This window comes from Gossypium hirsutum, chromosome D02, assembly GCF_007990345.1.
Source record: "Gossypium hirsutum isolate 1008001.06 chromosome D02, Gossypium_hirsutum_v2.1, whole genome shotgun sequence".
Classification (NCBI taxonomy): Eukaryota; Viridiplantae; Streptophyta; class Magnoliopsida; order Malvales; family Malvaceae; genus Gossypium; species Gossypium hirsutum.
Genome location: NC_053438.1, coordinates 53,774,282 through 53,846,370, shown reverse-complemented (window position 1 = coordinate 53,846,370; position 72,089 = coordinate 53,774,282). Strand labels below are relative to the sequence as shown.

Sequence of the window (72,089 nt, the reverse complement as noted above, 5' to 3'; positions counted from 1 at the left end):
TCGACCCCGTTTCAAACAAAAAATGGTGTCAACAGCTTGGCGACTCCACTGGGGACAAACACGAGAGTCAAGCCATGAGTTGATTACTTTTTGTCTTTTTGTCAAAAATCAAAAACCTAGTTTAAATATACGATCCTTTCATTGTATTTTTATTTATCTTTATTATGATTTTCGTCATTGTGATTCATAATTGCTGTGTTTAAGTTCAGATTTATTTTTGCACATTGCATTGCATGACCGTTGGTCATACCCTTTTAAGTGGGAGTGAGAAGCTACGCCTTCGTGAGGTTTTCACCTCCGCATGGGATAGTGAATCGCTTTCGGGATACATCCGTACCTATGTCTTCGTGAGATTTTCATCTCCGCATGGCCATAGGGAAATGTATTCCCCTGAACTGAACTCAGTCCGTATGAGCCTATAATGGGTGAGGATCGAGGAATCTGCTGGTTCGGGTACCCTTACTTTAGAACCAACCCTCATATAGTAGACTTAGGAACTTAACCTAGGAAGAGCCACTCCAAACCCCTAGTATCTACCCGATTAGGTACTTTTTGTTTTCTGTGCTTGCTTATGTTTTGTACTAACCCTTCTTGTTGTGTTTTGATTATGATTGCATTACATTGCATTTGCATCTTAGGAAAGAGATATGGATTCAAATCCAATTACTAAATTAGAAAGCTTGTCATGGAATACGAATTCCTTGATAAAGTGGAAAACAATACGACTTCCCAAACATATTCTGAGAAACACAAGAATGGCGATGGAAGAGTTCGTGACCTTGCTTGGTGGCCTGGGGATTCGAGACGATTGTCCAAAAGCCTTCAACAAGCTGACAAGCCTTATGAAGATGGGCAGATGATGGATCGCAACCAAGATCAAGAAAATGAGCTAGCAATGGCATCTATTGGTGAGATTACCTCAAACATGCGGATGAAGAAAAATCGATGTTGTTCCTTGGAATATGAGGGTAAGGTCGTACATGTATCCGTTTTATGTAAGGGAATTTGCTTTCTAGAAAAGTTTCCTAAATGTAATTGAATCAGAATCAACGTCTCTTTAGGCATTCATTTCATGCATCTGCATTACATTGCATCATATGCATTAGATTTTCACGAAGTGACCCTAATTATGTAAAATTATTTCAGCTAATCTGGAAAACCAATCAACCAAACATCCTTACGGTACTCGTCGCAAAGCCAAAGAAATGGATCAAAGATTAGAGAAACTGGAGCAAACGCAAAAAGAGATGCAAGACCAGTTACAGGTGCAAATGAAAGAACATATGGAAAAGATCCAGAAAGACATGGCACAAAAGATGAAGGAGTCTCAGGATGAACTAATGACTAAATTGACGCAATTAATAACCAAGGGAGTGGATAAAGGGAAAAATCCTGTGGTTTGCGATGAAGAAGGAAACAATGATGAGCCACTTTTTTCTCCAGGATACACGCCTCCGCAAGCGCAAATTCAGATTGAACCACATCCACGAAGATCTTCTGTTTCGATTAGGCCTCAGCACTTTCAAGGTGACGCTTCAATACCGAAGAACCTTCAGGGCAGATCTGGTTCTAGTCCTGACGATAATCTGGTTGTCCCGGACTTCGATGAAGTAGCGGAGAAAGACAAGATGAAGGAGGAGTTACCAAAGCAGTTTGAGGAGAAATGGAAATGGATTGAAGAGAAGTTTAGGGCGATAGAAAGTATCGACGGCTATCAGGGAATAGATGCGAAAGATCTGAGTTTAGTTCCGGATTTGGTGCTTCCTTACAAATTTAAGATGCCGGAATTCGAGAAATATAATGGGACCAGCTGCCCAGAAGCTCATATTACTATGTTCTGTAGGCGTATGGCCGGATACGTCAACAACGACCAACTGCTCATACACTGCTTTCAAGATAGCCTCACAGGGGCAGCGTCTAAGTGGTACAATCAACTGACGCGTATCCAGATTAGCTCTTGGAGGGATTTAGCACAAGCCTTTATGAAACAATACAGTCATGTAGCTGATATGGTCCTTGATAGAATTACCCTTCAAAATATGGAGAAAAAGCCTAATGAAAGTTTTAGGCAATACGCACAAAGGTGGAGGGAGGTCGCTATCCAAGTTCAGCCGCCACTCCTAGAGAAAGAAATGACGATGCTCTTCATCAACACATTGAAGGCCCCGTTCATCACCCACATGTTAGGAAGTGCTTCGAAGAGTTTTTCAGACATAGTCATGAGCGGTGAAATGATTGAAAGTGCCGTGAGAAGTGGAAAGATTGATGCTGGAGAAAATAATAGGAGGTCAGACTTAAAGAAGAAGGAAAATGAGGTGAGCAATGTGAACACCTACAACAAATCGATTACACAGCCAAGAAAGGTGATTACTAGTCAGCAAGGTTCATCTAGACAAGAATCGTATGTGAAGCAAGGCACTGAGAACCTTCAATTCACGCCAATTCCGATGTCATATAAGGAGTTGTATCAAAGCTTATTCAACGCACGTATTGTCGCCCCTCTCTACACGAAACCTCCACAGCCTCCGTACCCCAAATGGCACGATGCGAATGCACAATGCGAGTATCATGCAAGAAATACGGGGCATTCCATAGAAAACTGTATTGCCTTTAAGAAACTGGTTGAAAGGCTTATCAGTATGGGCATTGTTAAATTTGATGATTCCTCCACTGCGGAAAATCCATTACCCAATCATAATTGACGAGTGGAGTGAATGCAATGCACAAGCAACTGAAGAAGGGATCTTATTAGATGTTCGCCCTTATAAACCTGGGAGTGTTCTAAAGAAACCTTTGTAGTATTTAGAGCTTACTCAGAGTAATATTCAAAACACACTTGTTGCTTTCAGCCTAGAGCAACAAGAAGTCTTTTGTGAAAAAGGCTTATGTCTGAACGTCATTATTTTAATGGAATGCATCTTTGCGATCTTTTGAACTAATATTTTTTCATTGATTATTCTTTTATTCTTCCATCCAAATCATTCTTTCATTCATTCATAATCATACTGTGCAGATAATTATTCTTAAATTCATACATTCTTTATATATTATTTTGTACCTACAATAGGTCCCTGGATATCAACGACATGAATGACACTGCCACAAACTTAGAATCTCCTTTTGAGCGAGACATGTGTTTAGAGGGATCTCACGACTTTGAAGTTGACACAGAGCGTAGCTTATCTCCAAACTTGTTAAGGATGGTAGAACAAAAGGATAAACAGATCCTACCTCTCAGTGAATCATTAGAAATTGTGAGCTTGATGAAGACTAGAATTGACCTGCCTACAGAGACGAAAAATTCAAAGATGTCTTTGTATGATCATACCAGGGTATGCCTCGATTCTTATAATAAAACCTGCACAACAGCACGATGTCAGAAATTTACAGTGCGAACGATGCAATTCTTTGCCGGGGCAATACCGTTCTCGTCAATTCAGCATAGCTTTGCCCGTTTGAAGTCGAGTTTCTATTCCTTCAAGATGTTGCTGGATTTTATCCCGATGGAAGAAGAAGATCAAAAGTTTCCAGTTGTAGTTTTGCCCTAAAAGGCTCTATAAAGGAAATTCGATATCAGAGAAGATCCTTTGAAGGGGATAACAAGGACTTGTCTAATCCCAAGAGTTTAGATCCGATTCAAAAAAATAAGGGAAAAGGAAAAGAAAAAAAACAAAATCAAAATCAAAAATAAAAAATAAAAAGAAAAAGAGAAATCAATCAAAGTCAAAATAAAAATATGAAAAGCAAAGAAAAGAAAAGAAGAGGCCAAGGCGAAAAGCCAAAAAGGGCGCTTTGTGACCAAAAGTGGTTTTGAGTTGAAAACTGAAAAAGGACGACTCAAATTTTGAGCACAATGGGGCATGGACATCACCATTATCGAAGACTTCTAATGGGCATTGCTTCACTATTGAGATCATTAATTACTTCATCAAATGGATAAAGGCTACAGCATGCGTCAATGTCATCATATGCCAATATAGAATTCCAGAGACGATGGTATGGGAAAATGTATTGAACTGGAATGACAACATGATAGTTGAGGGCTGTAATCGGTTCAAAATCAGACATCATAGTTTGTCACAGTATTGTAAGACAATGAAGTTCAAAAAAAAAAAGAAAAAGATGAAGAATGAAAATGGAAAATGAAAAGAGTAAAAATGGAGAGGCTAAGGGGAAAACCCGCAAAGGGCACCTTAGGCCAAAGGGGATTTGAGTTGAAAACCCGAAAGGGGCGGCTCAAATATTGATCAGAATGGGGTATGAAGTGATCAGATTGGGGCATGTGGTGATCCTGCTATACCTGAAAGAGTAGGGCGACATCTTGGGGCATCGACAAAGTCCTGTAGATCTCCTAAACACATGTCAAACTCAGGAAAGTCTTCAGAAAGTTTGTACAGAGAAGTTCAAGCTGCGATATCTGGGGCACCTAACCTTCATACTATTTATATATTGAATTTGTTGTTGTTCTTGGAATACTTCATTCTTTTTCAAGATACGTGTTCCAATCAATTCCTCTTTTATTACCCTTGATAATTCATTCATTTCGAGCTTGCTCTCAAATCAATTCTATTTCATCCATTGTTATATTCTTTTTTGCAAGTATGTTGCATTGGAATGATGATACTTTCACAATGAAAGTTTTGCATATTACTCTAGAAGTTTCTAAATAATATAGGAACCTGAAACAGGACTATCGTTTAGAACGCACCAAGTTTAAAGGGTGAAATATCTAAGAGGGAATAGTTTAAGTTAAAGGCTATCTTTTCAGATTTTGTTGTCCAAATATTGATTGAGCAAAATGACAAGATGTCGTGTTGGTGGCAAAGCTTCAATGAGCCAACAAGCGATGTTTACCAGGCAAAAGGAAAAGGTCTTCTGGGAGAAGAAAATTTTGCAATTGTGCATGAGCATTTGGTATTACACCTTGGGAATGAGGTAAATGACCAAAGAGTTTCACATTCAATATCATTGAATTGCGATAGGAGAAGATTGAGAAAAGCCATACCTTTCTACCCTTGGATTGTAGAGGGAGAATGATGGTACAAATTTTGTGCCCTAATAGATTAAACTTTAAGGTTTACAGTGGGGGGCAACCAGATTAAGTGTTTCTTTGGATATACCAGACGAGCAAAAAGGCGTTGTAGTACGTCAGTGATAAAACCTTAATAAGTTTTTACGTGATGTTAACCTAAGCATTAAGGAATCATCTTCATGACATTTTACATTCACTCAAATGTCATTCATACATATCTAGTTAGGAGCATTTGATTCATTCTGATTATGTCATCCTAATCACTAGGCACAATTAGGTTCATAAAATAGAACATACAGGTCATGTTCCCCAAGGGACAGATCAATGAAGTTAAAGATCTTGCCTTCCTGCATTGATAGTGAAGCAGGTCGAAGACATAAACCTTGCCTCTTTCGGTTGTGATAGAGCTGGTTGAAGACAAAAGATCTTACCTTCCTACATTGACAGCGAAGCAGATCGAAGACACAAACCTTGCCTCTTTCGGTTGTGATGGAGCTGGTTGAAGACAAAAGATCTTGCCTTTCTGCATTGACAGCGAAGCAGATCGAAGACACAAACCTTGCCTCTTTCGGTTGTGATAGAGCTGGTTGAAGACAAAAGATCTTGCCTTCCTACATTAACAGCGAAGCAGATCGAAAACAAAGCCTTGCATCTATCGATTGCAGTAGAGCTAGTTAAAGAAGCAGATCTTGCCTTCCTGCATTAACAGCAAAGCAGATCAAAAACAAAGCCTTGCCTCCATCGGTTGCATTGGAGCTGGTTAAAGGTTACAGATTTTGTCTCCCTAAGCCGTAGCGGAGCAGATCAAAGACAGCAAATCTTATCTTCAAGTGTAAGGAAGCGGATTCAAACCACAAGTCCTATATCCCTGACCTGTAGTGGAATAGATTGGAAATTACAGATCTTGTCCCCCTGAAGTTACAGTGGAGCAGATTGAAGCCAGAGATCTTATCTCCCCGAGATTACAGCGGAGCAGATCGAAGACACTATCCTATCTCCCTGAAGTTACAGTGGAGTGGGTTAAAATAAAGGATCTTATCTCTCTGAGGTTACAGCAGAGTAGGTCGCATCAAGTCTTATTTCCCTAAAGATGCAGTGGAATAGATTGAAAACCACAAACCTCGTCCCCCTGAAGTTGCTACGAAGAAGATAAAGGCTACAGGACGCATCTCTCTAAAATGCAGTGGAATGGATCGAAGCAACAAGACCTAGTGGACTGGAATGAAACTACTTGAAATGGAGAAGTACCAGAACAAGTCAAGACTCGGCGAGACCGGGCAAAATGGGCCTTTCTTAGTCTTTGCTCTGTTATCGTTACACGACAACGAGCAAAGAGGGGCAGCTGTTGCAGGCCCATTTGCCCGGGCCCAAGAAAGAAATAAAAGGCCCAGCACCCTGGCCCAACAGCCAAGCCCACATCAGACTAGGGTTTTAGAAACTGAAACCCTAGTATCCCACTTGCCGCTGCTCTCTGTCAGCCGCACGTCCCATCGCCATCTACCGCCACCAACTCCACCATCAGCCCCTGCAACAAAGAAGCAAACACGCAAGCAGCAATAACAGAGAAAAGTAGAAGCAAAATCGGTTATAAAGAGGCCGAATATCATCTTTATAGGCTCTCTCCGATTTTTGTAAAAAAAACACTTATTGGCAGAAAGAAATGAAATAAAAAAAGGTTGATTACAGTGCATCTCTTTCTTATTTTTGTTTACGTTCCTTTTTTATTTTATTTTATTTTGTTTCTTTTTCTACAAAGATTTCAAAAGCAAAACAAAACGAAGGGAAGGGAGTTTTACCTGATTTCGGCGGAGGTGAGAAGGAAGAACCGAAAGGTCTCTTCCGATTTCGACCCTTTTCGCCAGGATTTCGGCTTTTCTAACTCCGGATATGAACCCAACTCGAAAAGAGGGGTAAAATAGGCCTTTTTGGACTTTTCCGGCCACCGCAGACGGTGGCACCATCGCCGGCGGCCGGTTACTGGCGCGGTGGCCGACGGTCGGACCTTAGGCATGAGGCCGGACTGCCCAAAAGGGCTTGAGAGAGTTTTTGAGTTTCTTTTTTAAGAAAAGTGAAGAAAATGAGAAATCTGAAAAAATTTGATTTTTATAGCGCCTGGAAACGACGCCGTTTTGGCCAGCTTCATCTGGCCCCAAAACGACGTCGCTTTACTCCCTAGCCGCGCGTCGACCCGACCCAACTCAGGGGATCCGCGTGTTTTCTATCAAGGGGTTATTTGTGATTTAGGCCCTTCCGCATTTTCGATTTGATTCAATTTAGTCCTTTTACGACTTTTCTTCATTTTTTAATTTGGATCGAAGATTTTTCCCGTTTTTTAATTTGGTCCTCAATTTGTTGGACCCCTGGGGAGGGGACGCTTGGCCTGAAATTGGGTTTATTTCCCATTAGGTCCTTCGCCCTTTCGCGCCTTTCCATTTTGGTCCTTATTTGCGCATTTATTTACTGTACAAATGCCCTTAAATTTTTTTTTATCCCAATTGGGTCCATTTCGTTATTATTATTATTATTTGTACTTATATATTTTTTTTATATATTACTATTATTATACCATTAGTTTAATATTATTGTTGTATTTTATTTTATATTCGCTTATTTAAATTTTGAATATATTTGTCCTATTGTTATTAATATTATATTTAGTTATATATCTATATATCTTATTATATATATCCATATATCTTAATATATATATGTGCATATATGTACATTTCTCTTTATAAACATTTTTTAGCTTATATATATACATATACGTGCACACATTCTTATAACTTTATCTATATATATATATATATGCATTTATACATACTTATATTTTATATTTATAATTTATCTATACATCTATATATATACCTATATACATACTTTTCTTTTTCTTTTTCTCACGAATATACATATATATATACTTAAATTTTTTATAACTTCTATATACATATACATGTAGATATTTATATTTTTATATCTCCTAATACATATATATCTTTCATATTTTCGTAATTCTATGTATATACATACATATGCATATTTCCCTTAAATATACATGTACATATACATGTTCATATTTTATAATTTTCATCTATTTTCCCTTATTGTTTTGTATGATCATTTACTATGTATTTATATGTCTATTTTTTATGCTTCAGTTTATTTATTTATTTATTTATTTGCTATGGAATGTATGATTTATTTATTATTCGTTTTGTTCATTTTTTTATTTACATAATCATGTTTATTATTCCGCCATGCACATGAATATCATATTTTAAAAAAGGGAAATATTTCCAAATAAGGCAATATTTTGCGTTTGGAAATTCGAGGAACGTGCCCTAAGGTACTGGGTTTCGATTTCTCGTTCGACCAAATAGCTAAATATCCTTTTAAAAACTTTTCAAAAATAAGGCAATGTTTTGCGTTTGGAAATTCGAGGAACGTGCCCTAAGGTACTGGGTTTCGATTTCTCGTTTAACCAAATTGTCAAATATCCTATTGAATTTAAACTCATGCCATTCGAATTTTTTAAAAAAAAGGGTCATATTTTAAATTTCTTTAAAGTTTTCAATCTTCGACATTAAGACATTAACTAATCAACTAGGTACCAATTCTGGGCGTTACGAGGGTGCTAATCCTTCCTCGTACGTAACCGACTCCCGAACCCGTTTTCTAAATTTCGTAGACCAAACTTGTTGTTTTAATAAAATTAAATTGTTTATTAAAAACAACCGCTTTTAAAGGTGACCCGATCACACCTTATCAAAAAAGATTGGTGGCGACTCCCATTTCCCGTTTCATTTTTCAAAACCCAAGTCGACCCCGTTTCAAACAAAAAATGGTGTCAACATTGTCAACGCTTATTTTATCCTTTCAATTAAAACTTCATTTAATTCTTATATATTTTTGTTAACAAATATATTTTTATGTAAAAAGTTTCACATGTGGCATAATTTAAAATATTTTATTATTTTACTTTTTTTTCGAAAAAATCATTTTATTACTAAAAAGATATTTGAAATTGTAGTTTGAAAATTTAAATATTTAAAGAATCTATATTATTATTTAAACTTTGATTGAGTTAGTGTCACAAGTTAATTGGAAACCAACTCAGTTAAAAAATAATTAAAAATATTATTTTTACAAAATAGGAAGATGTTTTTATCTTTTTAAGATATTTTTATATAAACTCAATAAAATTCTATACATTGTGAGATTTGAAAAAAGAATACCATAATTTTAAACATTTTCAACTTTAGTGTTTGAATCAAAGTTTTATATGAAATAATAATACTTTATTCTTTTATTTATTTTTCACTAATATCATGAAATTGCTATAAGATATGACTTATTAAGCAATGATGCAAATAGAACATTATATATGAAATAATGAGAGATACGTGAATGGGAAGACTAGATGAGAAATGAGTTGGAGAGGAAGTGAGGATGAAAGGATACTGCAATAGGACTCACCTGATTCAGCTGAAACAACAAGCAAAAAAAAGAGAAAGAAAAGCCAAAGAAAGAAAGATGATAAAGATATTGGATTTATAAAATTTAAATTTAGCTTGGTTCTTTGTCTTAAATAAAAAGATAAATATGTTTTAGAATATTTAAATTTACCTCTTACACTAATAATGATGGTCATAATGATTATTTAATACATTAGTTATTTTATATAAATTAATGTTATAAATAAAACCTCTAGGTTTAAATATTGCCAGAAATTCTTATAGAAATTCAAAAATTAATTATTCAATACATTAGTAGTTAGAGTTTTTTAACTCTACAAATAAAGTTGAAAAAAAAATCATATATCCTTAAATAAATGGGCACCTGAGGATTTTTAATCATATTTATAGAGTTAAAATATTGCACTAGCATTCGATGCTCTTCATGTGGAGTCTTTTCTTGCAGGTAGTGCGGCAAATAGTAATCTAGCAGAGTTACGATTAATCCATGGTTACCTTCATAGAAGTTGGAAGCTAAAGTTTCGACATATTCTTAGGACTCAGAACTTGGCTGCTGATCAAATGGCGAAATGTGTTTTTGACAATTTTTTGAGATTGACGCTTTTCGACGATCCTCCAAATTTGATTAAAGATATTTTACAGTCAGATAGATATATCTTCAATAGTGTTGTTTAATTTTATTTTTTTCGCTTAAGGCTGTTATAATTTCTACTGAAAAAATACTTCATTAATAATGTATCAAATAATAATCTATTAAAAAAAGTACACAACAATATTTTAAATTTACACAGTGCATAAAATAATTGTTCATAATGATGTGAGAAAAAAGTTATACTAAACTAATATAAAAATATTGTTTGGCAAAAATAGATACAAAAATAATACTCACAAATGGATACAATATAAACACTAGGAAGAAGCCCAAACATGAGGGTAAAAACAAGTCAAAATTCGGTCCTACTGATTTTATTTGCATGAATAGGCTTATGAGATGACGTGACTAATCACCCACCTGATTTTATCTTTTATTTTAGAACGGTAGTTTTAGTTGTCCTCATATGGCATCAAATATCAATATATTGCTTAATGGATTAAACTATTCAACCCACTCCGACGATGAATTGTCGGGTGAGCTTGTTGGTTGATGCATAAGTCTAATAAAATAAATAAATAAATAATTAGTCACTAGATGCAATAAAATAAAATAAAATATTAAATAATCCCTTAAAATTTAATTAAAATCAACTAAATTTTTCATTTAAAATTGTACATAATTGAGTTGTTTGGATCGTGATTTGTACTCAATTAAGCTCATTGAATTCATTTTTTCTCTATTAAAACCCTTGACAAATTGTTAAGTGCTGACATGACAGTTGACATAAAAAAAATGATCACATGGAATTGAAGTAGAAAAATAATGACGTGGAGAGCTCAATTGATTTTTTTTATTTTACAAGGACTTAATTGATTATTTAAGTGAAAACTTTTATTAAAATTCTAGAAATTCTAATTTTTTTATTAATTATAAAAATTATAATAAAATTATTAGAAATTTATAATTATTATAGAAAATTATTAAAATTTTAGAAAAATTAAATGTGATAAATTTTTTTAGAAAAAATATAGAAAATTTATTAACATATTCAAAAATTATAAAAATTATAAAATTATAAAAGTTAAAATTTGGCTAATTTATCTAAAAAGACCATTTTTTAAAAAAAAATTAACAGAATAGTCTGATTTTGGAGAGAGAATAAGAAAGTGCATCTAGCTGGATGCGTTTTCAGCTGACTTTGTAGGAAAATACATCCATCCTGTTGCTGACTTTACAATAATGCCAAGCGAAAAGGCAGATGATTGAGATTGTTTCCTTTCTAACTTGAGAAGGCATGTTGTCTTACAACCCAGTATACGTGTCATCTCCGATAAGGGACCCGGAATACTACCCGCAATTGAACGACAGAGAAACTTTTAGGACACATACACCATAGGTATTGTATAAGACATGTAGGTGCTAAATATCACGCACAATACCATTCTGACAGGGAGCAAACACAAGTCATTAACATGGGTATGTATTCACCACCACTTAAACACCATTCTGACTTTGCAATAGGATGGGCTTCTATGACAATGATTCCATCCTGGCACGACAATGGAAATGTGTAGGTGTGACACCCCAAACCCAACCAGGATGGATCGGCCCGAATTCGAAGCGTTACATTAGCCACCTAAGTGACTCTCCAACTAATGACCTCCCAAGACACACCTCGACCTTATAACACCTCAATCTTATCCATTTATTAGTTATTTATTAATGCAGAATCAATTTGTGAACCAATTTTAAACTTTTTATAAGTAATTTAACCTAAGGGCATTTTTGTCATTTTACCACCTACGGTTAAACTAACCCAAATTTAGATCTATACATTATCAACCCTATTTTAGTCAATTTATGTAAGCCCTAAAAATTTCAGCTTAACCTGAGTTTATTTTCTATGTCTAATTCAAGTTTCATCATTAAGGACTAAATCATAACAATTTCAAACTATCAGTACTATACTCAAATATTAAATTGAGTGTGTTTCTAAAAAATTTTATCAATTACAAGTCTAATACTAAAATTTTATCAAGTTTCCTTATCATTTAAGGCTCTAATTAGACTTATCAAGTTACAGGACTAATTTGTAATTTAAATAGACTAGAGAACTAATTTAAAAAGACCAGAATTCAAACCCCCAACAGTCCATTGCAGTTTTTTTGTGCGAAAAATTTGATTTTAAACCTGATTTTGAGTATTTTAATGGCCATTTTAACTCGATTTAGGTAAAACTAAATATCATGCATATTCATACACCTTCAATTGAATTTATTATCCCCAATTAAGCCTCAATTAAATAGAATTAAACATTAAATTTCATGCATATCGACCACCAGTTAATTTAAACAAGTGGCGTATCTTAGTCACTAGTAAACCACTCCATGGAAGCTTCATTTAAACAATGGTTAGTGTAAACATCATGCCTCACACACTGTGTTATCAATCATCATGTTATCAAGCAACAATACACCGTAAATTATTCAATAATCAAACTCAAGCATGTATATATGATATTATAAAACCATCCAAAATTAAAAATGTCCAGTGTCCAAGTCCAATTACAACCAAAATTAGACTAAGTCCCAAAAGTTCCACAATACCCGATTAACATCTCTAAAACGTGTAACTAAATCTCTACTGAGCCTTAATCTCTTGCAACTCTCTTGCTCGACTCCTCAACTCCTCAATCCCGATAGTTAACTGCACGAATGTGAGGGTGTGAGCTTAAAAAGCTCAATGAATTTTAATAAAATGACGAGTAAATTAGCACCCAAATCATGCTTAAATTGAAACCAATCAAATATAAATTTCCAATCATAATATCAATCCATAATAGTTCAATGCCATATGCTCAACCATGTATCAAAAATCATAATTAATCATGGCATATAATCATTAATTTAGCATATAATATTTCATACATTTATATTGGCATATGCAATCATGGCTTAATCGGGTGATCATACATTAGATAAACGGATCTCCTTACTCCCAATTAGAATTAGAATTAGTTCCAGATTGAGTGGGTCGAGGCCACACGCTCCCTTATATTGCCTCAAATCAGGTCCGTTGAATGGAGACACAAGCTCAACACTCCCTTATCTACTCCAAATCAGTCCACTTAGAGCCTCATTGCTCACAAATAACATATCAATATGGTGAGTACTAACAAATCCTATGGCATGCCAACTATATCCAATGGATCCACCATGCTATAATGCTAAAATAACCAATCTATCATAACATAATTTCAGTCAATAATGTGTTCAATTAAAAGTGCAAAAATGCATATGTGAATCATGTAACATAGTCATTTTAACATCAAATTAAATCTAGCATACCAATTACCTATTATCAATGTCCATTTATTAATTGAAATATCAACATACCATGAACCAAAAACTCCAGCATGCTTTCTTAGTTCACCATTATAATCAATCAAATCAAGCACATAAAATCACTAAATGCTCGCTTACCAACACTTAACAAAAATTTCATCACTTAAACATATATCAATAATCTTGCAAAATTAACCAACCAAAACTCAAAATTAACCAAACCCAATTAAGCATAAGTGAAGGTCAATTTACCAAATCGTCTTTTAATAACATTCACCACACAACTAACTCAACCACAACCAAGTGATCAACCAAGCAAATCCAAGCTTCAATTTCAATTATCTTGATCCTCTTCAAGATTTGAAGCTTCAACAGAGATAAAATATATATTACCACATTTTAAAAGATATAATAAACACAAATTTTTATCCACTAGGCTACACGAAATTTTCACTCAAAGTTACCTTACCGAATTTGTATCATCAAGTCAAAAACTCAATTCCTCACAAAATCGATCACTCTAGCCCTCCTAATCACTTCCAAACATCAATACTAGACCAAATAAACATATACTAAGCATCAATTTCACATTTAAATCAATTTCACAAAATTCTGGAAAGTTAGTTTATGAATATGATGAAATTCAAATTTCTTTAAATTACCTTATAAAACATGTTTAATCTTGATAAATAGATCAAAACTTTCTAATAAATCCATTTTAAGTTGGAACATCTATTGATTTGTGGATTTCCTCTCAAAATTCAAGATCTACCATTAAAGCACATTAAAATTTTAAAGAAGATGACATTGATAAAAAAATCGTATAATTATCACTCAAATCATGTAAATATGCTTCTAATCATCATAAAAATAAGTTTAGAAATGATAATTACCTTTGATTCGTTCTAAATCCTTTGATTGAAAATCTTGATTCAAGAATTTTAAGAAATTTCAGAATATTTTTGGCTACTTTTGTGAATAATTTTGGATGAAAAGAGAGAGTATTTTGAGAAGAAAATTTGTTGAATATATTCTCTAATGATAGATCTTTAAAACCATGCAAATAAAACGAATTTTATAGCTCTCTAATCTGATGTAAATGGTGTGAAAAGTAGGCTAGATGCATTGTATTTAAAACTGAAACAACCACCAGAAATTTAAAAATTAGGAAATTTGCCTAGTGGACACTCCCACATTTCTCTTACTTTACTAATTGATCATTTCCCTCCAAAATTCTGAATTTTAAAAGTTTATTTGCCAAATAAATACTCTCAAATTTATCTTATTTTACCATTAAATCTAACTTAATTAATATTTAAATTTAACTCAAATTAACCCCTAATAAAAATTATTTTAAAATTCTTTTTTGACCCAAATTCATTATTTTTACTAATAATTATTTAATTAATTTAAATTTAATTTTCCAAAAATATTTTATTTTTCTAGATTATTTTTTAATCTATTTTAAATGAAATTAACCTCCTAAATTAAATTAAAAAATTTACTATTAATCCGATAAATTCCTAAATTCACACTTAGAACTCGAAAAATATGCCTGAAACTACTAGACCCGATTTAGGGATATTATAGTAGGTCTCCCAGCGCTATCACATCACTGTCAATTGAATATAACTTTAAGCATTTATAATTTCTACCTCAAACCTGAATATCATTAAATCAGTCTCTCTATATTTCCAACCCTACACTATAAATACCTTAAAAACCCTTGAAAAGACTAAAAATCCTTAAACCTGGTTTAGGAGAAAGAAGATGAAAGTGTGTCCAACTGGACGCAATTTCATTTGATTGTGCAAGAAAGCGCTTCTAGCTGGACGCTTTCTTGCAAAGTTAGTGTAACACCCCATCCCGTCTCCGTTGCCAGATTAAGGTTACGAAGTGTTATCGAACTAAACAGAACATTTCACTTAATTCACTATAGTTAACCAAATAAATTGCAAACACATAACAAATAAATTAATTCGGGATGCAAATACACTTATGGGCCTTAATTTGAGCTTACAGAGCCCTAAAAATAGTTTAAGAAAATCCCGGGTTAAATTGAAACAAATTAGAAACTTTCACAAAAACTTGAAAATTTTCAAAACAAGGGTCACACGGCCATATGCCCAGGCCGTGTGACATAGCATAGACCATGTAAACATTTGAAGTCAGGATACACGGTAGTGTCCTAGCCCATGTGTCCGCCTGTGTGAACATTTGAAATAAGGCCACACGACCGTGTGCCAGACTGTGTGTGTATTCGAAGTTAGGTCACACGATCGTGTTGTAGGCTGTGTGTTAGACTGTGTAACAAAATGTTTTCACTCACATGGCCATGTCGTAAGCCATGTGCTAGGTCGTGTGGATACTGCACCTAAAAAACAAATAATACACACGACCATGTAAGGTGACCGTGTGTGGCACACGGCCATGTGACTGCCCGTGTCCTAGGCTGCGTGCATCATTTTTAACCATTAAATCAAGAAAAGTTATGCACCATTCATTGCACAACAAGACATGTCATATCTAGATCATTTCCTAGGTTCAAAAACACATTCAAATCACTAATTATATGCCAAAAATTCATTCATCCTATACCAAACCAATAGGCCATTCAAAGGCACCACAATCAAATATCATTCACTCAACTAACCTAACTAAGAAATCACATAGCATTAATCGTCTATTCATGCTCAATCCATCAACCAAATTGACCAAAGTATAAACATACTCAAATTTCACCATTCCAAAGTGTTAATATCTAACTCTTGACCATTAGGAATGAACCCAGCCAAAAACACTTCAAACATACACATTCAAACCAAGCATTTCACTAGGAACACCAATTTAGCATATCATTTACATAATTACAACAAAACACCTATATATATGCCACATCCCAAAATAGAAAACAACAATTACCAAAATAGCTGGATAGTGTGAGCTTCCAGTCAATCCATCCAGTCAGTCCGCAAACTTGACAACTACAAAAGAACATAAATGAAACAAGATAAAGAAGCTTAGTAAGCTCATAGTTTAAAACATCAAACTAACTTACCTCAATAGACATCAAAATATAAAGAGATAATTTATAATTCCTGATATCCAAACACATTCATAACTCACATTAGTTCTTGATCACATATCAAAATATATAATGATAATCCTCTTCTTAAATAACTTATCAATTCCATAAACAACATTTCATCAATGTAAATGTACTCACATATAAATAAGTAGTTCATTGAACACTTAACACTTTCTAATATCTTGAATATACATAAACATTTAAGTCCACAAGTCAATTGTGCATTCCGTTAACATTTAGCCCGATGAAATAAGTACTCGACTCGAATACTCGGGTAACTACACCACACCAAAATCATCATAAATGCGTAACAGAGGTATCGAAGTACAGATAGAGGCACGATTATTCAATCAGAGACATCGAAGTTCAAATAGAGGCACCGAAGTGCAATCCTGTACTAGCTCGCATACTAACCCTATTGGCATGCCTATCATATCCTAGCGATACGTTCAACCGGGCATTATACATAATATAACACCCTAAAATAAAACCTTAGAATTTTAGGGGTATTTTAGGGATTCTAGCTTTAGTGTGCTCGAAATTTTGTAAGCATGGTAATCGTAAATGTTTTTGTCTATGGCATTTTGAAAATTAAACCAATTTTTGAAAATAATACTGAAAAGGCTTTTAATTTTGAAAAAAGGACTGATTTATAAAAGGGTCAAAATTTTGTGTGTTTATGAAGCGACTTTACCAAATTTTAAAAATACAATTTAAAATCATCCTCTACCTACAGATTTCAAGTTAACTCTTCTTTTTTGCTAGTTTATGTCGTCCATTGATCTCCAACATCTCATCTTCGATTTTCTTTGTTAAATCTCCATCCTTTTGATTACTATCATCACCCAAGTCATTAATCTACATAATATTTCAAGAAAACACCCCAAAATCTCATTGATTTCATCATCTTCCTCACTTGTGGGTTTTCTTAGATTCGCGTCAAAAGTTTATTTTTCTTCCATCGAAGGTAACCTTTTGTCTTTCTATTAGTTTCAGATATTATATAGTCTTTAAACTTTAGTTTTTAATCATTAAATTTCATGTTCTGATTAAAAGCCGAAAATTGGGTCGTTAATGGTGTATTGCAGATTTTTGAGTAAAAACGTGATTTCAAAGTGTTATTCAATTAATTTTGACATGATTAGAAGGTTTATAAATTGAGTTTAAAGTTTTGTTAAGGATTTAATGAATGTTCATGAAAATGGTCATAAATATGTCAAAAATTTTGATATGATGAATTGAGTAGCTTTGTGTAGTTTAAAGGTTGAGAATTAGTTCTAGGCGATTAAATAGATGAAGTACATAGATGTCGATTGGGAAGCAAACCCTGCTAGGTTGTAAAAAAACGCAGCTGATTTAACTGAGTAAATGTTGCGTCATCACGATATCACCCCTATTTTGTCCCTGATTGCTTCTATCTTCAGTGTCGTGACATTAATGTTTTGATGTCATGACATTGGCAATAGTTTCAACCTAGATAGTCATTTTTAACTCTCGGTTTGACCTACATGGCGATGTAACTTTATTTAAGTATCTAAAGTGTAATAAAAATTACTTGAAAGCATGAATTACTAATCCAAGTATAAAAACATAAATATATACTAAAATGACTTGATTTAACTATTAAACAGGTTAAAGTTAGTGAAAAAGGTATGTAAATAACAACCTAGATCATGGCAGATCAATTATCATTCTTGGTTTGCAGTTTCAATCTATCAATAATCCCCTTGGTAGCTTGTTGTACTGGGATTGACTCATCGACTTCAGACCGATCATGATTTTCTCTCCCATTACCTAATCTTAAAGCATAATTGGATAATTTCTTCTTCGAATTTGATGGAAGAAAGGATAAAGGTAACAAATTTTGGATAACAATATCAGAATCAGGAGCTTCTTCATTCCTAATAGTTAACATTGAGGACAGATTCTCCTCAACAAAGACAACTATATGGTGGGTATGATCTAAACCCATTTGGATTTTGTAGGCTAACAAATTAAACAATGAAGGTACTCCATCTGACCCATCTGCCAGGCCCATCAATCCTGACTCTTGCCCCAATTTATTACTTTCCAATTTCCCATTATTGATTTTACCTCCAACCGAGCCCACCAAAGGTTACTTTAGGCACTGTATTTCACTTTGGGCTTGACTCTTCACCGGGCCTTTACCTTTGCTTTTTTTACTACTAGTGTCCCTTCATTTGATTTCCCAGAGATTTCTTTACCTTTATTTTTTAAAAGCTTTCCTTTAGCTACTCCAGAAGATCCCGCCAAAAAATTTGCTTAAGAATTATTCTTCTTTGCAAACTTAAATATTCAGGTATTTCCTAGTTCAATCTCTCCAGCATCATCTACTAAACTCTTGAAAGCATTGAATCTTGATCCACTAAGATTCTTTCCTTGATTATCATTCAAACCCGCTCTGCTCTTCTTGGTCAGCCTCAATTGTCGGCGCTCCACCACCATCCAGTCACCAAAATTTTCACTCTCTACTCTTTCTTGCACAGAAACATTTAGTTGTTGGACAGAAGCTTTTGGCTGTTGAACATCATTGTTTGCACCATCGATTGGTTCCTTATTATGGTTTTGGGGTAGCCGTCTTTCATGTGACCGTAAGTACCACAGTGAAAGCATATCGTAGGAAGCGATTCATACTCTACTCTATGGTTTCTTTTGGCAATCTGGAGTTTCGATACAAAGGGCTTCAACAAATCCACTTGAACAACAAATCTTGCAAACTATCCCCTTGAACCCTTATCCATTTGAAGATCAATCTTGATAACAATTCCAATCATCTCTCCGATCTCCTTTAGAATGCTTTTCTTATACAAGGTTCCTAATAGACCTAGGATACGCATCCATGCAACAAAATTATGCGGAAAGGGTTCTAAGGGTGTGAATTGGGGTGACCATGGCTGAACCATCAAGTACTGTCCAAACACCACCCAAGGTCCTTTAGAAAAAAACATACCATAGTCCTCAATTGATTCAAACGTTGCAAGATAATAATCATTCTCAATGTCCATGAGTTGGATATGGAGCACACTTTGTTCCACAACGCATTGTAACCTATCTTCCTCCCAAGAAACTTTACTACCAAAGTATTTTCCATGATTTTCTGAATAAGTGAAAAAACTCGATCAAAGAAATCAATGGATGGGACACTGCCAATAATCTCCTTCCTCACATCACCTTCTTTTAATTCAATGTCATCTTCTGCCTAAGAGTCATCCTTTAGACTATCCCCCTGTGGAAAGTTCATAACCATATCCCTCAAAGAAATAGCCTTGGGAGCAATAGGTTCTATAAGAGTATCACCTCCCCCTTCATCTGGTGAATCCTCCTCCCGCCGCTGGGCTTTCTTTGTCGCCCTGCCAAAGCTATTATTCGTTGGTTCACCCATCATTTCTAAGGTATTACAAAACTTTAATTCGTAATCAAAGATACTTTTATTCTTATTTCCAAAAATAAGATTATTTCTTAAAAAAATATTTATATAAAAAATTCTATTCAACCCTTTACCTCTCTCGTAGTTTTCTCTTTCATTTTTTTGTTATCTTTTTCATTTTGTTTTCTGTTGGGACTATATTTTACATTTTCTTATTGATATTTCAATATTCACTATCATCAAAGAGGTAGACCTTTTGATTGTCCCTGTAAGGCTGTAATCTTCAAATATTCTCCCCTTGAACATATCTTTTTTCTCGTAGTAACAGTTATGGGCTTCGTTTGAACTTCAACATTTTTAGAAAATAACTATATCTTCGGACGTATTAGAGCTACAAACCATAAATCGAACTGTAGCATTTTAACATGTTTTCATGCACCCAAATTATTTAAATTCATTATACTACAGTCTTCAATCAAAATAATATGTTAGTGGGTTTATACAGTACAAACTAAAAACATGGGTTTACCAGAGAGAATTGTCGATACAATTGTTGATGGCTTCAACTCTAAAAAGCTTTATACATATGGAGATAAATGCATGTAGTTCTGGCATTTTAATAAGGTAGACCTACGAATTCGGGCCTTATTTGTTAGTATTAGTTTTGGAAAAAGCTGCAAGATAAAATATTTGAAAAACAGTGAATATATTTCATAAAAAAGTTGTATTCTGCCTTCTCTTGTTATAGTTTGAATAAGAAAATATATAAGATTTGCTTAAAAAATAAGAACGAAAAAGAAAATTAGGGGAAAAGGAGAGGTAAAATTAAGGGCTTAAATGGTTACTTAAATAAATAATTTGTTTTTAAAAATAAAAATAAAAGTATCATTTTTGGGAATTAAAATATCATAATATCTGAGTGTGATAATAAACTCATGGACCCAGCCCAACAAAAAGACTTTGCAGAGGTAAGTTCCAGAGACCATTTAGACAAGGCTAAAAATGGGTGAAGATTCTAGGAGCCCCATGATGAATTGTGAGATGTTGATGTTTGATACACTTGTTTTGACAATGCCCTTTGCGTTAAATTTAGCTATTAGTTCTGTGTTTTGTGAATGTTGGGAATTATTTTATCTATTTTTATTTAATCAATTACAATTTTTATATTTTTCAAATTTGGTCCTAACTTAATTTCATTTGGTTAAATTTGATTACTAGTTCTATAATATGCATACAGTTGTAGATTTAGTTCATATTTTTCACTTGAATCATTTGAAGTCCCTCTATTTTTTCAAAATTTGAATTTTTAGTATTGATGCAAATGAAAATAGTTAATTCATTAACTGGATTTTTAGGAAGTTATATGAGAAAATAACAAGTTAACTTGATATTACACATATGGCAAAATGTTTGCCACATCACATTTTGGAAATAATAGAACTTAATGAATTTAACTGTTATCATTTGGTGAGAAGTGAAATTTTAAAATTTAAAAAGTACAATAATTAAAAATGACTAAAATAAAGTACCTGAACAAGATTCGTAAGTATCGAGAATATATAATTTTTTTATTGTTTTCTAGTTTGGTTTAGGCAAAAGAGTTTTGATCCGTTTTGGGATACTTGTTATGTATGGTATGTTTTATTTTTGTAATGCTAATTCGATGTATTTTGCTACTTTATAAATTAAAGTTGAAAAGGATTGCAGATAGGTACAAATATTAGTTTAGATTAATTATCACTTAATTAAGAGAAATCTTTAAGCTTGGTGATGGAATAGACGAGGTCAGGAGGTCTTCAAGGTTTGCAAGGGCAATGAATTGAGGCAAGATGCCTATTGTTGGTTGTTGGGCCATTGGATCAATATCAGCTTTTTCTTTAAATGAGTTTTCCAAAGATTATTGATTTCATAGATGTGTTGCAATGTTCAAATTGTCCATCACTTTAATTTTACTAATATATATAAATTATGACAAAAAAGACAAAGTAATAGGAATTTTTATATTTTATCATATCTTTATTATTTAGTATATATATAAATATATATTATGCTTTTTTTACCCTCAATTTTCTACCATTCTTAACAAAGTTTACTCAAGCATTGCAAGTTATCTGAAAGTTATAGTAGATAAAAGCTAAATCAATTGGATAAAAAATTGAAATTCTAAGTAAATAAAAATCCGTAATAATAATAAATTAATAACTTATAAAAACTATATAAGAGTATTTACAATAATATAAATATGATAGAAAATAATAAATGAAAGGGTAAATGCACTATTTATCTCTCAAAGTTGCACTCAATTGTCACTTTCATACTTAAAAGAATTTTTATTTTCAATTTAGTATTTGAAGGTTCAAATCGTGTGTCATTTTCTCCCAGCTGTTAACGGTGTTAAGAAAAAAGGATGGCGTGGCGCTCTCACAACGCCACGATTCCTATTTTCTTGAAATAAATTTTAAAATTAATAAAAAGTTCAAACAAATCTCAAAATATTTTAAAAACAAAAGGAATATATAAAATTTTCAGAATTAAAAATATTTAATTTTAATTTTATAAATACATAAAATAAAAAAGAGTAAAATTACAAAAAAAATGTAAAAAAATCAGAAAATTTTCAAAAAAAAATGTAACATATGAGAAAAAAATTGGAAAATTTTATAAAATTTCAAGAAATTAAAGAAATATTTTTTTTCAAAAATAGATAAAAATAAAAAAATAGGGAGAAAATGAAAAAAATACAAAATTCAGAAATTTAAAAATATCAAAAAATCAGGAAAATATGGATTTTACAGATATTTAAAAATATACTTTTATTTTTTAAAAATAGATCAATTTAAAAAATATATTCTTCTTAACACAACTATGTTTGAATTGAAAACAAAATTTACTTGTAAGTCATTATATCACACAACGAGAACGAATGGTATAGAATTGTGATTCCACATCATCCCCATTCATTTCCAATAGGAAAATGACAAATCGGATTTTTCTACTTGATTTCTAATTTTTTTCCTCCTGAAAAAAATTCAAATCTAGCTAAAAAATGCTAAAAATCAGAGAAAAAATTTAATTTATCATCCTCCTATTAGAAAAAGATAGGAATTACATAAAATCACAATTTTATATAATCTTTTACCATCCCACAATTGGCAGCCTTGCTTAGGGAGCACAACAACAAGCCCAACGTCTAACCAATCAACCTCAAAGCCATTGCTGTAATATATTATTGATATGAAGGTGATGAATCGATGCATTCTGAGCAAAGAGTCCCACACATCTTTACAAATAATTTTTTTTTGTTGAATAGAAATAATATTAAAAAATATTGTATTTATAATTACAGATGCATTCATTTGTTTTAAGGCTTGAAACCAATTTTTTTAAAAAGTAATATTCAAAAAAAATCTTTCAACATTTAAATTAAAAAATATATATTTCTATTTCTCCAAAGAAGTTGTGATACTAAAATATATTAAAATAAAATATGCGAGTCTTCCAATTTGCGATCAACTAGCCATAACTTCATCTCCAAAGTGGAAAGCTTTTTTAATATGGGATATGGGATTTCAAGTTCTCATTGAGCCAAATAGACTTCAATAGGACCCAATTTAGTAGGCTCGGCTTGGGCAGTATTAGGAATGATAGCAGTTAGTGGCAGTTGGCAGTTAGGATTGTTAGTATTTTCAGTTACAGTTGGTTAGTTGAAGTTGGTTAGTTAAAGTTGCAAGTATTAAATACATGTAATTGTATTCTTGAGTTTTGAATGAGAATGATCCATTTTGTTTCTTCAGATTAAATGGAACTTTAACATGGTATCAAGAGCCAAAATTTTTTAATAATATGAGTTTCTTGTGTTTTCGCTTTATTTCATGGAAACAATCCCTAGGACTGAGACCCCGCGTCATTCGACCAGTTCTGGAGAAGGTGTTCATTCGCAAAATCTTGGTAGTGGTGGTTCGTCGACAGTTCACTACTTTGCCAAACATGATACAGTCAAACTTGCTGAGCATAATTTCTTGTTATGGAAGCATCAACTTTTGCTGATTCTTGTAGGATATGGGCTTGAAGGTTTTGTATTGGGGACAGTTTTGGTTCCTCCAGTAGTTCTTGTAGGAGTTGATGGTCAACTGACGGATAATCCTGCGTTTCTTGTTCATAGAAAGCAGGACAATTTTATAGCTTCTTGGCTTCTCTCAACAGTTACTGATGAGATTTTGGTTCATCTCACAGCAACTAAGACAAGCTTTGAGGTTTGGACTACTATTGAAAAACGATTTGGTACCACATCAAGTATTAAAATAGCAAGTCTGCGTCATGCTTTGTATTCGATCAAGAAGGCTAGTTTAACTGTTAAAGAATACCTGGCTAAGGTAAAGACTCTTAGTGATAGTCTAATGGCAGTTGGAAGCTTGGTAACGGAAAGAGAACAAGTCAGTGTCATTTTGTCTGGTCTTCCTATGGAGTATGAGTCTATTAGAGTTTTTAAGTCTACAACTCTAGTGTCTTTGGATTTACTTACTAATATGCTTCTTGATTGTGAGGCTAGACACTTAGCTTTATTGGCAGAAGCTCCTTTGCAAGTGAATTTGGTAACCAAATATCAAGATAACTCAGGAGGTTCAAAGTCCACTTACTCTCAGGCTTCCAAGAAAGGGTATAGTGGTTCAGGTCGAAGCTGGTCTCATGGGAGAACTAGAGGTACTAGTCAGGGCTGGTCTAGGTCCAGGCCACAATGTCAGCTATGTAGGAAAATTGGGCATGTTGTTCAGAATTGTTATCATCGGTTTGATGAGAATTTTTCTAATCAGAGCCCTTCAGTCAATTTTCATCAGACTCGTGATTTTACTCATTCTTCGACAGCTTGCTCATCTATGGTTCCTTGCTCTGGCTCATGTTCGCATTCGCCACCCTCACAGACCCGTCTTCATTCTAATCAGACTTGGTATCCGAATTCGGGTGCATGTTACACCTGAAAGGCCGACTCTTATGACTGCTTCTCCTTACATAGGTACTGGTCGAGTTCTTATAGGAAATGGTAAGTCTGTCTCCATTACTAATGTAGGATCATCTAATGCCTTAGCTGTCTCCAGGCTTTTGCGTCTTCAGAATGTGTTACATGTTCCTACAGTTTGTAAGAACTTGATGACTGTGGGTCAATTTGCAAAAGACAATGGTGTTTATTTTAAGTTTTACCCTTTTCTGTGTTTTGTAAAGGACATTCAGATAGGGATGATTCTCCTCGAGGGCCACATACATGAGGGTCTATACAGGTTTCAGTTTTCAAAGTATTCTTCCAACCTCGACTGCTCTTTCTCAAAGCCCAACTCGTGCTTGGTCAACAGTGTTTAACTCTCATCTATTGCCTTATGGCATAACAGGTTTGGACATCCCTGTTCTAACACAGTAGCTCATATACTGAAATCATGTAACGTACCTTTTAAAAAGAGTAGCTTGCCTCGTATATGTACCGCTTGTCAGCTAGGCAAAGCTCATAAGCTCTCTTTTTCCTCTTCCAAAATAGTGTATTCATTTCCTTTTGAACTAGTGGTGTCTGATGTATGGGGACCAGCTTGTGTAGCTTCAAATGGTTTTTATTATTACGTATCTTTTGTTGATATGTACAGTAGATATACTTGGGTTTATTTTCTTAAGAGCAAATCTGAGGTGGTTCAATGTTTTCTCAACTTTCATCAGATGGTTAAGGTTCAATTTGGTTGTTCTATTAAGATGCTACAAATTGACTGGGGGGAAGTGTAATAGCCCGATTTTAGGCTTAGTCGGAACAGTGGTTTCGGGACCACAAATCCGACGAAAAAAAAATGTAATGGCTTGAATTTTCAGAGGTGTCGGAACGGTGATTCGAGATCACTAAATTCGACAAATGGGTAGAAAATATTATTAATTTAGCAAGTATAAGTTAAATATGAAGTTAGGAAAATTTTTGAAATAGTGAATAGTGCACTAGAAATAAATATTAAAATAATTAGAATCGAAATGAGGTATCAAGACCTCGGGGATTTTAAACTGAGCCATAAATATTTTTATAAATATTTATGGAGTGTTAAAAAGTTAGTATTAAAGTTTCGTTAAGAAATTTTAAAGTTCCGATAATTAATTGAACAAAAAGGACTAAATTGTAACAAATGCAAAATTTTGGGAAATGATTAAATAGCTTAAATGATAAAAGGAAGAGGGCTTAAAAGCAAATAGACCCAAGGTCTATTTGGGCTGGACGGCAGAGGCATGAAATCAGCAAGAAAGTAAGGAGAATTAAGGGCAAAATTGGAAAATTGCAAAATTTGCTTAATAAAGTTAGGACCCAAGTGGAATTATCTAGATTTCTCTTCATTTTTCTGAATTCTCATCAGCTAAAACACCATGGAAGGGCTTCTTCAAGCTGGTTCTTCATATTTTTATTACAAGTAAGTTCAATTCTTGACTATTTCTTGAAATTTTTGTATTTTTATGACTTTTACAACTAGGCCCACTTGTTAAATTCATTAGTTTTTGATTTTATGAAAGAAGTTGAAAGTTGATATGAATATGTGCTGGAAGTATATGATGATTTAGCATGAAATTAGAGCTTTAAATTGTTCATATGCTGATTTTATTGAAAGAATTGAATAGAAAGTGAATGTTTGGGACCTAATAGTAAAAGAGTTTGAAGATAGAGTTATATGTGGAAATTCTGAATTTCAATAGTTGTGTAACAACTTATAATGTCTAGTAAAGTACTAATTGAGAAAATTAGATTAATTGAGGGGTTAATTGAGAAAGGACCGAATTGTATAAACTGTGAAATTTGGGGCAAAATGGAAATCAACATTTTGCACTAAAGCAGTTTTGGACAGCAGCAGTAGTGTAACTTTGAAAAATCACCAAAAATTGTAGAGATTGAATTAGAGGATGAATAAAATATGAAATTAAAGCTTATTGAGTCTAGTTTCTTATAAAAGAAATGATGTGAGCAATGGAATTGTAAATCATGAGATATAATAGATTTTGTGAGACAAGGTCAGAATGAATTCGGGTTCCCCTGTTCTGACTTTGGAAAATCATTAAAAATTGTACAGAAATGATTATGAGTTATAGTTTATATGGTTAGAATCCTTAATGAGTCTATTTTTAGAAGAAACAAGCTAAAACACCATCCGAATTCTGTACAATGAGATAATTAATTTTTAGTGAAGAGTGGTTGGAACTGTCAGACAGCGAAACAGGGGAAACTTTAAAGAATAAACTGTACTATTTGGCTGAACCAAAAATTATGAAAATTATATGGTACGAAGATATATGAGTCTAGTTTCAGGGAAAATTAACGGATCTTAATTTGGAGCTCTGTAGCTCCGGATAAAAATAATTTAGTGACTCTGACTCGGATAAACAGCTTTGAATATACATGTTAGTGAATATTGAAATTATGGTTAATGTTGTTTAAGTGTGTTATACACATTAAGGATGTGGAATGGAGAGGAGGAGGAGGAAAATTGGGAAATATATGAATGATTCGTGTATAAATGGTCATATGTTTGATTATAACTCATAAACGATGAAATATGAATGATGCTTATTTTTGTGCATTATTGGTCATGGTTTAAGCTCATGTGTGAAAATAAAGTTTCATAGTATGTGTGTATGGTATATTCAATATATGATTTGGCATGAAATAATACCATGAATGGTTTATGAATTAACACATGTTGGTAAGCCTGATATATGAATAAATGATCAAATTGAGCGGAACGCCGGATTTGAGTACTTCTGATCAAGTGATAAAGTGATAAGTGGTAGCTTTAGCTACACTTATCTGATCAAGTGACAAGTGGAAAGTGATAAGTAATAGCTTCGGCTATACTTATCTGATCAAGTGATAAAGTGATAAGTTATAGCTTCGGCTATACTTATCTGATCAAGAGACAAAGTGATAAGTGGCTACACTTATCTGATCAAGAAACAAAGTGATAAGTGGCTACACTTATCTGATCAAGGGACAAGTGATAAGTGATCATACGTAAGACCATAGTTATACTATGGCAAAGTGAAAGTGAAGTACTCAATTTTCCGTGACCGTTCCCTAATTTGATTAAGGATGGTAAGTGACAAATGGGCCCAAAAGAATTAAAGTAAATGGATAAGTGGTAGTGTATTTATATCAGGACGATGTTGTTATTCAAACTAAAGTGATATTTTCATTGCTAAATTGAGAATTTCATAAATGTGTTATTGAATGGTATAATCAATAAACATTGAGTTAAATGGTAAATACGTATTAGTTTTGAATTTGATGTCATTGAATTGTACGTGAATTAAATGGAAATTTCTAGTGATATGATTTAAATTATGAGCATGAGAAATTGCGAATTGAATGAAATGGAAATGAAGCATTAAATTGCATGAGTATGTATCGGGTCTCGCAGACCCTAATTATTATGATTATAATATTTTGAGGATATATTGTGAAAAGTTATAGAAACATGTTAATTATTTTTGAAAGTTTTAATTTTGATGAAATTTTATAACTCGGTTAAATACGTTTACAAGTGTATGTGTTTTGGTAATGCCTCGTACCCTATTCCGGTGTTGGATACGGGTAAGGGGTGTTACAGGAAGAGTATCGTGTGCTGTCAAAGGAGCTTTCTCGCTTGGGTATACACCATAAGGTCACTTGTCCCTACACCTCAGAGCAGGATAGCATTGTTGAAAGGAAGCATCGACAAATTGTAGACATGGGGTTGTCGCTTCTAGCTCAATCTGGTATGCCTTTGAAGTTCTAGTATTTTACTTTTGCACATGCTGTTTACTTGACAAACAGACTGCCTACTTCAGTTCTTCGTAACGTGAGTCCTTATGAAACACTTCACAAACACAAACCTAGTTATGATCTGCTTAGGGTGTTTGGCTATGCTTGCTTCCCTGATTTGAGACTTTTCCACCAGCATAAGTTACAGTTTAGGTCTCAAATGTATGTGTTTCTTGGCAATGCTCCTAATACGAAGGGATATAGATGTTTAGCTGCAGATGGTCGGGTTTATCTCTCTCGCCATGTTCGGTTTAATGAGACGTGTTTTCCATTTCAAAATGGATTTTGCTCTCAATCTCTAGTGAATTCTACAAGGGACTTACATCGACAGACTATGCTTCCTATAGTAATGGATAACATTTCTCCTGGGTGCTCCCATGTTCAACCCGATATGAGATCTGTCAGAATATCTCCTGTGGCATCTTCCCCAGTTAATTCTTCTTCCACTTATCTTGCTGGTTTCCTACCAACGACTGAAATGTCTCCCTCTTGTGATCAGCATGAGTGCAGTACAACAATTCCTCAAAATACAAATGTTCATCCTATGCGGGCTCGTGCCAAGAGTGGAATTTTCAAGCCGAGAATTTTTGCTTTAGCTCTGGATGAAAAGGAACCTTTGACCATAGCTGAAGCTCTGCCTAGACAACAGCTGCTTAAGTTGAGTATAGTGCATTACTGGCAAATCATACTTGGGATCTCATGCCCTTACCTGCAGGTCGTCGGGCGGTTGGCTATAACTGGACTTTTAAGCTTAAAAGACATGCTGATGGGTCTATTGTGAGGTACAAAGGTCAACTTGTCATTAAGGGATACTTGCAGGAAGTTGGGGTTGATTTTCAAGAGACATTCAGCCCTGTGGTTAAGCCCACTATAATAAGAGTGGTTCTTGCTTTAGCAGTCTCTTTCAATTGGTCACTTCGATAGGTTGATATCAATAATGCGTTCTTGAATGGGGATTTGAGTGAAGAAATTTACATGTTGCAACCTCCAGGGTTTGAGCAGCAAGGCTCTAATGGACAGCAGCTCATTCATCAACTTCGAAAGGCCCTGTACAGTCTCAAACAGGCACCGAGGGCTTGGTTTCACAAGTTGAGAGAATTTTTGGTAACAATGCAATTTAAAGTATCCAAAGAAGATAAATCCTTGTTCATTCTTCAGTTAGGGTCTCAGTTGGTGTACGTGTTGGTCTATGTTAATGATATTATCATCATAGGGAATGATGCTAAGGCCATAGACGAGTTTGTCACTCAGCTCAATGCCAAGTTCTCATTAAAAGACCTAAGAAAGTCACATTATTTCTTAGGCATAGAGGTGAATTACACTTTACAAGGGATGTTCCTTACACAAAAGAAGTACATTGCTGAACTTCTTCAAAGAGCTTCCATGGACAGTTCGAATAGCTTGCCAACACATATGGTTACCACATGTCGACTGTCAGCCAATGAAGGGAGTCCTGTTGAGGATAAACATCATTATAGGAGTATTGTTGGTGCCCTGCAGTATGTTGTCATCACTAGACCAGACATAGCTTATTCAGTAAACAAGGTTTGCCAGTTTATGCATAAGCCTTTGGACCTGCATTTCAAGGCTGTGAAGAGAATCTTAAGGTATTTACAAGGGACACTGGATTATGGGTTGAAATTCACCCGAACGTTAAGATTTTTACTTGAAGGATATTCGGATGCAAGCTGGGGTTTTGATGTGGATGATCCAAGGTCAACTTTAGGCTTCTGTGTGTTTCTTGGAAGGAATCCAATCTCCTGGAGCTCAAGGAAACAACAAGTCATCTCTAGGTCTACAGCAGAAGCAGAATACAGGAGTGTGGCTTATGTCACTGCAGAGATGGTATGGATTCGGGCATTGCTGACTGAGTTATGCATTCCAGTTCCAAAGAAGGCCTTGATATGGTGTGACAGTTCAACAGCTGTTGCAATTGCGGGGAATCCAGTTATGCACTCAAAATTTAAACATGTTGAAATGGATCTGTTCTTTGTCAGAGAAAAGGTTGCAGATGGGGTGCTTCATGTAGGACATATACCTGATTCAGACCAAACTGCAGACATACTGACAAAACCACTGTCGATAGGAGCATTCACCTAGTTTCGCGATCGCCTTTGTGTTGTTGATACAAGTGAGAAAAGGCTTTGATGAGAAGAGAAGTTGATAAGTACGGGGCATGTTAGGAATGATAGCAGTTAGTTGCAGTTGGCAGTTAGGATTGTTAGTATTTTCAGTTACAGTTAGTTAGCTAAAGTTGGTTAGTTGAAGTTGCAAGTATTAAATACATGTAATTGTATTCTTGAGTTTTGAATGAGAATGATCCATTTTGTTTCTTCAGATTAAATGGAACTTTAACAGGCAGGTTGACAAAATAGTATTCCATTGTTAAACCATAGCTTCAGGAATGGAAATTTTACATTTTACAAATAGCAAAACAATTGAATCTGATGCAGTTTGTTTGCTCATTGTAACCATGAATTTGAATGGTCAGTCATTACATCTGGATTCAAATTCAATTATTAATTGGAATTAATCAAAACCATCTATTAAGTGTATGTTTTTCTGCATTATAACATAGGAGTTGAATTACAGTTTGGTTTTCAAATTACGATAAAAAAGAAAACTGATGATTTCCCGACCCCGACGAGGTATATATACGAAAAGAAAAAAAGAAGAGGGAATAATATAGTTGAAGCCATACATACAGATTCAGAAATCAGGATCCAAACCCTTGCAGCCAGGGATATCAACCCACTCTATTTGGATTAAAACTTCCCCACTTTCAACATTCCTGAGTTTGAGACGCATGTCTTGGGTGATCCTGCCATTTTCCCAAAGAATGCGGCTTTCATCAGCGAGGTCATTTGTCCCGCTTGGCTGTACTTTCTTGAGTGCACAGCCATTTGGGAGTTCTTGCAACTCTTTCCTTAACCTCGCTGCTTCTAAGTATGGTTTTAAGTCAATCTCTGCAGTTCCCATAGGATCATCCGCACCCAACGTGTCTTTGTCGTACACCGTCTGCAAAACACAAATGGAATTCCATGCAAGTAGTAGTGGTGAATGGTATTCACATTCATTCATGTATATACATGCATACAAATTGCAGAATCAGATATATTACTTACTAACTCGATTGGATCATTAAGATCTTTGATTGAAAGACTCACTTCATCACACCACTCGGGATTGCAGTTTTTTTTCACCACATTTGTTTTCACTTTCTGTACCAATTTATGCAACATTAATGTCAGAGAAATCAACATATCAACAATTGTTCAAACCTTCATTCTTTTTATGAAATCATTACAGTTGACACCAACCATCTCTGGATCTTATTTGTGAAGATATGCTATGGAGCATCCGTAAGGATATTTATTTGTAAAGAGATTTTTTTTAATATTCATGTCCGTTTTATAATTTATGTTCGAGATTCGTAGTTACCCCTCTTAATAAGTTTGTCTTCAAAGTTTGAACATGCATCTTCTATTAGAAGTGTATTGTACCTTACCACTGTACCCAATAGTTTTTGGTGTCCATTTACTTTTTGTTCTTGGTAATTATTTTGTCTTTAATTACAATTGCACGAGTAACAAATCAATAACCTCAACACTTTCAATTGGTATCAAATTCACATGCTAGATATATTTAGTGGAATCCTATTCTTTGTTGTAGAGGTATGCAAAAATCGGATTGAATGGACTAAATTGACTAAATTAATAATTTCAATTTTTTAGGGTAAAATTTAATTAGTTCGATTTAATGCCAATTTGGGAAGTTGAACAATTTGATTAAATTGGTTTGGTTTTGATTTTTAAAAATCAAAATTGATTTAATTGACTTTAAATTATATATTAAATATATTTATGATTTTAAAATAAATAAATTACATGAACATAAACTCAAACCCAATCCAATTATAGAAAATCATTAAAACCAGATCAAATTTGTAGCTTGTGTTTTATTCGGTAATGTAATTTGTGTTAAATAGTCTATTAGTGTTTTTTTTGTAAATTATAAGAGGAAGACAAAGTCCTAACAACAACGCGATTAGCACAACTCAAACCTAGGCCACACCTAAGGCGGCAACGCAACTAGCGTGACTCGAATCTAGGTCACACCTAGGATGGTGGACGCCCTGACCATCACACAGGGTTCAATTAGTTTTTTTTAAGGAAAAGCTAAGTTGATTAAGGGTCTATTTGTTTAACTGAAAATGGTTTCCGAAAAATGATTTTTGGAAAATGATTTACTTTCCTGGAAAAGTTAATATTTTATGGTGTTTAAATGAATCCGTGTAAAATATTTTTGTTGTTTGACACATTTCTTAAAAATATTTCAACTGTTTTCAATGAAACAAACATACATTTGAGATTTTGTTATCTTTTCATTTTTTTAATTGAGTTTATTTTATTATCTATAAATTTATATGATACATTATTTTTGCATATATTAAAAGTTTTTTGTTAAATTCAGATTCATTACAACATAATTTGTTTTAGTTACGTGACTACTAAATAATTTTTTATTTAAAAATGTGATATCAACAAAGTTGACAAAAAATTTAACAATGTCAACAATTGGACTTGATTTTCGGAGGGACTAAATTCTTAAAAATAAAAGTACAAAGATTAAATTGCAAATTTGTGAAGAATACATAGACTTATGACATATTTTAACATTTATACTACAAAACATTTATTATTAATATATTTATAATTGTAATAAATATTTATTATTAAAATATTCATATTGAATATTTTAATAATATGTGAATAATATTATTTAAAATTATTGTTTTTAAATTTTATTTTTAAACTAAAATTTAAATATTAAATAATTTATTAAAATAATTAATTATATTAATAATTTATTATATGAATAAATATAAATAATTAAATATGTATGTTTAATAATATTGAAAAATGTAATATTTTATATTAATATTCTAATAATTTTAAATATTTTTAAAATAAAAATAAATTTTATTATCAATATAATAATATTAACCTTAATTTAAGTTAATCTTTATATAAAAATAAATTTATCTATAGATGAGATATTTTCCGGAAAATAACTTGCGCTTTTCAAAACGGTAAGTTATTTTACAAGAAAAATGGCTTATTTTATGTTGACATGTAAGTCAATTTCCGTTGACCAAACTGTTTTCTGTGAAACAAACACAGGAAAATGCAGAAAATAATTTCCGTAAAACTTTTTACATGTAAACAAACGGATCCTAATTAAGCTTCCTAACTAAACTGGCCAAAAATATATGGATTGAAATTTGTCAATTTTTTTTACTTGGTTTACTTTCAGCTTCCAAAAATGAAAGTCCATTTAAATGGTTTTTAGGTTTTCTAAATCGAATTGACGGATTTCTCACTTATACTTTATTGCTGAATCATGAAGAACGTAAAGGAAGAAAGTTTAATGTCCAGCCCCTACTCTAGATGGATCCAATTATAAATATCACAAAACTTATTACAATAGAGCATTCATTTAAGCAAGGCATAAAAAGCGTAGCTTGTTAGGAGCCATCTATGACCACAAATAATGATGGTGCTCGCACAATGAAGTCAGAGATAAACTAGCATGCTGAAGAGGATAAAGCTACTAACTACATTTCCAAAGCCGTAAATGTTAGTTCTAATGAAGTTGACCTTCAAGAGTTTAGGTGCACCTTCAAATGCATCTTTATACGTGAAGCTTGGAAAATTCTCGAGACCACTTATAAGGAAACCATTGGAGAGAAGTAGTCAAAGTTGCAAATGCTAACGAGGATGAAACTTTGTCTGATTTTTATGCAAAATTGTGTGATATAACTGATCAAACATTTGCCCACGAAGAATACTCAAAAACAAAACTATTGACAAAGTTGATGCAATCTCAGTTGGAAAGATTATTAATCAAAGTCACAACCATTGAATAGGTCAAGGACATGAATACAATAAGAGTAGAAGAATTGATATGGTCCTTTCAAACGTTTGAGATAAACTTGGAAGAGGCCTATTGAAGCAAATTAGAGAACATTGCTCTAAATATTGTAGCCTCAGTTGTAATTAATGCTGAATCAACTGTCTTTACGAAAGACTTACAATAGCAATTGCCCCTTCTTACAAAAAATATCAATAGGAAGGGTAATGAAAGAGGTCCAAATGCCAACAAGAATAGATCTAAAACCATAGCTAATGAAGACGAGCTTAGAGAGAAGAAGAAAGACATTTGATATCATGAATGCGAGGGGTTTAAACATATATAGGCCGAGTGTGCAAACATCCTAAAAAAAGAAGAAATCTTTTTATGTAACTTAGAGCGATAAAAACTCTAATAGTGATAATAAAAATGGTGAAGAACACGTAAGAAACTATGTTGCCTTCATTGTCAAAACCAATTAAGAGGTTGTCTTAATCGAATCAAACACAAGTAATAACAATAATTGATGGTACAGAAATAAGATGGAGGGAACATACAAGAAAGTGTTGGAATAATAGGAGATCATTTGCAAAGTTAATGAGAAGTTGAAGGAAGAAAACAATGTGATGGAACAAGAGAAGCAAAAAACTCTTACAGAATTTGAAAGAAAAAAAAACTTATTGGAAAGAGATTGGGAACCTAAGCTAAGTATTGTTCAAAAAGAGTAGTATGATGTTACTTGAACAATTCTAAAGATGGGATCAATAATTTTTACGTTTGATTGTATATTGTGGTTGTAATAATTTGGGCCATCCTATTTGTATAATGAGTTGGATTTCTTACATATTTGTTTTATGAATATTAATTAATAAATGAAGTCTTTGTTTTAAATAAATTTTTCTTAAATGTGAGTTTTAATTCACAAATATGTTTCAAATCTTATCATGCATGGCATCTATCTCATAAACTTATATACCGAGTTGTTTTAAGTTTCATCTAGATAAGATGCTCTATTTGGCCTCTTACAAACCATTCTAAGATTCTCCTATGCATGTCAACTAGATTGAAAAAGAGCTCAAAACCAATGATACCTTAGTTGTGGTGGCAATATTATGTGATTGAGATTTTCCCAAGTTCAAGTTCTACCATGTACAAATGTTATACGTCGATTCTCTCCTAGATTATTCTAAACTTAAATGTGGGTCATGTCCACATTTACTTCGACCTAAGCTTAGATATATTTCAGTTTCCAACCCACAATTAATTATAACTATAAGGCTAAAGTATTAAAAAAGCTCTTTTAAAATAATTTAAAAAAATGAATTGAGTCTTTTGTCAGAAAGTGCAATCAATTGAGTCCTTAATCAAAAGTTAGCAATCAATTAAGCCATTAGAATATGGTTTTCTGTCAAGCCCTTAATGGACCATTGAGTGCTAATGTGGTAATTGATATGTAAAAATAATGATGGTGGTGACTAACATGGCATTTGAGGTGAAAAAAATGGTAACATGGATGGCTTAATTGATCTTAATCATTTTACATGGGCTTAATTTATTTTTAATTATTTAAGTTTTAAAATTGTTAAATCTTATAATTTTTTCTTGGAAAATATAAAAATTATAGAAAAATTGTTATTAAATATTAAAAAATTATAAAAATTATAAAATATCATTAATATGTTATGAAAAAGATATCAAACTATTATATAAATAATATAAAATTATAGAACTTATAAAAAAATAAAACAATAAGAAATTATATAAAAATATATAAATTTATTTTAAAAAGTTATAAAAACTTATTAAAAGTATTAAAAAGTTATAAAAATTATAAATATGTAATAAAATTATAGAAAATTTTTGTTATTTGGAGTGCTTGGATTTGGTTTTAATGGTGAAATTGAATTGTGATGGTGATAGACTTGTATAGGGTGTTGAATAAGAGGTCCGAGAGGCAATGAATTTAGTGTTTGGTGATTGAAGATGAGTGGTGAGTAATTATTTTAGTTGAGAAGACGTGATGAGAGGGAAGTTAATAGGAATAGATTTAGGTATGATGTACGACCGTGTGTGAAGCAAAACAAAAAAAAAGAGTAATATTTAAAAAAAAATGTTGTAAAAAACATTGGAAATTATAAAAAAAAATATAAAAATTTATGAAAACAAGAGGCTTAAGTTGAGATATGAGCGCTCATTTGTGAAATAACAATAGGCAATTGTCAACTAGTTCTAGAGAAAAAAAAGGAGCGCTCTGGGTAATACAATAGCAACCGATTTTAACATATACTTGAGTTCACTCATTTGGGAAATAAAACTCTAGAGTACTTGATTGTAAATTTTGAGAATTTTTTCCAAGATAACATAATCAAATTTCTCCTAATTTGAGAAGGGATGAAGGAAACACAACAAACCTGTTGAGTGGTGGTGATGACAACATATGGATCACTGCTAGACGCTATCTTATCACGAACAATAAGATTGTAGCCTCTTCGGACCCTAATTCTGAGAAGTCCCAACGTATCCATTGCAACAAACACGTTGTTTTTTTTCAGATATTACAATCCAAACAAAACAATAATCTGAAACAACTTTCTTTTACTTCCTCTTTCTTGGAAGAATACCAATGTATTGCAATAAAAATAATAAACTTGACAAATGAGAAACAAATGGTTTGGAATTGGAAGGAATCTTTAATTTCCACTGTCTATAGACTCCACCTTCTTTCTAGCGTCTTGTGGTTCATTCATTTTCAAAAAAGTATAACAGAAAATGTCAAAATCCATAATCAATGAACATCTAAATTTTAGAAAGATGAGTGGTTCACCGCTTTCTTGCATATTTGTGTCATCATCTTGATCACAAGAAGTTCACAATAAATATTAACCATTGGTGTTGTTTTTAGTCAATTAAATGAGAATAAAGAACTCCAAAATTTATATGCTTGAATATAATATATATAGGCATATGGTATAATTGATATGAAATTATACAATTTATAAAAAAATTTATTGAGTTGTGTCACCCGACTACTTGTAAAATTTAACTTATATGTTTGAATATAATATATATATAGGCATATGATATAACTAATGTGAAATCTATACAATTTATAAAGCTTTTTATTGAATTGATATCCCTCATCAATTGGATTCCAACTCACCTTAAAAAATAAAAAAAAATTTCAAAACTTTCACTCTCGTCCATGAATAAATTGTTAAATTTGTTTAGCTTATTTATATCTAAACTCGATTCTTTTCATTATCAAGCTTTAAAACTAAAAATATGTTTGAAGATAGAATTTATATATATGTAAGGCAATAACTAGAACTTGAGTACAAAATTATTAGCAATAGGAGAAATGGGTGCTTTGGGTAAAGGCATAAATCTTAAAACTTAGCCCAACAAAGATAAAAAGGCGCTCACTTTTTTGTGTAGCTTTCAATTGGGAATCGTTTGATTCCACAATGACGATAATGATAAATCACTGATTACAATTACTCTATATGCGGAAAATCAAGGGTGGGCTGAAAAGAATGCAAGGAGACCAACAAGTGGCGCATTGATGTAGGTTGTGGGCTCCGACTCTTGAAAATAAGGCCTTGAATCTGGAAAGGCATCCGACACATTAGGCCCACCCACTACTGCTCCCACTAGTAAATTGGGGTTGGGGTTTGGGCTTAGATAATAGCGAGTCCCCGCTTTGCAACCGATGCGAGCCGGGTGGGCCGCGACCGATGGCAGTGAGCTGCCCCTGTGATGAATCCTCCGAGGAAATCGTGCACCATACCCAACCATGTAGGATATCCCTAAAGGATTATCCCCCAGAATGTAGTCTACCTAAATTTACCACAGACAAGAATCACGTGAGGCCCTTCTCATTATAGAAGCAACAAAACAAAAGCCGTTGATTTTGTTTGATTTATTTAAATAGAAACCAAGAATGTCATACTACCTGGCGTTTGGCCAAGTGTTTGAGAAGGGCAGGGGAGGCTGATGATTCACCACATGGAACTACCTTGTTAGCATGGCTTAGGTAATTTGAATAGGCTAAAAGAAGGAAAGACAACGACGTTACATGCTGCATGTTACTCCCTCCAGTTTTGAACATCAGTCCACCTTTTTTATATTTTTTAACAGTGAAAAAGGGGTTAGTTTCTATGATTAGCAGAGATCTATGTCTTATTATTATTGTTTTTAGTATCAAATTGTTGAAAGCACATTACCGGGAGAGTACTGAACTTGAGGATGGGACATTCCAGGTAGTAAAGAACAAATAAAGCCATCAGCATTTTGCTTGAAAGACTCGAAATAGTCAGCTTTTCCCATCAGCACTTCCTGCCCCAGGAATTCCACAGATTAGATAATAATAATATAATAACTACTTGTTTCGTTTATCACATATACATTAATATATCAGCCTCAATGTATATTAAATGTTAATACTGCGTAGTCTGATAATACTAGTGTTCAGAAACCTAGAAAATCAATGTTCATGCACATAGAGATAAGTTGATGATATAGAATAAAATAAAAGATATTAAATGCATGAATATGACGAAATCATGCAAGCTATATATATATATATATTGTAAAGGGTGAAAGGTCCTTAACGTAGTGGTGATCACCTTTCAAGAAAAAAGTTAATGTAGAAAGATAATGAATGAGCATGGGGGGTAAGCATCGCCCCAGCCTTTAGGCACATGCATGTAGCAGTAACTCACTGATTGGGGACCCACGAGGATCCAGATCTTAACAAGAACGCTTAGACTTTTTTGGTTTACGATTGAGGAGACAATACACTACTAAAACCAACCCTAATCTACTCCACCAGACACAGTTTTAGTCTCTTTGGCTCCAAATATTTGTCTTTTAATTTGGGTTGCCAATGTAAAATTGATGCTCACATGAAACCCAAATTTTATGCTTACATTCATCATGTGCAATGATAAGCCATCCTATCCCCCATCACATGATTATTTTGTTCTTTCTATTCCCATCTTATCCAAGCATGTAGTAGTAGCGCCATTTTTATAGAAATCTAAAAAGTAACAAATAGCTTGCCTTTGGTTCAATTAAAATACTTAATTTAAATCTAATTTTCTCCCGTGAACTTCAACAAAAAATCCAACATTTCACACCATGCAAATGGTTTGTTTCAGTTCGTCTGAAAGTCTATAAAGGGCATAGAAAATGGGGTTCGAAAAATGTGAAAGAACACCCCACAAAAATATGATCAGCTCCCATAAAAAACATAGGATCACCCACGTGCACCCAAGACACATTTTCTTCAGTCCTATAAAATGAACCTTATCCTACTTACATACCCCAACAAAAGGCACCAAAGTGTAGAAGAATATAAAAGCACCGTTCTAGAAAAATAAATAAATAAATAAACAAATAAAACTTATAAATAAAATAAAACATTGGTATCATTATAATGATTAAGCATAAAACATATATAAATAATCCAGTGATTAATTAATTTTGTACCTTGGAAATGAGGACGTTAATCCCAGCATGCTTGTTATCCCAACCAAACTCATTGATGGTATCTCCAGCTCTCAAGACAACCTCGTTTTTCACTATGTACTCTCTATATACGCGCTTCCTTGAGGCCTTGTGCAGCCAAGCGGCTCCCCAAAGCAACTCGTCCTACATTACCATTACAGTAGCTACAGCCAGTCAAAGTTGTGGACTTCAATGTCATAATGCAACGGTTCCTCTTAATTGTACTGTAAGAGAAAAGAAAAAAAAAGGAGTCTGTCTGACCTGGTAACCATTGACATCGCAGTAAAAAGGACAGACTGCAGAGTGCAGGCTGCTACTATATGCACCTCGGTGCTTGTCAGCAAAATTGAACACCTACAGTACAATACACCATTTTCCCCGACTGTCATTTTTCCATTAACATTCTATGAATCAAATATGCAAAATATCTTCCCATTTGGTGCGGTGACAAGATTAAGAAGAAACTGAGGTGGTGACAATGAATTACCCTAATGGCTCGATTGAGGAGCAACCTGGAGTATGCAGGGTCTCGTTTCCTGAACACAATGGAAGCAGCAGCCAATGCGGCGGCGGTTTCACCTGCGACGTCCGAACCAGGATGCGCATTATCGATTTTGTACACCGTACGTAAAGTATCCATGTCCTCCGGCCTTTCCCAGCAGCTATGATCAGAATAGGCGTCTCCCACTTGTACGTACACCACTCGAGGCTTTTCCGTTGCTTTCAACAGATAATCCGTCGACCATTTCACTGCTTTAACGGTGTTCTTTAACTCCGGCCCCATGTTCCTCCCGAAATCTATGATACTCCAAGCTAATAAAGTCGTCGTGAATGCCATTGGGAACCCGAACTTCACGTTGTCTCCGGCGTCGTAGTAACCTCCCGTTAAGTCCACCTGAAACCGAAACATCAAACGCAGTTAATGATTAAATTATATACTTTTCGTAGGTGAAATGGGAAATGTAGGCTGTCGAAAAGGAGTAATTACACCGGCGGTGGAGCCGTCGTGCAATGCAGAGTCGCGGCGCCATTTGACGCGTTGGTCAGGGGGAAGTCTGCCTGATCGTTGGCCTTCGAAAAAGAGAATGCTCTTGCGGAGAGCGTCGTGGTAATTGTGGCCGCCTATGATCGGATGACAAAAGAGGAGCAAAGAAAAAGAGAAGGCGAGAAGTGCCGAGAAAATTCCCGGAAATGTAAGGGGTTTTGGCGCCATCTTCTTTGGGAAGGGTTGGGGACTGGGATGGCTAATGGCTTAATGCTGATATATACTATACACTGCTAAGAAAACAGCAGAACCAACGTGGTTCTTTATACTAAAACTGTGGCGTCCGATTCCAGAGATGGTACCAATGGGGATACGCCACATGTATAGCTGTAACTGGTCGAAATTTGGGATTCCCATTCTTGACTTGACTGCCAGATTATTCGGGTCGGGTTGAATTCCGGTACATTCAATTCGAAGTTGGGTTAATATCCTTAGCACTTGTGCATTTCTACGTAATTCGTGTATAATTTTTTTATTTAGTTGATACATTAATTTTAATTCCGTAATTTAGGCCTATTAATTTATACTAATATGATGGTACTACATGATAATCTTTGGCAAACAATAATTCAAACATTTTAAATATATAAAAAATATTTCTTTATATTAAAAATAAATTTAAATAAATAATTATTTAAAATATTTAAATCAAAATATATTTAAACTTTTCACATATTATTATCATATTAATTATTAATGTCACGTCAACCGACCTAACAAATAATAATTTTAAGTAGTAACGTAATAAATCAAATAGAGCAAAATATATTAAACCTTCGAAATTTAATGAGTGGGGGCGGTGTGTGACTGTGAGAGAGGTAGATCAAAAAATGTAAGGGATGGCACATGTGGACACCGCTTATTAATGATTGACCGTAGAGAGCAAGTTAAGTGAGACCAACTTATGGAAAAGATCATCAAAGATGAAAAAGGAGATGAGCATGTATAGCGTCTGATTTAAAGACTTATTTGGAGGTTTGTTGACTGGGCATATGAGTTTCTGTCAGCTGCTGGCAAGGCGGTGTGCATTTAGAAGTTGTATAGTTGATTGCACTATAGTGTACCGTAAGACCTAGATTTTGTGTAGTTCATAGCCCAAGGCTATTTCTTCGTTGTTTATGGAGAGTGTTTTTAAAAATTTTGATTTCACTATTTTAAATGTTTAAGATTGTTCTCAAAAATAGTTTTGAAAACTAAAATTTATATTTTAAGCATGATGTTGTAACATAAAGATGTTTTTAAATTATGTTAAATTTCATTAATATTATGGCATTTCAATACAGATATAAGAGAATGAAATAAAAATGATAAAAGGGTAAGACTATGTACAAGAGAAAAATGAGAAATAAAGAATTTGAAAATTTTCTCATATCTTTTATGTTTGGATATGTGTCTTTTAAGTCTTCAATTGTTCATTACTTGTATTTAGGGGTGTTCATTTGGTTAACTGACCCGAAATTGCTATAATCGAATTAACCAACCTTCCAAAATTTTTAACCGTTAACCGAACCGAATTTTTTTAAAAAAACAATTAATCGAACCGAAATTTTTTCGGTTAATAAGGTCGGTTAACCGAATTAACCGAAAATTATGTGTTGTTCATTTTTGGTTAAAAATTACCCGAATTACCAGAATTACCCGAATTACCCAAATTGAATCACTACATAATTAAAAAAATTACATAAATCTTAGAATCACTACATAATTAAAAATATTACATAAGTCTTTGAATCACTACATAATTAAAAACATTACATAATTCTTTAATATTCTCCATTTATATCCATTTCATCTCTCCAAAATATCTCCATTTGCATTAAACCTAAAAAAAACATGTGCAAAAATTTAGCATATAATAGAAATATATGCATTTAAGAAAAATCAAATAATACAAACAAACGAATAGATTATAAATTAACAAGAATAAGATAGTAAGCATACCCTTCAACTCACGAAAGCTCATGAATCTAGGGTAGGCTCTAATGCATTCCAAGAAATGTCTAAACATTGAATCAATTAAATAAGTAGGAGTGATATGGTAAAAAAATTGAAACTATTAAAATAAAACAATAAACATACCATTTTCAATCTTGTCAAGCTCTTGGATTTATTCTTCAATCTTTTTTATGTCTTCTTGTGATGATGATTTTCGAATCCAATCTTGAGTACACACAAGAGCTTGTACAATTTTAGGAGTTAAAGAACTCCTATATTGATCAAGCACACGTCCCCCCGTGCTAAATGCAAACTCTGAAGCAACCGTAGTAACCGGGATAGCTAACACATCTCTGGCAATTTTTGAAAGAGTGGGAAATCTAAGGCTGTTCACTTTCCACCATAATAAAATATCAAAATCTTCAACAAATTCCTCATTAGCCTCAGCTAGATATTTATCCAACTCAGATGTTTTATCCTCACCACAAATTTCCAACTTACGCTTTTTATACACAGCTTGCATTCGCCTTTTCATTTTTTGTTATGGTTCACCAAAAGAAACATGTGTTGGCACACTCGATTGGCTACAAGTAATATGAAGTGGAGGCTTATAATCATCAAACAATTCATACAAAGATTCCTTCAATTTTTGCATCATTTCACAAGCTTTTTCAGAACTAGACATTTCACTAAGTGCAAATTCAAGATACTTTAGTTTTTGTCTAGGATCTAAAACACAAGCAACAAACATAAGCAAATTCATCTTATCAATATCACCCCGATACTTATCATACTTCTCTTTCAACTTGATGGCCATAACATTGAAATCAATATTACTATTTAACTGAGCATCTCGTAAAAGAATATCAATTTCGGAAAGCTCATAAAAAAAGTTATTGGACGTGACATATGAAGTGCCAAATATACGCAAAGTGACTTCATAAAATTGTTCCAAGAAATCCCTCAACTTTCTAACATTATCCCAATCATCCACACTAGGCCAACCCTCTCCCCTTTCAAGTTCAGCCCTAAAGTTTGTATCTTGCTCCTCAAATCTCTCAAAAGCTCTCTCAAAGTTCTGAGCAGTGTCTAACATTAAGTAGTTTGAGTTCCACCTAGTACAAACATCAATACACAACATCTTCTTGCCCTCCACATTTTCCACCACAACACACTCCTTAAACTTTTGTAATCTAGCTGGAGATTGTCTTACATATCTAACAACCCCCTAACACGTTCAACAGATTTATTCATTTCCTTTAAGCCTTCAACAACAATCAAATTCACAATGTGTGTCATGCATCTCATATAAAGATATTTACCATTTTGAACTAAACCCCCTCAAGGGTTAAATTTCTTTCTCAAATAACCAATAGCAACATCATTTGAACTTGCATTATCAATAGTAACAGTAAACAACTTATTAATTCTCCAGTTCAACAAGCATTTCTCAATCACCATCCCAATGGACTCACCCTTATGACTAGAAATTGGACAAAAGTTTAAAATCTTTTTATTCAAATTCCAATCGTTATCAATAAAGTGAGCAGTGATACACAAATAATTAACTCTTTGCAAAGAAGTCCATGTGTCAGTAGTTAAGCAAACTCTAGAACAAGAACTTCTCAAAAGTTGTTTTATCTTGACACTTTCATCTAAATACAATTGATAAACATCCCTAGTCATAGTCGTTCGTGAAGGAATATGAAACCTAGGACATGCCACAAACATAAATTTCTTAAAACCTTCACTTTCAACAAACTTGAAAGGTAATTCATCAATCACAATCATTTGTGCTAATCCTTTCCTACATGTTTCTTGATCAAATCTCCAAGTTGAAAGATTTCCTTCCCCCCTTCAACCCCTTTCTTGGTAAAACTAGTTGTCCTTGACTATTGTCAACAACATTACTAGGATTTTTCTTACATGAACCAATATGATATTTCAATGACCCTGTACCATTTTTTTCACATCACAACAAAATTCATTTTGACAATAATTGCATTTAGCCTTACTTGCACCCTCACTATTAATAATCTTAGTGAAGTGAGACCAAACTTCTGACCTTTGAGGAGTGGCTTTTATTTTCCCTGGTAGTCCCCTTTGTTTGGATTGAAGCTCCAACTCCTGAATTTTCAGAATCTATCGAAGTAGGAGGTGTAACACTACCCTCAATAGATGTTGGTTCGGTTGACATTCTACAAGAAAAAAATATATAATAAATTAAAATAATACAATAAACTTGGGGTCAAGGACAATATTATTTACTAAATGATATAAAATTAATTAAATATCAAGAGTTTGGTTTAATAACTTGTCAAAAACCTAGCATCATCAGTTAAGAATTGGTATTCCATTAGATGTAAATAGGAGGAATACGTTCGAATTTTGCTTTTCATCCATGCACTATACTCAACACTTAATTAAAAGGGCAGCAAATATTTACATTTAAGATTTATGTTATTTATGTGTTTGATATTTCAGTAACGTTCACTTTTAAACATAATTACTCTGTAATTTTTAAATCAGACACTGCCCTATCGATAGAGCTGTGTCTAACATTAAGTTCGTACCTTCCTATTCAATATACTAATAATTTATATTACATGTAGAGGAAGAAAAATATATATTACATAAATTTTAAGACACGTGAATGTTCATATTATATTTTTTAAAAATTATTTTAATACAGTAGCTAATATTGTCACGTCATACAACAAAAAATCAGATCAAATTTATCTTAAAAAAAGATTGAAAAATTAGTTTTTATAAAAATATAAACAATCACTCACTTGGGTACTGTACTAATTAATAAACAAAATAATATTATCCCACATCTCATCATCATTATTCATTTATTCAAATCAGTATATAGTTGACAGCAGAAACAACCCTATATGTTGCCCTATTTATGTGTATGAAAATCAAAATATTTACATTTAAGATGAAAATAAAAATAATAATATCCACATACTAATCAATATCCATCCACGTACTATACTCAAAATAATACTATGCTCATTTCAGTTTAAGTGATTCTATCGGTTAGGTTATGCTCTAACACCATGGTGCTAAGGCCGTGCTATACTCTCTTGTCTGATCCAATTGAATAGTATCTATAACCCAAACTTGATCTATATACTGTTTGAGTGCCAATCTGCACATGAAGTTTTGGCAGTGTTTGCGATGCTTTCTTAAAGAATATGAATTTAAAGAAGAATAAATGATTTTGTTATGGAAGACAGAAAAAGAAGAAGCTAAACCATGAAGTAAAGATATTGGAGCTCAATATTTTCAAATATATAGTAAAGTAAAATCCCGATTCATAATGCGTGACCTAGCTGAATTAGTTGCAAGAGCAATACGAAAGGGAAATTAGAAGAAAGCAAGTCTGGCCTTGGGTCTAGGTATTGGTGTGGTGGTCCAACTCGGGGACTCCGGCGGAAGAGAAATGGACAGCAAAAGCCAAAAAGGTGTGAAAATAGTGGGTTTTTTTTTCCGATTCTACTGTCGACTGAGATTGAAAATATTAGGGTGAGATTTAGGGATTTAGGGCTAGGGGCTTTAAGTTTTAAGTGTTAAGTGTGTGAATGTGTTATGTGTGAGTGAAACTAAACTGTTGAGAAATAATTGGGCTAGACAGCAGGTTGAAAATATTAGGCTGAGAAATGGATAGCAGGTTCTAGTTCGGTGCTGGGTTTAAATAATTGGGCTGAGAAATAATTGGGCTGGGTTTAAATTTACTTGATTTAGGCCCTACCCTGTAAATTTCGGTTTACCCAAATTTTTTTCGGTTAACTGACCCATTTCAAACCGATTTAACCATTAACCGAACAAACCAAAAAAAACTTAACCGAATCCCGACTGAACTTTTTTGGTTAACCGACCGATTAACCGAACTCGATCGGTTAACCGAAAATATTCGGCTTTAACCAAATAATGCACAGCCCTACTTGTATTTATACCATTTAACTAATATTTGGACACTTAGAGTTGTTGGAGGGAGTTTCTAGTCATTGGAGGAATTAAACTCATGCATTTAATGCAATTTGAAGGGTCAAGTATTAATACTGTAACATCCCGTATTTTAGTAGTACAGGAAACGGTGATTTTGGAACTTTGTATTCTGATGATTGAGTCAGTAAATATTATTTTATAATATTTACGAGTCTATTATAGAGAAAAAATTAAGTCTTAGTCCAATAATTTTAACGATTGAATAATTAATTAAAAAAAGATTAAATTGTAAAAGATGTAAAACTTAATTGCTATTTAATTTTATTAATTAAATGGCTTATCTAGTGCATGATTTGTTTAGTAATTTATATTGTTAAGTTAAAAATAAAAATAGAAAAAGTTAATTTAATAAAAACAAAACAAGGGTCATCTTCCCCATTTTGATTTCTTCTACTCAAAACCAGAAAAGAAAGAAAGTAGCCATAGTCATTTTATCCAAGCTCAATCAGCCCTTGCATGTGAGTACTCCCTAAGCCTGTTTTTAGTAATTTTATGTTTTTGAATTTGTTGTAGATTAATCTAACTAACCTAGAAATTATTTCATAAAATTGTTAAAGTTTTTGGAACTTACCATTAATGAATTCTAGATGTTCAAGAGGTTAAATGATAGATTTACAAGTTTGGTTGTTAATTAGGACTATTTTGTAAAGGAATTTTTGTTAGTTTTGAGCTTAGGGACTAAAATGAAAATAAGTTAATCTTATCATGAAAATGTTGTAAATCTTTAGTATTTGAAGACTAGTTTGGGATGATTGTATAATTGATTTTAAGTATTGGGGATTAAATGTGAAATTATAATAGTTTTAGTTTTAGAGACTAAATTGAATAAAGTGTAAAAATTTAAGGAAATTTTGTAAAATAAAATTAAGGGGTAATATACATGAAAAGTGAACATGGTAATGTAATTCAATTTATCAAATTTAATTTAACTATTATATAGATCAAGGATTGAACCGTACGGAGGAAAATCAGGGAAAAGGGAAAATCGTAGAATAGTCCCTACGAATCAACTCTATAGTTGAATATATTAGGTAAGTTCATAATGTATCGAAATGATTTGACACATTTTGTTTGCTGTTAAATTATGTGTATATATATATGTTGTTGATATTGTAAGTTGACCTTGAAATGCTATATATAATTGTTAAGGTGAGTAAGGACTAAATTAAGAATTGTAAAATACTAGTGTAATATGATGCGTACGGATTTTTGAAGGAATGTGATTAGTTTACAAAATGTGTATGGATAACATGGAAATGTTCTGAATTATAAGTGTTACGAATTTTGTTTTAATGCTCATTTGAACATAGTAAACGATTGGGATACGTTTGGTATGCTAATAAGGTTAGAATGCGCGCTTGTACGGGTTTGCACTTTGGTGCCTTTCATCACAATCGTTTGCACTCTGGTGCCTCTGATTGCACAATCGTGCCTCTGCTTTCACTATGATGCCTTCGTATAGCATTACGATGCTCTCTAGTGTAGTGTAGTTACCAGGGTATCCGAATTGTGTTACTATAGTTCATCGGGCTAGTTAAATTTGTGATTAATTATAAAAAATATTTATTGAATTATGTGAATATACATGAATGATTTTGATTGAATATACATGAATGATCTTGATTGAAAATATATGAATGATCTTGACTAAATTCTTGGTGATTTGATCTTGTGAAATTCTCACATGTTTTTGTAAATTGAATGTCAGGTTACCTTTATCTAAGTTTTTTTAATTTCAATTGCTTGAATGAGGTAAGTTGGTTTAGAATTTAACTAAGAACTTACTAAGCTCTATAAGCTTACTCTGTTTCATTTTTTTGTTTCCTATAGTAAACGTTTTGCATAACTAGGTAGTTGGATTAACTTCAAGGCTCACACTATCAAGCTTCAGTCTCGGTAGATTTTGACTCTTTTTATTCTGATTTTGTAGCATGTATATAGGTTGATGGTTTTTAAATTCTAGGTTGAAGTTGCAATGTATTATAATGGTTGTCATGTGGTAGGTTGAATCTAAAGATTACGATGGTATGCATATATGGTAAATGTTGAAAGTACGTGTGGAAATGATATGCTTAATTTTAGGTCATGAAATGGTTAGAAAATGGTATTATTCGATGAAATGTAGGGAATGTGTGATAGTTGATAGTTGTAGTATATGCATTATTTAAATTAAGTTATTTCATGGATATGGTAAGTTTTGAATATGAACCAAAATACTTGTATGATTGAGATATATGTATAACCAATTTTGGTAAGAGATAAGCATGTTTTAGGCTTGATAAAATGTAAAGATTAGGAAGCATTTTTTGTAAGAAGCATAAGGATGATATATGCTTGTATGTGTGATTAAGGTTTTTATATTTTAAATTTAGTTGTGATGGTGCCATAATGGCACATTGAGTAGGCATTTTAGTTTGAAATGCGTCATGTTTAAGTTTGGTATTTGAGTGTGTATTGAGCATGTTTACAAAGTATTATTGTTTGCCTTTGGAAGTATTCAAAATACTTGTAATGGTTTGAATGAGTTTCATGCAAGTAATTTGTATACCTATAAGTATTTATGAGTTAGGATTGAAGTTTGGGCATGAAATGAACTTTCAAATTTGTGATTTTCATCATCCAGAAAGAAAGTATTGATAACTGGGACAAAAAAATCAATACTTTACTAAATGAACAGTTTTCAAAATTGGCAGAGTATATATTTGGTATCGATAATTTTGTTTAGTATTGATATATTATAACTTTTATCAATACCTAAAATTGACAAAATGCCAAAATGGTATCCATAAAGTTTTTCGTATTGATACTTGTTAGAAAATATTGGTACTTTTATTCAATATCAATACTATATTCAAGTTTTAAAAATTTATAAACATGCTCAAGTATAATTTAAAAGTGGTTTCAAGTTTGATATAGTACTGTTTTCATTTGTGATAACTAATGTGTGTATAAATATGAGCAATCAATGTGTTAAATTGAATGAGTTTGTTTCAGTATTAATTGTAGCATTTCACAACTCGAGTCTGGCGACTGAATCAGGTACGGGGTGTTATAGATACTTGGAGGATAGGTATCAAGACTTGGCTAAAAACTAGTCATTAGAAATCTTAAGATTTCGAGACCTAACAAACAAGTCTCAATACTTAAGGTAGTAAGTCTTGAGACTATATTGCTTTCAAAAGACATGTGGTTATTGTTTTACAAGTTTAGATACTTGCACCCTAAAGTCTCGAGACTTGGCTGCTAGGTATCAAGACTTGGCATAAAAGTCTCAATGTTGAACCCTTCTCAAAATCTCTATTAGAATTTTTTTTAGGTATCGAGACTTGGGAGACTAAATCTCGATACTTTGCTTGAGAAATACTATGTAAGGCGTAGAAACACTTTCGAAATGTCTTAAAGATGCTAAATTTTTTTTGTGAATTGTTTAATTCATTTAAGAGCATTATTTTTGAGTTTGTAACACTTAAAAAATGAGTTTTACATGTTTGATTAAGGAATTTTGAAATTTATTTATTTTATATCAAAACATTTGAAAATCATAGCTAACACCCAAGATCCCTCCAAATTGGTTTAAAGAGTTTTCCAAGCTTTTTAAAGGCTAAATATCAATATCATTAATCTAGGTATAGGTAAATTCCCCCAAGTATCATTGCATTGCAAGTTAGTAGCCAAAAACACTCTCTAATGGTGTAAAGTATTGATACCCAATCTTAAGGTACCCCAAGTATTGATGCGTAGGCCTTATGTATTAGTGAATTGGAAATTAGTAGCCAAAAACATAAAATTTCTAACTCATAAGATATCAATACCTATCTTGAAGGTAATAGTACCTAGTAATTTATGATAATTATTTTTATGCAAGGTATCAATACTATTGGATATGGTGCCTTAAGTGTAGTATATTCGTTTTGCATACTCGTATTTTTCTAACAAATTGATTAATAAAATAATCCATTATTTACATTAATATTCTTTGTATAATGTCCTTAATGGTTTTTGCACGCAAAGTAAAATAGAAGCAAATATTGGCTTAGTGATTATCTAACATTTAACTAATACTAAGCGGTATTACAGGGTCGAATCGTAATATGGAAAGTTAACTTACATTAGTAGATAATCTAAACACGTCATTAGTCTAATTGGAAATGAAGAAGCTTATTGAAAGACTAATATGTCACCTATCAAGTCCAATTAGGGAGATGCTTCGTCTTAAACATCAGAGCGAATGACTCCCAAACGATAGACATAGATGTGACTGACAAGATTGACAGTACATCGAGCAAGACCGAAGTAGAATAGATCATATATCACTTTATGGATTTATTCACTTGTGGCATTCATAGTGTAACATACTTAAATCCTGTGGATGATGGACTATTTATGCATAACTCGTATACTTTGATTTAAGTAAAAGCTCTAGTTCAAATAGATAATGAACTGAAAGCTGGTGTGTTGAGTATACGTGTTTTGGAATATGTGGCATCATTCACAATAGTGGAATTCATAGCCTGACTAAAGGATAAATGATATCCTCTCATCGGCATTACATGATAGATGAAAAGTAAAGATGGTTACTGGTCATATGTCTTTGTGATAAATGACTTGATTACTATTGGATAGTAATTGACTTTCATGAAGGAAGATGTTAGGAGAACAAATTTATCCCAAAGAGATTAAGAAAACCTTATGAGGGTAATACACCTTATGGCAAGGTCATTGGAAGAGCACTGATTAAATAACTTTTGTAATGGTATGTAATTAGTGAGAGCTCAATCAAGATACTATAGTAAAATGACTTTTTGACTAAATGAGTTTATAATTAATAGGTGAAAAGTTAAAAACTTAATTATAAATCATTTGAGCCCTAATTATATATGTTTAATTGATCTTTTCGCTAACTCATTAAAACCCAAAATGAATTGCATGTAGAACCAAATGAATGGAAATGAAGAAGTTAGAGAAATAGGTCGCATTCATAAATGAATGTGTTTTCTCGCTAAGTATAGAATTGACTTAAAAGTTAATTTAGTGTTTTTTAATTATTATTTAATTAATTCTAATTAAATAATTGAAGTTCTAATTGAAATTAAATTAATTAGTTATTTTGAATCCATTGAATATGGAAATTAAATATATTTCCTCATATTTTTTTTACAGTAAAATTGTTACGACTTTAACAGAATTAGAATTAGATTGGATAAATTATATTTAATTGGCAAATTCATTTAGTTAATAAATTAATATTTATTTTTAGAAATAGAAAATAAATATTGGGTTGGATTAAATTATAAAATGTTGGGTCAAAAGTCTAATAAGCATATATAATTGGACCCAATACATGAGAGGCCCAATTTGCCTCATATAAATATGTAAGGGGCAACAACCCTAAGGGAATTGAGAGGGTGTGTCGCCCCCACCCCTCTTCTAGTTTGACTAGAATATTTTTTTATTAAATAAATATGACTTTTGTTAACTTTATTCAACCAAGATTCTCTTATCTCTCACTATAAATAATTGACTCTAGTAGAGTTATTGACTTTAGTTTTTACACATCAGTTCCATATATTGTTATTCTGCCAAAAATTAGTGGGAATTTATTTTCTAATAACAAATAATATTTTTTTGGAATTACAATTTCTACAGATTTCGATTTGAGAGAATTACGTTCCTACTGAAAGTAACAAATCATTGTTGGTTTTGGGTTTGGTTCATGTTGCTTAAGCCCACACTTGACACAATTCAGGATACAAGGATAGTGGAGAAGATTGTTCGGTTGAAAGTTGGGAATAATACATATCCATCTCATAAAAAACACACTCACTCTTTGGGAAAAAGTTTATTGCTATAAATATCACAAACTAGCTTGGTTTTAAAATTTTTAAACTTTTGTCATGGCTGAAAATCTTTTGTAAACCAAATATTTTCCAATAATTGGTACAAGGCCAGGTTGTGATATGCTTATAGGGTAAACCAATATCAAATTTTCTCTCTTACTCATGTTTGGTTAATTTTGATCAAATGTGACTGTCTTGTAATTATATGCATATTTTGGGTTATGTATGAGAATGATTTTTTTATTTTATTATATATATAATAAAGTAATTTTGTCAAAGTTGTGATTCCTAGAAATTAGATTGGATGTAAATTTAGGTTTTATTAATTTTTTTGGGATCCATAATTAGATCATGGACTATCATCTTTACATAGATTTTATTTTATTTATTTTAAAATAATTCATGAGAGTCGAAAACGAACTTTAAGGTTTTTTTTGTGACAAAATTTTATGCTGAATCTCGGAGACCCAAGACATGCAAACCTAACCTAGCCAACCGGTAAAAGATTGGAAATGAGTCAATCGACAAAACTCGATGGCGACTGCTGATGGCCGACAGTTGGCCAACCAGAGTTATGAATTCCACTATTATAATGTCAATGAGAGGATATCATTTACGCATTAGTTAGGATATGAATTCCACTATTGTAAATGATGCTACATAGTGTAGAAGTTATATACCCAACGCACCAACTTTTAGTTTATTATCTATTCAAATTCAAGTTTTTACGTACATCAAAGTATATGAGTCACATATACATAATCCATCATCCACTCAGGATTAAGTTATGCCACACTGTGAAACTCACAAGTGAATGGATCCATAAACGAATTTAGGATCTATTATATTTTGGTCTTGTCTGATGTACTATCATTCCATTCATTCAAATATATGTCTCTATTTTCTTAGAGTCATTCACTTTGATGCTCAAGATAAAACATCTCCTCATTTGGACTTGATAGACGACATATTAGTCTTTCCATCAGTTTGTTCATTTTAGATTACACTAATGACATCTTTAGGTTTATCTACTAATACAAGTTCTCTTTTCATAGTACAATCCAACCATGTAATACCTCTTAATATTAGTTAAACCTTGGATAACCAATGAACCAATATTTGTTTCCATTTTGTTTTCTAGTAAAAAAAAATCAAGGAAACTATACAAAGGATATTAATGTAACTAATGGATATTTTATTAAACCAATTTGTACGAAAAATACAAGTATACTTAGACGAAAATACTACACTAAGGGCACTAGATCCCAACAACTTTCGCTATCCTTAACATTATACTTACGAAAGAAAATTTATTACTTTAATTTTAGCATAAGCCACGGATAAACATAGAGATATCTTTCTCCTCTTCAATAAGCTTAATAGAAGAAACATCATACTCTCCAAGATAAGGGAGCTTAAGTAAAACATGTACATCTTCAGAAGTAAATCAAACTCACCCCAAATGGTAATATATTGAATCTAATGCCATTAGTGTAGTTTTTCATCATAATGTACTTGTAATTTTTCAAACAAATTAGTTTAATAAAATTCTATCATTCACATTAATATTGTTTGTATTTGTCTTCAACGATTTTTGCACGCAAAGAAAAATGAACAATCAATTCTTGGCTCACTGATTACCTAAAGTTTAACTAATATTAAGTTACATTATGTGGTTGAACCATAATGCGAGAAGACAACTTATATTAGTAGGTAACCTAAATGTTCCATAGTCTAATTAATCAAAATTGAAAAAAATCTATTCAAAGACTATTATGTTGCCTATCAAGTCCAAGTGGGAGATACCTTGTGTTAGGTATTGGAGCGGATGACTCCTAGAGGATAGAAATGCATATGTGCTTTTCTAGGCAGACAATACATTGGACAAGAATGAAGTAGAATAAATCCTAGATCTGTTTATGGATTTATTCACTTGTGATGTTCATAGTGTGGCTTACCTCAATCCTGAGTAAGTGAAAGACTGTATGTGCCACTCATATACTTTGATGTATTGAAAGCATGACTTTAATTGGTAATAGAATCGAAAGCTGGTACATTCAATATACAGATTTTGTATGACATAACTTCACCTACAATAGTGGAATTCATAGCCCAAGAGAAAGGCAAATGATATCCTCTCATTGGCAATACATGGTAGATGGAACAATAACGTGGTTGTTAGAGTTGTTTGACCCGAATCTCGTCACTTGTTAAAGAAATAAAATAAAGAGTCAAAATAGGTGGATCTGTAGGGGTGAAGGACCGAGGGTCGAATGCCGCACAAGTTGAATCCGTATAGGACTATACTTCTTCTATTAGACATTGATTATAACAGGGGTTTTTAATCCTTAAATAGATGATGTAGAACTCCTTTTGTATTGTGTGTTTTTCAACATAGTAAATTTCTCCTCCTCTGCTCGTGGTTTTTCTTGATTAGGGTTTTCCACGTAAAATATGTGTATTCTTATTATTCTTTTTTATTGCTTTGTGATCATTCCCACTGCCATTATCAATGTTTGTTATAATAAATTAGTATCGAAGCTTTCGGATTGCTTGTCTCGATCACGGTAATGACGACATTGAAGTAAGATATTCCGTTGTTGGACTGCATTGTGGTAGGTAAAAAAGTAGGCAATTCTTGCGTAGATGGATTTGGAAGATCCCTAGAAACTAAAAAATTTATATACTTTTCAGCACTTTCTAACTAACAATTTTTACCAATTTTGAGCTCTTTTAACATATTTTTTGTAATTTTATTACAAAATATAAGAATTGGACAAATTAGAAACAATTTTATATTTTTAAGTACTTTTATGCTTAACTTTCAAAGTTTTTCCCATTTTTAGCAGTTTTACGCGATGAAAAAAAAACCTAATTTAAAGGACCTTGAGAATGACTAGGATTGCTGAAGCATCTCTTAAAACATCTATCACCTGAGGATAATTGATTATTTGACAACCATATATGCCCCAAATCAGCTTCCTTGGACCTATTAAAGAGTTTATTTGATCCAATAAAAATTGAGATGAATTCATTCCTAGCCTGATGTAGAGAAAATGACCCAAAATAATTAAATTAGAAGGGACTGATCCATAAGAAAGAGAGCAGCCCAAGCTGACCCAATTTGCTGCCCAAATTAGTCATTTTAAGCTGACTTAATAATTTCAAAACAGCTCCTTACCTTTCTCTCAATGTTGATCAAACCCATCCTCTTTTCATGTATTTTATTTCTAGCCACAAGCCAAAATTAGTAAACTATCCCAACCTACCCTCCCACTTAGCATAGTCGGCCACTTGAGGGAGATTTTTGAGGCTCTTATTTCTATTTTTAGCCCTCAAATATTAGTATAAATAGAGCCCTCAAGTGCCTCCCATACTCATTTATTCACTCATCAATCATTCATTTCATTCACTCATATTTTCTCTTCTTTCCACTAGCTTTTCCTTTTCCTTTCCATTCCCTCTCTTAAAAAATAGAATTTCTATAACCTTGGGAGCAATCTCAGTCAGCTTTTTCGGGAGCAATTTTCTTAGTTTCGATGACAACTCAATAAAACAAAGGAAGGAGTGAACAATTTTTGCCTCAAGAACGTCTAGAATCGGCTAGAGATATTTTGTTTTGTTCAATTCATAGACATGATTTCAATTAAGCATTTGATTTTCAATAATATCATGATTGCTTAAATTTATTTGTATTGGAATGATCTGATTTCCTTAGTTTGTTTTATTTAATTTTGTTAAGTGATGTTGTCTGCTTTTTGATCTATTTATTCATGCAAGTAAAATCATGATTAAGTTTTTGTTGCATGATTTTTATGAAGGAATCTATGAATTAATTAATTAATCCAACCACAATTTTAATTAATTGATACAATACTTGTATGGTGTAATGTTTAATCATGTAGGGATTTAATTTGTAATAATACCAAAACTATTATTACCTTACATAACCCTGTAAATTGTTTTACGTATTAAATTTTAAATCTGTTAAACGTAGAAATATGTGAGATAGGTTTAATAATTAATTAAGTTAAATACTTTACTAACTGTGATTAGGGTTAGTAAATGTTAGAGTTAGTCACGAAATTTTTGTAACATCTTTTAATAAATTGAATAATTCTAAACTAGGAAAGATGATTGTTCCGACACTTATATGTTGTTGTGATAAACTCTTAAGACTTGCCTAACTTTGTGTTTAATTGCATACTGAGATAATCTTTAGTTTATCAATTTAGAATAATTAATTCACGTTTATTTGTTTACCCATATTTTTAACTCATATTATTTTACTTAAGCCAATTTGTATAAATTTTAACTTTTCACAAAGAATTGCTTAACAGTCCCTGTAAAGACGATAACTTGATATACTTATCACTTTATTACTTGTTACGGTTGTGTACACTTGCACATTTCTGTCGTTCCAAGTTTTTGGAATTGTTGTTGGGGACTATTTTTAAAAAACATTATTTGTGAAATTGTTAATTTTTCATTTTGGTTTCTTTTTTCGTTCAATTTTAATTCCATTATTTTCTATAATTGTTTCAGGAGTTTATGAGTATTGATCAAATCATTGACCTATTCCATGTAGATCTTGATAATGAAATGACTTTTAGACAAAGGAAAAGACAAACAGCTTAAAGAAGGACAGAAGAGATGAACCTTGAGAACCAGAATAAAAGAAATGGTGAAAATCATGCTTAGAATACCATAATTTTTGCTGATGAGAAGGATCGAGCCTTAAAACAATATGCCATGCCACTGTTTAATTAGCTTAATCCGAGAATTAGAAGGTCCAAGATTAAGGCACCATAATTTGAGCTGAAGCCAGTTATGTTCTAGATGCTTCGATACTGGTTCAGTTCAATGGAATGCCTACTGAAGACCCTCACCTTAAGCTCAAATTATTTATGGAGGTGAGTGATTCCTTCAATCTAGTTGGAATACTAGAAGATGCACTAAGCCTGAAGTTGTTCACATACTCACTGAGGGATGGACCCAAGCCTGGTTGAACTCATTGCCACCCGATTCCATTACAATATGGCAAGAGTTGGCAGAACGTTTCCTAATGAAGTATTTCTCATATAGAAAGAATGTTAAGTTGTGAAATGAGATCACTTCCTTCCTGCAAATGGATGACGAATCCTTATATGAGGCATGTGAATATTTAAAAAGTTATTAAGGAAAGCCCCATTACGAAATTACATACTATATTCAGTTAGAGACATTCTATAATGGTCTTAATGCTCATATGAGGATAGTGGTAGATGCTTCAGCGAATGTTGCTCTCCTTTCTAAGTCTTATAATAGAACTTATTAAATTATTGAGAGAATTGCTAGCAATAATTATCCATGACCAACCAATTGATAAGCCTCAAGAAGAAATACCAGGAGTACATGAAGTGGATGTCTTCACTTCACTAGCAGCTCGGTATCTTTGATATCCTCAATGCTTAAGAATCTTACTACTAATGGGTTTAATAATGTTGTAGCTAAGCCACCTAATCAATTCGAGAACATAGCTTTTGTATATTGTGGGGAAGGGCACTTGTTTTAAAATTTCCCATCAAACCCAAAGTCAGTTTTCTACATGGGCAATCATAACTAGAACAAAGGTAGGCAAGAACCGCAGTTTAATTTTTCCAACCCATCATGGCAGAACCACCTAAATTTTTCTTGGAGTAACCAAGGAGTTGGACCAAGTAACACTTATGTGCAACCTAGACAAACCCAACCACCTAGATTTACTTAACAAGTTCAGAAACCATCACAAGTTGAACCTTCTAATAACTTGGAAAACCTATTGAAAGCCTATATGAGAAAGAATGACGCCACTCTAAGGAATTTGGAAAATCAAGTGGGTCAACTTGCTAATGAACTTCAAAATTAACCATAAGGTATTTTCCCCAATGATATGAAAAATCTAAGAAATTCAAGGAAAGAACATTACAAAGCATTGACTCTAAAGATCGAAAAAAAGTTAGAGCCCAACATTGTCAAAATTGAAGAGGAGCCAGCTGACGCTCGAGAAAAGTGGAAGTTCAACCAAGTGTTGAAACTCCACTTTCACAAGATCCAGAATCTGTAAATTTTGATAAGGTAACCCCTAAACTAGTCAATTCTGATAAACTAGTATCTTCATTAGATGTAGAAAAAATGTCGCAGCAGACGAATTGCCTTATACAAGTTAGGAATCATCCACCACCCTACCCTTAAAGGCTTCAAAAACAAAATCAGGAAGTCCAATTCAAGAAGTTCTTAGACGTACTCAAGCAACTTTATATAAAAATTTCGTTGGTAGAAGTTCTTGAGTAAATGTTGAATTACGTTAAGTTTATGAAGGACATCCTATCCAAAAAGAGGAGACTTTAAGAATTTAATATGGTAGCTCTGACAAAGGACTGCAACACATTCTTGCAAGATAAGCTACCTCCAAAAATGAAGGATCCATGATGGTTAACCATCCCTTGCAATATTAAGACATCTTAATGTGGTAAGGCATTGTGTGATTTGGGTGCAAGCATCAACTTGAAGCCTATGTCCGTATTTAGAAACTTGGGAATAGGTGAAGTTAGTCACTACGGTTACGCTTTAATTAGCATATTGATCATTTGCACATCCAAAAGAAAAAATCGAGGATATATTGGTACGTTTAGATAAATTCATTTTTCATGTTGATTTTGTTGTTAAAGATTTTGAAGCAGACATAGAGGTGTTAATCATCTTGGGAAGGTCTTTCCGAGAAATCAGAAGGAATTTAATTAATGTGTAGAAAGGTGAGCTTACCATGCATGTTCAGGACGACTAGGTAACGTTTAATGTATTTAAGTCTATGCGATTTCCTGACACAATTGATGAATGTTCTGCAGTATTCGAATTAGTGGAGTTAGTCGAAGAATGGGAACTCAATTTTGCTGAGGATCTATTAGAACGAGTCTTAATGTCAGACCTTCCAAGTGATGAGGAAGGGGAAGAGTATTTAGTTTGCTTGAAACTAAATCAAGGGGTTTTATTCCTTAATCCCAATTTAAACATTTGGACTTAGTTAAACGAGAGTATGTCCAACCAAAAATGTCGATCGAAGTGCCACCTAAATTAAAAGTTAAGGTACTTCCTTCACACTTAAAATATGTTTATTTAGGTGATGCTTCTACTTTGCATGTGAATATTTCAGCAAAACTAACTAAAAAGTAGGAAAACAAATTGATTGGAGTGCTGAAATAATTTGAAAAGGCTATTGGATGAACATTGTCGGTATCCGTGGTATTAGTCCATCTGTGTGCATGCAAAAAATCATCTTAGAGGATGGTGAAAAAGGAATGATTGATGGACAACGGAGACTGAACCCCATTATGAAAGATGTGGTACAAAAGAAATTTATTAAATGGTTAGATACGGGTATAATTTATCCCATCTCACATAGTTCATGGGTAAGTCTGGTCCAGTGCATGCTAAAGAAAAGAATTAGGGTGTATTTATTAAGTGGAGAATGAAAACAATGAGTTAATACCTGTAACACCCTATCCTGTCTCCATCGCTTAATTAAGGCTTCAGAATATTACGACACATAACGAATCTCAATACACCATAAAATCAATCAAATATTAATTCAAATACTATTTATTTATAACCAATCATCATTCATGGCATTCATACAAAAATGAGGGTTAAATCGAGTATACAGAACCTAAAAATCAACTTGGAAACAATTAGGGACTAATTTGAAATAAAATAGAAAAATGAAGAAAAAACTAAAAACAGGGGGTCACATGACTGTGTGACAGAGCCCAGGCCATGTGTCTTAAGGACATGGTCATGTTTACAAATCGTGTATAATTCAAAAATAGGGTCACACGACTGTGACGTTAGGTTGTGTGTTTGAAATAGGGTCACACGGTCGTATTGTTAGGTCGTGTAACAACATGTGACCATGTGGGAAAAATGTACACCAAAATTAAATAGGCCACATGCCCATGTGGAGTGACCATGTGTGGCACACGGCCATGTGACAGCCTGTGTCCACCCAAAATGACTTTCAAAAAAGGGCAAATCACCACTCATTTCTCAGGTGCCAAGCCAAACCAATTCCAACCATTTTCGTACCTTCAAAATACATTCAAACATGCTTGAAACATACTAAAACATTTTCACACAGTCATCTTGTCGCGCACCCATTCGTTAATCCTAGATTAACTGGCGAGATCAAAAGATAAACTGGACCGAATTTATCTAAGTCGGTAAAATTGAGATTGGAAGATAAATTGGAGCCACTTGGTAATTTATGTGATTTTTTGCCCTAATTTGAGATTTGGTGAACCACATCGAAGTCAACCAACCCCCATCAGTCATTTGCTAGATAGTCCCTCTAGTTTATATTTCTTGCAATTTAGTACCTAGAGTAGAATATTTAATTTTCTTGCAAACTTATCTTTTGTGAATCGTCGTAATATAAAATCGTATTAGTAGCCACTTAGCCTCTATTGTGTAGGCTAGTTATTACTTAATCACCTCTTCCTTTGGGTTTGATCCTTGGAATACTTTAGGGTTTCATTCTAACACTATAAATTAACTGACCTATACATTTGTAGTAAAATCGGGCTTTAAAAATTATTGTATAAATTCGTTGTTTTAATGCGCACACATGCAACCAGTCAAGTTGGTATCTTTGCCTGGGAAGACCATGTAAGATTGAGTAAGTTTTAGTGTACACTTTTAGGTATAGATAAGTAGCCAAAGTAGGATTTATAGATACAATTTTATTTTCCATTTATTTTTGTGTTATTCAACTTTTAGTTAATTTTCTTCAATCTCTCGTGCTTGTAGGCACGTTGTATGACTTGAACCAGTAATAGTCTCTTCTCGTTTGAGCCGAAACTAGAATGTATCATTACTCATGACCTCCTTACTTGATGTTATGTTGCATGATTGGAGATGGTTAAGACCTGGGATAACGACACCTAATGTTGAGGTTCCGCATGTCGAGATTAATCTATCCCTTATTTTGTGGGCTGTGACTAATCTTCAATTTCATGTAAACGACAATAAAAATCCAGTGAACTTTCTTTACAAGTGTTAACACATATGTAACACCGTAACTTATGAAGGGTACATCTTGACAGTATCAGACTCTTGTTGATTCCCTTTGCTCTTTGAGGGAAAACGAAGGAATGGTTGGATATGTTGCCTCCTAACACTATTGCTACATGGGAAGACTTTCTTCAGTTGTTCTTAAAGAAGAATATGCCCATTGTGATTATACTTAATGCTTATAAAGAGTTGTTCGAGTTCCAGCAAAAGAGACTGAAACTTTAGGGAAGTATGGGAAAGGTTTAAAAAGGATTTGAGAAGCCTCATCGTGAATGGAGTAAAAATAGTGACACAATTGCAATGTTTCTGTGGTATTTTGGATGTAGACAATAAGGCAAAATTTGAGGTAATTTCTGGGGGAAGTATGTGGACTAGAATAGTGAGAGAGATAACAGTCATGCTTGAGAATGTTAGCATCAGAGATTCCTTTTCTAGGGATAATTGAGGTTTTGATAATAATAAATTTAATGATATGTTCAGAAGATTAGAGAGCTAGGAAGTGGAAATGATTCAAGGACCCATCATACTAAGGACGACTCTGGTCCAAGAAACATGAGAAGTCTTTGTATAGGAAGATTACGAATTGAAACCATTTTCAGATATTTGAAGTATTGAGTCTACTGAAATTGAGAGCATAGAAGAATGTTAAGTTCTCTCTATGCCAGACATGGGTGAACTAAATGTTGAAGAAGAGGATAATGACTTGCTTGAAGACATGGAAATTCAATTAGCGCAGAGTATGTGCATCAACTTGATTGGTGGAAACACTACAAAAAGCCTTTATGGCCTCTTGAAGATGCGTCTGAGAAAATGATTCCTTTGACAATTGGACCTATTGTGCTTGAATTGAAACCCTTACCTGAAGGTTTAAAGTATGGGTATTTGGGAGAACACAACACCTTACATGTTGTTATCTATTCTTAGTTAGGGATGAAAGAGAAGTTGCACTCCTTCATGTGTTAAAAGCACATAAAAAGGCGATTGGGTGGATGATTGCTGACATCAAGGGAATAAGATCATCCCTTTGCCAACATAAAATATTCTTAGAATAGGGAAAAAAGTTTGTGGTAGATGCACAACGATGACTCAACATGGCAATAAAAGAAGTAGTGAATAAGGAGCTCACAAACTGGTTAGATGTCGATATTGTCTACGCTATTTCTGATAGTGATTGGGTAAGTCCCATACATTGTGTCCCAAAAAAAAGAAGGATATTTGTGGTTTCAAATGAAAAAAGATAAACTCATACCGATTAGAACTGTGACTGGGTGGCGTGTCTGCATTGATTATCGGAGGCTTAATGACGCTACAGGAAAGGATCATTTCCCTTTTCCATTCATTGATTACATGTTGGATAAACTAGGGGGGAGAGAGTTTTATTGTTTCTTAGATAGGTAATTTGGATATCATAAAATTCCAATTCACCTAGATGATAAAGAAAAAACCACCTTCACTTGCTTATTTGGTACTTATGCCTTCTGAATGATGCCTTTTTGGTTATGTAATACTCCTGCCACAATCATGAGGTGTATGACATCTATTTTTGCTAACATGATCGAGGAAGGGTTGGAAATATTTATGGATGACTTTTCAGTATATGGAGATTCCTCCATTGAATGTTTGGGAACCCTCAAGAAGGTACTGGAACGATGTGAGGAAACAAATTTAGTCCTGCATTAAGGGAAGTGCAATTACATAGTTACGGAGGGCATTGTCCTGGGGCATCAGATCTCAAAAAGAAGATTAGAGGTTGACTGGGCAAAAGTTAAAGTTATTGAAAAACTCTCACCCCAACTTTGTTGTGTGGAATCCGTAATTTTCTAGGACATGTTGGCTTTTATTGGTGTTTAATCAAAGACTTTTTGCACATCTCCAAATCGTTGAGCCATCTTTTTCAAAAAGATGTTTCATTCATCTTTGACGAAGAACGTAATCTTACTTTCGTTACCTTGAAGCAAAAATTGGTAACCGCCCCCATCATTTGTAGCATCATTTGCAGCCCTACTTGGAATGAGCCATTTGTTATCATGTGCGATGCTAGCGATTTTACTATCGGGACTGTGTTAAGTGAAAATAAAAACAAAGTTTTCCATGATATCCATTATGCTAGCAAAATTTTGAATCCAACCCAATGCAATTACACTACCACCAAAAAAGAAATGTTAGTCGTGGTATTCACATGTGAGAAATTTTGTTTGTATTTAATGGCAAACATGCTTTATCTATACATAGATCATCCAGCTCTTAAATATGTGATGAAGGAAAAAGAAAAAAAAGGGTAGATTGACGATATGGGTATTATTGCTTCAAAAATCAATTTGTGGATACTTGACAGGAAGGGGACAGAAAATTAAGTGGCAAACCATTTATCTCATTTAAAGCATAAATGTGACCAAAAGAAAAGTAGAGCGGTTGATGACACATTCATTTATGAACAACTATTTTGCATCAATTGCTACTTTGTGATAAGAAAAACGATCTCAACGCAATGGTACGCCGATAATGTAAATTACCTTGTGGAAGGAATTTTCCCACCAGAAGCATCTAGTCAACAAAAGAAGAAAATAACTCACGGTGCACAAGATTATATTTGAGAGGAACCTTATGCCTTCTAGTAATGCGCAGATCAACTATTACACAAGTGCACAGCCGAGGAAGAGATGGAGGACATCCTCATGGGGTGTCATACTTCCCCATGCGGGGGCCACTTTGGTAGAAATAGTACTTCACAAAAATACTGCAATCTGATTTTTATTGGCCAATGATATTTCGCGATGCGTACAAATTTGTTAGAAGATGTGATCGGTGTCAGAGAACTAGAAACATTTCCAAATGTGACGAAATGCCTCAAATAGGAATCCTAAAAGTGGAAATATTCAACGTATGGGGGATTGATTTTATGGAACCTCTCGCCAATTCTTTTGGGAATCATTACATTCTATTAGCAGTGGATTATGTTTCCAAATGGGTCGAAGTGGTAGCCTTTTCTTCTAATGATACTAAAGCAGTAGTGAAGTTTCTCCGTAGAAATATCTTTTCAAGGTTTGGAACACCTAGAGCTCTGGTGAGTAATGAAGCGACACACTTCTACAATAAAAAACCGCAGTATCTTTCATTCCACTTCTACTGACTCCAACATTTCCACTGTTCTTTGGTGGCCTAGCTTTAGAAAGCATATCCCCTAATCGTATATTCTAAACTTTATCCCTGTTAGATCTATCTTTGCAATCACAGAGGAAATGATCTGACAATACACATTTAAAACACGATCTTTCTTTCAACTGACACTCACTAAAATATCTTTGGTTGCAATGTTGGCACTCTTGCTTGTTGACATAACGAACATTGCCAACCCTAGCTATTGAGGTAGATTGAGGTCTCAAACTAGCTTGCTTTCCTCGATCTCTACTAAAAAATCCAGACGGAGCTAACATACGACTGCAAGATTCGTTTACTTTCTTTGAAAGAAAGATAAAGTTGTTACCAATTGCCTTTTACTCGAGTCTCGAATTTCTAAATCTTTTTTTTTTTGCTTTGCTAACGTTCTCCATTTTCTGAGCTCTATCAACTAGCACAACGACCTATTTCAACTCAAGTGCCCCGACGAGCAATTGGATTCTTTCATTCAAGCCTTCTTCAAAATGAGTACACATAGTAGCTTCTGTCAGAATTAAATCTCTGGCATACTTACTGAGCCAAATAAATTCTCTCTCATATTCACCCACTATTCTACATCCTTGCTTCAACTCAAAAAACTCTTTTTGCTTTTTTTCAAGGTATCGCTAGCTGACATTTTCTTTTGGAATTTAGTCTAGAAAAAGTCTCAACTCAACTGATCTTTTGATACAACCGTTGATAGAGTATTCCACCACTGGTATGCTTCATCTTTTAACAACAAAATAGCACACTTCAAACAACCATTGGGAGAACACGACAACTCGTCGAATACTTTGGCATTTTCCAGATCGTCCTCAACTTTACTGCGGAATTCTTCAACCCCATAGTTTTGCATTTTATCAATAGGAGGTTTTTTAGTAGCTACCTATTCCAAACCTTAAGGATTAAGGGGTATCGATTGGCGTATGAGAGGCTACAGAGTTTGTTGAACCATCAGATTAGTTCTCAAAAAAATAGTGAACCACTTAAACATCATATAGAAGAAGGCTTCCCGTGCCTCACTTCCCCAGCCCTTAGAAACGGGCTTACTATGAACAGCCCAATGTACCGAGGCTTGAGCATTGCTATCAACTTCATCAAAATTAGCTCAGTTGGATTTAAATGACATCTTTTATCTATATAAGAAAAACAAAATCAATTTGAGTCAGGAGACATCACACTATCACAAGTTATAGAATGATATGTATTCCTAAACCGACTAAACTGTAGCTCTAATACCATTAAACGAACCTCAATACACCATAAAACCAATCAAATACTAATTTAAATATTATTTATTCATAACCAATCATCATTCATGGTATTCATACAAAAACGAACATTAAATCGAGTAAACGAAACTTAAAAATCAACTTTGAAATAATTAGGGACTAATTTGAAACAAAATTGAAAATTATAGAAAAATTGAAAACAAGGGTCACACGGCCGTGTGACAGAGCCCAGCTCGTGTGACTTAGGGACATGGCCGTGTGGTCAAACTATGTACAATTTGAAAATAAGGTCACACAATTTTGTTGCCAAGCCATGTGCAATTCGAAATAGGGTCACACGACCATTGCGCCAGGCCGTGTAACAACTTGTCGCCGTGTGGGAAAAACCTGTATCAAAATTAAATAGGCCACATGGCGTTGTGGAGTAATTGTGTGTGGCACACGTCTGTGTGACAGCCCGTGTCTCAGGCCATGTGCAGCTAAAATAACCAAGCCAAGCCAATTCCAACCATTTTCATACCTTCAAAACACATTCAAACATGCTTAAAACATACCAAAACATTCAACCTAAGTGTCTAACCAATATGCCCTCATTGGCACCACATTTCATATTTCGAACTAAATTCACATTCACAGATTACAAGTTCTTACCTTATGCACATGCCAAACATACCAATTCATCCATTCCATTTACATTCATTTTACCATATCTCAACCAACTTCCAAGAAGCATGAATCAAATAACCAAATGCATATATATGGAAATATACAAACCAAAACAAAAGATTTGAATACATATCCACAAGTATGCTTAAACTAAAGTTTAAACAACATTATCATAACAAACGAACTTAAAAGCTCCTAGTACATGCCATTTATAACCCAACATTAAAATGAACAAGACTTCTACTGAGGTGAAGAACGAATAGTGTGTGCGCTCTGACTTGAACTCCCAATCGACCAAGACTTCTGATGATCTACAAGGAAAGAAAACAACTAACATAAGCAACTAGTGCTTAGTAAGCTCGTATAATGTAAACTTAAACTTACCAAACATGTATATATTCAAACCATTCATGCTTAAATTCATTCATTAGATCATGAGCATATATTTCTTTCCTATACAATTCAAACTTCATAAGTTTAGTTGTATAATAATGAAACATATAATCTTAACATAACATGAAACATGTAATATTAAACATGTCAAATATACATTTCATTCATCACATATCCAATAACCATCACTCTTTCATTTCAAAGCATTCATGTCACCATTTTCCATTTCATCTATCAAGATCACGTAACATTTCATATAAATAAGTTCATTTGTTTAAGCCTTTATTACCCGTTGAGTCAAATGAAATAACATCGGATACTCGGGAAAATGCTCACACAAGCTGTGACTATAATCGTATATGCTCACACGAGCTATGAAATTGGTCTGCTCACATGAGCTGCGTGTTTGGATGTTAAGCTACACGATGCTGTTCACTCAAGCTATGGAGAATCCGCAACAAATGTATGACATTAGCTATCGATAGGACTTCCAAGATTAGCACTCGAAGTAGTAAATAACCCATAATGACATGTCATTTGTATCCTAAGTATCCATGTGGTCCATATGGGCCACATTACAAATCTAAATCACTTAACTCATTTTCACTATACCATTTCAAGCTCACATCCATGTATTTCACATTTTCCAACCATAATCATCAATTTAATCAACATTGCAATTTAGTCCAAAATCACTAATCGATGTATGTCATTCAATTTAACTATACCTAACATGAGTAATAGTTAACATGTTACCAAAAGAAACAATTAATAAGTTTAAACAATATATGAACATACCTAAACAAAAACAGTTACGAATACAATGTCGACAACTAATCCGTTAATTTAGCTTTTCCACTATTTGAGTTCGATTGATTCGTTTCTTGATATAAATAATAATTTTTACTCAATTAACCCATTCAAACATCTAAAATAATTAAACTTAAGTTTATAAGCTATTTCCTTATAATTTACAAAATTACCCCAACATTTTACTCTTTATGCAATTTAGTCCCTAAACTTGAAACTTACAAATTAACCACATTTAATCAAAAACCATGCAAGCAAAATTTCTTAGCGTCACTCTATAGCTCTTAGTTATCACAATTTCACAATAATTCCATGAAGTATTACTACTTTAACAATTTAATCCCTAAACATTAAAATTACTAAAAACTACTTTCAAAATAATTTTATTTAACAACCAGGCTTAGTAATCTACCATCAAACTTCAAAAACATTTTAAACTCATCAATGGCATAAGCTATAATATTTAACAATTTTATGAATTACCTCTCAGGTTAGCTAGATTAAGCTAAAACGATGACAAGGGTATAAAAATAATTAAAAATGGGCAAAATACCATGCATGAAAACCAGGCTTGGTCGATTCTCAAACTAAAAAAATGGTGATTTTTGGTTCCATAAAGAAAGAAAGAAGATAATAGCATTTTTTTTACATATTTATTTATGACAATATTTGATTATTTATTAAATTACCCTTAAAAATTTACTTAACAATTAACAAAACAATGTCCACAACCGTCCATCTACATGGTATATTTACCATTTAAGTCCATTAATTTATATAGCCACTTAACAACTTTAGCTATTAGGAACTAACTTTTGCAGGTTTTACAATTTAGTCCTTTTTTACTTAATTAACTATCTAAACGTTAAAATTGCTTAACTAAATTTTACTATGACACTAATAAATACTCGTAAATATTAAATAAATAATATTTACTAACTTATTTATCAGAATTGTGGTCTAAAACCACTATTTCTGATACTACTAAAAAATGGGTTGTTACAATACTGACCAGAACAGTTACATGATGGATAACTTGTATAGATTACCGGAAATTGAACAAGGCGACTTGGAAAGACCACTTCCCATTTTCGTTCTTGGATCAGATGCTGGATAGACTCGCAAAGCGAGACTATTACTATTTTCTAAATGGATACTTGAGATACCATATCATAGTAGTACCAAAGGATCAACACAAAACAACATTTACATGCTCGTACGATATGTTTGCCTTTAGACGTATGCCTTTTGTTTTATGTAATGCTCCTACTACATTTCAAAGATGTATGATGGAAATTTTTACTCACATGGTTGATAAGTTTTTGGAACTTTTTGTGGGCGATTTTTCAATGTTCGGAGATACTTACGATAACTGCCTAGCTAATCTAGCCAAGGTACTGAGGTGGTGCGAAGAAACAAACCTTGTGCTCAACTGGGAAAAGTTTCATTTCATGGTACGAGACAAAGAAATAGATAAAGTAAAGGTAGATGTCAATGAAAAACTCCCACCTCCAACATTTGTTAAGGGTGTTAGGAGTTTTTTGGGACATGATAGATATTAGAGGTTCATCAAAGACTTCTCTAAAATTGCTAAACCCTTACGTAAATTATTGGAGAAGGACGCAAAATTTAACTTTAATGAAGAATTTTTGAAGGCCTTTGATGATTTGAAGAGTCAGTTGGTCTAAACACCAATCATTGTCACACTAGATTGGGAGACTCCGTTTGAATTAATGTGTAATGCAAGTGACTTTACTATGGGAGCCGTAGTGGAATAGCGAAGGAACAAGATCTTTCATCCCATCTACTATGCAAGTCAAACTTTAATAGGAGCTCAACTGAATTACATGATAATGGAAAAGAGTTACTTGCTATTATATTTACTTTTGACAAGTTTTGATCCTATCTTGTAGGTACCAAAGTGACTAATTTTTATAGATCATTCTGTTATCAAATATTTACTTCATAAGAAAGATGTCAAGTAGAGATTGATTCGGGGGGTACTTCTACTTGAAGAGTTCGATCTAGAAATTCAAGATTGAAAAGAGGTAGAAAACCAAGTAGCAGATTACTTATCCAGATTGGAACAGCAAGAAGGGACTTCTTCTCATATACTTATTAAGGCGATATTTCTGGGCGAGCACATACTTAAAGTAAATCATGCCCATAATACCTATTGGTTTGCTGATTTTGCTAATTATTTAGCTTATGGTTTGATGCCACCTGACAAGACATATCAGCAAAGGAAAAAGTTTCTCACGAGCTGAAGTACTATTTTTAGGAGGTGTCATACTTGTTCAAACAATGCAAAGACCAAATGGTTAAGAGATGTGTGACGAAAAATGAGGTAAATGAAATTTTATGTCATTGTCATCCAGCTCCAAGTAAGGGACACTTTGGAAGATCACGTGTCACGGAAAAAGCATTAAAAGTCAGATTCTTTTGGCCAACTCTGTTCAAAGGTGTATATGTTTATGTAAAAAGTTGTGATCAATGCCAGAGGAGTAGAAATATAACCAACAGAAATAAGATGCCACGAACGAACATTGTTGAGGTAGAATTATTTGATGTTTGGGGTATTGAATTTCTTAGTCCTTTTCCTCTTTCTTTTGGTCACAAGTACATTCTAGTAGTAGTTGATTACGTATCTAAATGGATTGAAGCTGAGGCATATTCGACAAATGATTCCAATGTGGTGATGAAATTCTAAAAAAAACATGCGTTCACAAGGTTTGGAACCTCAAAGGCTATCATTAGTTATGGAGGGTCCCATTTTGTGAACAAATGGTTGAAATGGTTGTTCAAAAAACATAGAGTGCAGCACAAGATTTCCACAACTTATCATCCACAGAAAAATGGGCAAGCTAAGTTGGCAAACAAAGAGATAAAATGCATATTCAAAAAGGTAGTCTAGCCAAACCGACAAGATTGGTCCAAGAGCCTAGATGATGCTTTATGGGCCTATCACACAACATTCAAAACACCTTTAGGATGTCTCCCTATCGGTTAGTTTTTGGAAAATCTTGTCACTTGCCTTTGGAGTTAGAGCATAGAGCTTACTGAGCTATCAAGTAACTTAATTTGGACCTCAAGCTTGTTGGAGAGAAGAGAATGTTGCAGCTTAATGAATTAGACGAACTTCGAAAGTTTTCATATGAAAATGCCAAGCTATGAAAAGAGAGACTAAAAAGGTGGCATGAGAGACACATTCGAGTTCGTGAGTTTGAAGCTGGTCAACAGTCTTACTGTTTAATTTCATATTGAAGTTCTTCCCTGGGAAGTTAAAATCTCATTGGCTGATACTTTCTAAGTGGATTTGGATGTGTGTTAGGTTGTTCATTTGTAGTAGCATTGGGCTTAGGCATTAAATTTCTCACTTCATCTCAATTTTATTTGATGTTTCTCACGCGAATTATATTTGTTTTGAATAATATGAATAATATGAACAATAAGAAAGAAAGTGAAGTAAAAATATTTGTCCTTGTTGCACACCTTATATTTGAATCTAGGGTCCTTAGTGTAGTGAATTTGTCTATATACTTGTAATTTTTTTTAACAATTTGGTTTAATAAAATATCTATCAAAATCATTAATATCTTTGTATATTATCATAAATGGTTTTTGCATATAAAATAAAATGAAAGCAAATAATAACTCACTGATTATCTAACATTTAATTAATATTAAGCAATATTATGTGGTTGAATCGTAATGCAAAAAGATAACTTATATTAATAGATAATCTAAACATGTCCTTAGTCTAATTGG

At 33.2% G+C, this 72,089-nt stretch overlaps 3 protein-coding genes, 1 long non-coding RNA gene and 1 other non-coding gene across 6 annotated transcripts; 1 reads left to right on the top strand and 4 right to left on the bottom strand.

Moving 5' to 3' along the window:
• Positions 1 to 23,474: 23,474 nt before the first annotated feature.
• On the top strand, positions 23,475 to 25,675 carry LOC121214714 (uncharacterized). The gene is made up of 2 exons (XM_041088804.1): positions 23,475 to 25,303; positions 25,620 to 25,675. Exon 1 carries the CDS (start codon positions 23,795 to 23,797, stop codon positions 24,896 to 24,898), a length of 1,104 nt encoding a protein of 367 aa, XP_040944738.1. The 5' UTR covers positions 23,475 to 23,794; the 3' UTR covers positions 24,899 to 25,303; positions 25,620 to 25,675.
• A 5,596-nt stretch (positions 25,676 to 31,271) lies between these two features.
• Positions 31,272 to 37,446, bottom strand: LOC107909900 (protein C2-DOMAIN ABA-RELATED 9). 2 transcript variants are annotated; one of them, XM_016837599.2, is made up of 3 exons: positions 37,050 to 37,446; positions 31,851 to 31,946; positions 31,272 to 31,743 (listed from the first exon to the last, which is right to left on the bottom strand). In XM_016837599.2, exons 1-3 carry the CDS (start codon positions 37,161 to 37,163, stop codon positions 31,435 to 31,437), a joined length of 519 nt encoding a protein of 172 aa, XP_016693088.1. In that variant the 5' UTR covers positions 37,164 to 37,446; the 3' UTR covers positions 31,272 to 31,434. The 2 variants fall into 2 exon arrangements, with proteins under 2 accessions (XP_016693088.1, XP_016693089.1); XM_016837600.2 differs by lacking the exon at positions 31,851 to 31,946 and having other exon boundaries at positions 37,050 to 37,404.
• Positions 37,447 to 38,151: 705 nt separating this feature from the next.
• Positions 38,152 to 41,359, bottom strand: LOC107909898 (endoglucanase 8-like). The gene is given in 7 exon segments (NM_001327026.1): positions 38,152 to 38,475; positions 38,591 to 38,754; positions 38,862 to 38,973; positions 40,129 to 40,290; positions 40,408 to 40,500; positions 40,634 to 41,041; positions 41,135 to 41,359. Coding segments are annotated over 7 exon segments (1,488 nt in total).
• A 1,589-nt stretch (positions 41,360 to 42,948) lies between these two features.
• LOC107908285 (uncharacterized) lies at positions 42,949 to 43,300 on the bottom strand. The gene is made up of 3 exons (XR_001686954.2): positions 43,271 to 43,300; positions 43,133 to 43,191; positions 42,949 to 43,013 (listed from the first exon to the last, which is right to left on the bottom strand). It is a non-coding gene; the product is annotated as an uncharacterized lncRNA (long non-coding RNA).
• A 14,775-nt stretch (positions 43,301 to 58,075) lies between these two features.
• Positions 58,076 to 58,179, bottom strand: LOC121215173 (small nucleolar RNA R71). The gene has a single exon (XR_005910902.1). It is a non-coding gene; the product is annotated as a small nucleolar RNA R71 (small nucleolar RNA).
• Positions 58,180 to 72,089: the final 13,910 nt, after the last annotated feature.

Excerpts from the sequence above, each read along its gene's own strand:
- LOC121214714 (XM_041088804.1), top strand. The coding sequence starts at position 23,795 with ATGGAAACAATCCCTAGGACTGAGACCCCGCGTCATTCGACCAGTTCT.
- LOC107909900 (XM_016837599.2), bottom strand. The coding sequence starts at position 37,163 with ATGGATACGTTGGGACTTCTCAGAATTAGGGTCCGAAGAGGCTACAAT. Across the intron at positions 31,947-37,049 it reads TCATCACCACCACTCAACAG|AAAGTGAAAACAAATGTGGT; the intron begins GTTTGTTGTGTT and ends AAATTGGTACAG. Across the intron at positions 31,744-31,850 it reads TTAATGATCCAATCGAGTTA|ACGGTGTACGACAAAGACAC; the intron begins GTAAGTAATATA and ends TGTGTTTTGCAG.